The 72,089-nt window shown below is 36.0% G+C and overlaps 1 long non-coding RNA gene and 1 pseudogene across 1 annotated transcript; one reads left to right on the forward strand and one right to left on the reverse strand.

The window, feature by feature from the left end:
- Positions 1 to 11,193: 11,193 nt before the first annotated feature.
- Positions 11,194 to 38,521, reverse strand: LOC102152974. The gene is made up of 3 exons (XR_005362442.1): positions 38,435 to 38,521; positions 11,755 to 11,971; positions 11,194 to 11,366 (listed from the first exon to the last, which is right to left on the reverse strand). It is a non-coding gene; the product is annotated as an uncharacterized LOC102152974 (long non-coding RNA).
- LOC100685211 lies at positions 34,805 to 35,237 on the forward strand (annotated as a pseudogene).
- Positions 38,522 to 72,089: the final 33,568 nt, after the last annotated feature.

Consider the following 72,089-nt stretch of genomic DNA (forward strand, 5'->3'; position numbering starts at 1 on the left):
GCCCACAAATGTTACTGGTATAAATAAGACATTACGATATGACAAAAAAATTAAGTATTTCAAAAAATTGAAAAAATAATATTTTTTTTCTGCTATTTGGATTATATATATATAAATAAATGACAGGGACACCTGGATGGCTCAGCAGTTGAGCATCTGCCTTTGACTCAGTGCATGATCCCAGAATCCCGGGATTGAGTCCCACGTTGGGCTTCCTGCATGGAGTCTGCTTCTCCCTCTGCCTGTGTCTCTGCCTCTCTGTGTGTCTCTCATAATTAAATAAATAAAATCTTTAAAAGAAAATGACAGATTGGAACTTAAAAGGTAAACTACTTGTATAAAAATAAAGTAATCCAAAATAATGATTCTGTGTTCTTAAACTTTCATATATGAAATTATTGCATCAAATATTTAAAGCACTGACTTCTTGAAAATAAAGAAAATATTATAGAAGATACTAATAGGGGCAGATGAACATATTTTTCTCAAACAAAGTCCAAGTAGAGACATAGTAATAGAAACAGAAAGAATATGAACAGCATAAAGATAACATTATTTAATCAGCAAAGAAAAAATTTACCCCCTTCTCAAGTGTTGGTGGCATGCTTTAAAAAATAAGTATCCACCATTTGCTTCGACGTGGATGGAACTGGAGGGTATTATGCTGAGTGAAATAAGTCAGTCGGAGAAGGACAAACATTATATGGTCTCATTCATTTGGGGAATATAAAAAATAGTGAAAGGGAATAAAGGGGAAAGGAGAAAAAATAAGTGGGAAATATCAGAGAGGGAGACAGAACATGAGAGACTCCTAACGCTGGGAAATGAATTAGGGGGTGTGGAAGGGGAGGTGGGTGGGGGTGGGGGTGACTGGGTGATGGGCACTGAGGGGGGCACTTGATGAGATGAGCACTGGGTGTTATTCTATATGTTGGCAAATTGAACACCAATAAAAAATAAATTTTTATAAAAAAATAAAAATAAAAACAAAAATACATTTAGACCACAAAAGAAAATTCAATAAATTTTAAACAGTAATGATAGCATAACTTACAACCTCTGGACTCAATGGACAAATTTATCAACTAAAAATAAGCATAAACAACAATGATAATGATGAAAAAATTTCTGAAACATTTGGGAATGTTATAACCTACTCTTTTTTAAAAAAAGAAAAATATTTATTTAGAACTTCTGAACACTTCCTGAATCCAAAAAATTAAAACTGCAATTAAGTAAAAGCACTATATATAAAAACAAATGGGTCTAGATTCAAATAGTACTGAGAAATATCAGAAAGGAAGACAGAACATAAAGACTCCTAACTCTGGGAAACGAACTACGGGTGGTGGAAGGGGAGGAGGGCGGGGGGTCGGGGTAAATGGGTGACGGACACTGAGGGGGGGCACTTGACGGGATGAGCACTGGGTGTTATTCTGTATGTTGGTAAATTGAACACCAATAAAAAATAAATTTATTAAAAAAATAGTACTGAGAAGAAAATATAGTCTTAACCATTTTTACAACCAATGAAAACAAATGACTTAAGCATTCAGCATAATATGTTAGATAAAGACCTATATATTATACTTAAGGACAGCAGAGATATGGGGCTTCTGACAATGAGATACTGCTATCCATTTTTTGGATCTACTTTTCATTTTGTATCTTACTCTAGACATGCTGATGGCTCTCAATTTCCCAGCCACACCTCATGGAATTACCTGAATAAATTCCACTCTATTTATAGTTCTTAAATATCATATCATCCTTCGAAATCTGCTTTCTTCTGTGAATTATTATTTTTTTATTTTTATTTTTTTCTTCTGTGAATTATTTTTGACATTAATCAGGCTATAGTAAAAAAAACAATTTATAGCATGGATTAATCTAGGAGTATATTTAAAAATCAATACTTAATTATGTCCACTCTTATTATGTGTATGGCATCTATAACTAGATTAGTAAGTAGCTCTGCCACAGCCTTATCCTGATTATTTTCCCTACATAGGTTATAAAATGGTTGATAAAGAATTTATTTTTAGAAGAGCCCTAATCTATTTGTGACATGTTAATGACAATATTTTAATAGATGTGGAACAAGAGATGGAGAAATGTACCAAAAGTGAGAAATAAAGCAATAATTTTGAGCAAAGGCCAGAGAATTTATATTTCCAGATAAGGAATAGACTTTTGGCCCCATTACTTAAGCTGATTATGTTGTCATTTGGTTTTCCTTTGAGCTGTTCTCTTATCACCACACTGTGATCGCATTGTATTTATTTTGCCACTTTACAGGATTTACTCTGTCAAAGATCTTTGCCTCTAGCAAATACAAGTTACATTAAATGATTTCCAGTTATACTTCAAAATCAGAACTATGATAGGCACTATCTGTAATTCAAAAAGTTCCTCTCACTCCTCTACCATCCCTCCTGCAGTTCCTACCTTTTGTCTCCTACTGATTGATAAAACATTCTGACTACATAGTAAATTCTAAAAGACATTCGCTAGTGCAGATTTTGGGAAGAGCTGCATCCCTGTACCTACTCTGAAGATGATCTAGTGAGCGATAAGAATATGCACGCAAGAAAAATCAGGAGAAGAAAAGTTCATGTGACAGAGAAGCACTTGCATTTCTGTGATTCTGGGTGCCTGAGCTGATGGGAAATGACTGTCAGATAATAGACTGGATAGATTACCTGCCTGTCATATCAAAAGCTTTTAGTTTTATTGTAAAGATAAAGGAATGCAGATTTTCTCTGTGATGGAGTTAAATTAAGTTATTCTGAGGATTTTTAAACTGCAAAATGTCAAATAAAGAAACACAGACTTAGGTGAGGAGAGACAGTACTCAAACTGATTACAGTAAGAGGAGAGAAAGGGACTTGCAAAGTGGGGGAGAGTACTGGTGGTGCTGTGGAGGGAGGACTATTGCAAGCTGAAGAATATTTCAACCATGAGATCTGCAAGCATTTCAAAGGTCAGGCAGAAAGAGAGCAGAGAGAAAGAACAGAGAGAAGTGAGCAAGTCTGTTAAGAACTGAATGTGGGAACGTGTGATAAAACAGTGATCTACAGTTGATGAAGGAACATTTCTCCCTAAAGTCAACTTATGCTTGGCTGTATACTGGGTTAGAGTCAGGGTGAGTGCATCTCACAGGATGGAAGATGGAGAGAAACTTAACCAAGTTTTGGTCAAATCAAGGTAGCAGGTACTTTGTCCAGATTGGTCAGTGTATACAAACAATTCAGGTAATCATTATTAGGCACAGAGTGGGAATTTGGAGAGTCATTGGCCTTCTCAGTGGTAAACAGAAGGAGCATCCGTAAATCTTATCTAAATCCTATAAGAAGTTCCTTGCATTAAACCGCTTCTGAAATACAAAGAATTGGGGAATTTTTTATTGTTGTTGTTTTTTAAACTGTCATTATATTCCAGAATCACAGGGTTTGGATAAAGTTCAATATTGTTCATCATTTTAATATGGGAATTACTTGACAATTCTGAGACTGAATACCCAGATAGCTTGCTTACATGTGAAAGTAAAACCCTGAACTGCAACCTCTATGGCAGCCTGCTGAAAAACACACCACAGCCTCTGCCAACATTGGCTTGGAATGGTCAACATTGCCAGTCAACAACTGCCAGTCTTCCTATATCTGCCCTTGATCTCAACTCAGGGCCATCCAGAGAAAGTCAGTTTGATGTCTCCCAAAATATCACATAGGATGCTGTATCTCCAGCTTCCCATACCAACATTGTCTAATTAGAGCATTCCTGAATCCTTCCCTCAATTTTATTATAAAGTTTTCTCACTCCTCTCCATACCTTTGAATGGCTCCACAAAGTGCAATTGATGGTAGCTGACATCTTTGTCATAACAAGCTCTGAATAAATAGCCCCTGTTTGTTCTTTGGATCATCTGTTTGTTTCCATAGTTTTCTTAGAGGTTTCATTGTCTGTCACCAGACTCTTGCCTTTGACCAAGTGAGGTACCACAAAGGTCCCTTGTGCCTTGCTACTCATGGTTTCATGGGTCCATGCCAATGTGGTAAGTCAGCAAGCAGTAGGCGTGAGCACTGCTTTGAATTCTCTGCTGTTTATTCTCAGTTTATTACCCCAGTTTCGTTACTGGCTCCCATTGTTCATCATCTTTGGTGGAAAGAGGGCATTCCTTTTAATCTCATTTGCTGTCTTTTGTGCTTCTGTTTTGTGGTAGGCTGTCTAAAAGTCTAGACTGTCACAGAAGGAGAATCACAGATAAAGCATAGGCATAGGCTCTATAATCCTCGGGTTCAAGCTGGCCTCAGAGACTATATATGTTAGAAGCAGTTATTTCCTTGTTATTCACTTTTCTTTCAGATTTTTCATGTTTAAAAATAACAATTTTGATTATTTAGATATGAAGAGTACTTATTAGGTAAATATATAACATCATTTCACAGATTATAAAAGTCTTCAAAATAGGCAGAATTGAAACAAAAAATCTCTCCAAAGAATTTCTGTTTTCCACTATGGACATGTAAAACATCCATTTTAATTTTTCCATCTCATTGCTACAAAAACAAAAACAAAAACAAAAACTAAACTAAAATACACCAAAAACAAAAGCATGAAGATTATTTGGACAGGTATTTATTTATTTTGAAGTGAAAAATTGCCAGCAGCCTTGCCATATTCTAAATGTCCTTTATTTTTTTTTTTTTAAGGTTTTATTTATTTATTCATGAGAGAGAGAGAGAGAGAGAGGCAGAGACACAGGCAGAGGAAGAAGTAGGCTCCATGCAGGGAGCCCGATGTGGGACTCAATCCCGGGTCTCCAGGATCATGCCCGGGCCAAAGGCAGGTGCTAAACTGCTGAGCCATCCAGGGATCCCTAAATGTCCTTTAAAAACAGCATTCCCCCCCCCCCCTTTATTTCTTGCATTACATAACCTGAAACCACATCAACAACAGACTAAATCCCCACCAATACTGTTCCATTCCTTTACGTTTGGTAGAATTTGGTTATACACCGATTAAAATCAAACTTCCTTTCTGAAAGAATCAAACATAATCAGAGTTGAAGCCCATGACAGAAACTTATTGTTTTGATAGATTCAAATACATATTACTAGCTTGATGTTTTCCCTAAATAGGAAGAAATAATCAAATTGGCAAAAAGAGTACTGGCATGAGGTATTTGAATGCTTTGACCTTTTTCCTGCTTTTAGAGTTTATTAAGTTTTTAATGTTCTCTTCTTGCTAGTAAATTCTTCGTTGTCAGAGGCCACCCAAGGAACATGGCTCAGTGGACATTTTCCCCGTGCTTCTGGATCCTTGCCCTTATGTGTTGCATTTTGTTTTGACTTGCTGTTATTATTATTATTTTATCTCATTTTAGCCTGTCTCACCATCCTTTTTTCAGGTGCGTGGGGTGTCTTTCTCAGTCTTAATCCATCAGGTCCTGGCATCCTTCAAAGTCCCATTTCAGTTGGCAAATAGAGAATGATGGTTTTGTCATTAACACCTAAAACACCCTGGCACTTGGAAGAGTGGCCGCAATAACAAATGGGTGCTTGATGCCTGAGAAATGTGAACAGAAACAGTTCATTTACATTAACAAATGACGGCCTCCCAAGTTCTAATTTAGCGTAACCAGTTCTAAGGAAATCAGAAGAGGAAGAAGAGAAATAGCTTGTGGTAGAAGAGTCTTCATTCAATGGGAAGTTAAGCTGAGCCTAAATTAGTAATGTTAAACACACTGGATAATTATGCATTAAAGGTAAATCAATAAAGTGGGAAAAGGCAAATAACATGGTGAATGCTGGTGGAATAATAGTTATTTTTCCAGGCCATTTAAGTGCTACGCAGATTGAGGAAGGGGATCTTTGTAGACCAAGGAAAGGTTTTTATTTTGTTTTAAGGAAAGGTCCTTTTATGTTTTTTTTTTTTTTTTTTCTCATGAAAACTGATGGTTTCTATTTTGCAGCAGGAATTAGGTGAAATGAGAAATAGCTGATCATATACAAATCTAAGACCTTCCTCTCATTCAAGGACCTATGTAAATTCCTTCTCCTCTATGCAAACTTGTCTTTATTCTATACATTTATATTGTGTAAACCATGTATCCAGAGGGTCATAAAAGTAACTGTAAGAGAAATTAAAAACATACTTTATGCTCAGAGACTCTTCTCTTAAGCTTTAAATTAATATAGGATAAGGTATTCTTTTAATCCCCATTTTGAGATGTGAACACTGAGGCACACAAAAATATCACACATGGTCTCAAAAAGTTGCAAGGAATTGAGCAAGGATTCGATCTTCATAGGTCTGACTCTGAAGCCTGTGTTATTAACCATTTCTTTATTCTTCCCTCTGTAAACACTTTTTAAATAAACAAACAAACAAACATAGTTGGGATTTGGGCTGGGCACTGATTGGTGATGATGGAGGAAGAGAAGAATTCCAGGTTGCTTAACTCTACCTCCCCATACTTTGGTTTCCCCAGGCTGACAGGAAGATTGTGGTGTTAAGAGCATATTCTAAAGGTAGACTTCCACAAGTAAAATCCAGCTCTGCTGCATACTAGCTGTGTGACTCGGGGGAAGCCTATTTTATCTCTCTGTGTCTTAGTTTTCTCAGCTATAAAATAAGATAATGTTGGTGACCATCTAATGGTGTTAAAGATTTTGTTGAGATATATATATATATATATATATATATATATATATATATATATATTTGTTGATATATATAAATAGTTACAAATATTTATGAATGCTATTTGTGTTCTGTTTTCATAACTACATTTACTAGAAAACATTTTTTGCAACTAATTAGATGTTTTATTATATATCTTAATGAAATTAATATTTTATATCACTCTTAAACTTTATAGAATGTCTAAGACTTTTTTTAAAAAAGATTTTATTTATTTATTCATGAGACACACACACACACACACACACACACAGAGGCAGAAATACAGACAGAGGGAGAAGTAGGCTCCATGCAGGGAGTCTGATGTGGGACTCGATTCCGGGTCCCCAGGATCAGGCCCTGGGCTAAAGACAGCACTAAACGGATGAGCCACATGGGCTGCCTGAATTTCTAAGACTCTTAAGTGCTATGACAAAATAGATTGGATCTTCAGTTTCTGGATCCTTCAAATCTTTGACGCTAGAAAAAATTCTAGGAACTTACAAAATTTAATTGGCTATATATATACACTTTATATCTAAGAACATTGATAATTGTAGTATCTGAAGTCACATGTACCAAAGATCAGCAAAGGGAGAAGAGTTTGGTATAAAAGATTAAATCAAAATGATGGACAACTTAATACAAAATGATCTAAATCAAAATGATGGACAACTTAATACAAAATGATCTAGATTTGACCTCCAGCTTTGTGACTTACTATCTACATATTTTTGGACTATTAATTCTACTTTTAGTTTTTTTTTGCTTGCATTATGCTGATAATAGTTCAAAATAAATATGACTATTGTAGAGATTCAATGAATTTTATACATAGGCAGTGGTCTCAATAAATGCTAGGTATTATTTCCTGTGGCTTTGGCTGCCCTTAAATTTCCATAGATTAATAATGGTGTACAGGAGGAAAAATAATTTCCCCTTTATTCCTCTGAGTTCTTAAGACTTCTATAATAAAAGTCCAATGAATAGAAGAAAAACAAATTTATTAACATGTATACCTCATGTATACATGGGAGACACCCAGGGAATAATGAGTAATCCCTGAGGTGGCATAGAATTCAGGATTAAATACCATTTTAATAGGGAAAGGGGAGGAGAGATATAGGTGTCTTAGAGGGGGATAAGTAATTATTAGAGAAGATCATGGGCCCTTAGAAAGATAGATGGGAGGTATTGATAGTTGGTGACCAAGTTCCTCTGGATATGGCATCAAATTATAGTCTCTTGTGATGAGTCATCCTTCCCTCGTTGATGAAACTCCCAGGGTGGAGATTCATGATAATCAAGCTTCTGTTAACAGACTTGTTTTAGGCAGATTTAAAGAAAGAGAAAGGCTCTCCTTGCATTTTCTTTCTCAGGCGCTTTTAGTTCAAAATAATCGATATGCTAACTGTATATTTTAGGGTAGCACGTCTTGAACTCCTACAGACATATTGTGGGGTGGCATGTTTAGCTACCCTTCTACAGAGTTAACTCTTCTAGCTTTCATCTTAAAATCATCAATATCCTTTGTAAATTTTATTTCAACCTATTTACTTAGAGAAAACAACTAAGGGGTAACTACTCATATGCTAAACACATACTCCTAGCATCACTTATTCTGTGTTACTTTAGGAATCCATGGCCCATTCATGACTCTTCATGTCATTCATGACTTTGCATGTTTGTCACTTCTATGTTGAATTAACTTGATCCCTCTATTTTTGTTCAGTATAGCTCTCTCTCTTTCCTAGAGGACACATTTCTATGAAATAGTAAAAAACAAAATGATATCTGAAGGGTAGGTAGCAATGAGAATGAAGAAAACAATCAGGGCAGAGAAATAGCATGTGCCAAAGGCCTTTAATTAAACAATTATGTAAGAGTTTCTGAAAGTTGATCACTGGGCTGGAGAAATAAATAGCATCATAATTAAAAATGAGACTGAGTAGATGATTATCAAAATTTTGAATTAACAAATGCTATATGATTCAAAGATCCAAAGTGGTAAATTAAATAAAAGAAACAAACAACCTAAACATACTTTCAACCATTATGATGGGTGAAGGGTTAATATTCTCACCAGTGATGGAGATCATTCAAAAATATGTTACTTTTTTAAATTAACTTTATATTTTTAGATCATTTTATATCTTTCAGTAAGGCCTTATGTTTTCTTCACTTGAGTCTTGTGTATTTTACTCTTAATATGTTTGTGCGATTTTTCAACTTTTCTAGTTAATTCTAAATGGATTTTAGGAAGGATGGGATTTTTATTTCTAGGTGGATGTTTTTGTGCTAGAACACCATAAAGTATTAGTTTGTGTGCGTTTATATTGTAGCCAATCATATTAGCCTAAGACATTTTAATAATATTAAAAGTATCAGTCTTTATAGATATGTAACTCTAAACTCAAAGCAAAATATACAGAACATATTTATACCAATATTTCTTCCATTTATTCATTTTTTAATATTGCACTTATACCTTGAATACTAACAGGTTTTAAAGATTATATTAAATTGTCCTAAGATTTATATGAGAAAAATAAATGCCAAGTAGTAACTAAGATATGTATATTGAAAGTAAATTCCAATGGAAGTTTGACTATGCTGGATATTAATAGAGCCATTATAATAAAATAAATTTGGCATTGGTTAGAAACATAAAAATAAATCGTAGAAAGTCATATAAGAATATTCAGATTGCATACCTCTGGTAATAAAAAAATGAGGTTATTAAACCCAAAACTCCCATTGATATTAAGGAGAAAACCTATTCAAAATACCAAATCCATATATAATTGAATGTGTCAAATAATACAATGACGAATAGAGGTCAACATCCAGAAGAAGGAGATACAGAGAAGATAGCCTGGCGTTTGGTATTACTTTTTACCTAGATCCATCCTACTAAATGTTGAAGATTTGGGCAAAGGCTGAGATACTTGTTAGAGCTTTTGGTAATTAGAGTTAGGTTATGAGACTGAATTAGGGTGACAAAACATGGCCTTCCAAGGAGGATGGGGTTTGGCAAAAATACCCATTCTGTGTCCTTAAAAGGCTCAACCTACCAAAAATTGTAAACTGGAGTACACAACCATTGATTGCAAGGATTGAAGATCAGCTCTGAATCATCTACCCATCCCTGAAATTGTATTAAGGTGCCCCTTTTTTTCCTAAAACAAGCAAACATCTTTTCTGAGGTAAAGCGACATTATGATGGTTTAATTTATTTCTATATTTTAATTTCTGCATTGTTTTTAGATACACTACCCACCATATAAGAAAATAACCATACTCATTAAGAAACAAGAAATATGATTTAAAATCAAGAGCAACAGACAAGTAGATATTGGAGGGATCTAGAAATTGTAGTTATCAGATGCATGTCTAAATGTTTAGTTAGATGAAAGACAGGAAGAAATTTGGTAGAAAATAGAACTAAAAAGAACCAAATAACAATTACCTAACTGAAAAACAAAAACTGAAGTTACCAAGTAATCATACTGAAAGACTTAGTAGATTGGAAGATCAGAAAAAAGGAAAAAACAAAACAGAAGTATGAAGAGACTAAAGGAAAGACACAGAGGATAAGGGAAAATAGATGATACAGTTAAAAGATATTTAGAATTTCTGAAAGAATGAAGAAAAAATGAGGCTAAAACAAAATTTAAAGAGACAGTGGTTGAAAATTTCTAAGCATAATAAATAAAAGAAAAACCACAATCATAACAAAGCTTCCTAAAGGAAAATTTTTTAAGCTAAAAATATATTAAAAACAGCTTGAAGAAAATTTAAAATAGTTTATCACCCTGAAAGTAAACAACAATTAGAATTAAAAGAAGCTCTTTAAAAGAAACCATTGGAGTCAGAAGACAATGGAATGTTATCTTTAAAGTGCCCAAAGAATGTAATAGCCAAATTAGAGTTCTGTAGACTATGAAAAAGCTTTAATATTAAACGGGGAAAAAAGGTATCTTTAAAACTTAAGTGAACTGGTTTTGTCACTGGCAGAAATGCACTAAATTGAGTTTCTTTAGGCATAATTAGTTTCACAGAGAAATTCAGTTTCTTAATAATAATTTCCAAATATTGTTTGTAGCAAGTAATGAATGTTACATTTTTTTCCTTTAGTGAAATACAGAAGAAAAATGTTCCTCTCCCACACCTCACAACAAAATATAATGGAAAGAAATAATACCCAAAAAATTAAGTCATAAATACATTACTTCAATCTAAATGAAATTGAAATTGATTTATTTCATATTCATTTATTTATTTTATTATTTCTTTATTTACTTATTCATGAGAGATGCAGAGAGAGAGAGAGGCAGAGACACAGGCAGAGGGAGAAGCAGGCCCCCTGCAAGGAGCCCTGTGTGATCACACCCTGAGCCAAAGTCAGATGCTCAACCGCCGAGCCACCCAGGCATCCCTCATTTATTCATTTTTACTAAAAGATGAGGAGAAAACCATAAACTTTTTAAGAAGAATTTATTTATTTGAGAGAAAGCACAAGTGGTGGGGGGAGAGCAACAGAGGGAAAGGGATGGGGAGAAGCAGACTCCCTGCTGAACAGGTAGCTTGATGCAGAGCTTTATCCTAGGATCCTAAGATCATGACTTGATCCAAAGGCAGATGCTTAACCAACCGAGCCACCTAGGTGCCCCAAGAAAACCCTAAATTAAAAACAGAAATATTGGCTAGATTAAATGAATTCAGTTTGATTACATAGCTCATAAATTAAGGGAGCTATAGAACTAGGTGATATGCAGACTTTATCTATTATTAAATTAGAAAACAGTTTTAGAAGGAAAGGTTATATATATATGTCTATATATATTATATACAATACATATATATATATGTATTGTATATAATATATATATAGTAATCCCAAAATATCAGGTATCCAAACCAAATTCTGTGTGGAAGGACAAAATCAATGGGGAAGCCATTCTTGAACTGTTGGAGAACTTAAGATTTGATTCACAGAGAAAAGGTCAGTAACCAGGATAAGACAAAATAGTTCATGCACTCGCAAATTCTCTTGAGGGAAAAAAGTACCAGCAGTGTTGAGTAAAATGAATCGTATCTGCCTTCCTTTAGGAATTATGCAAAGATGCGTCAAGCTTTTTGAGTTTTGATGTAGAGTTCTTACTCTACTTCAGTTGGGCAGGTAGTTTGCCATTCTTCTGTAAGTTCATCCACAGAATCTGATGCTAGATTAGGATGTTCTCACTTTTCTGAACATTCATTCTTCTTTAGTTCAGGTTGATTCTCCCTGGAATTTTATTTTAGAGTTCAGTAAGTCATTGACTAGCTCTACTCCCTTTTTCTCTACCCCCAACTAATGCATACACACAAGTGCCGCATCTATTTAGGTGACTTTAAATTCCAGATGATATTAATGGACCCTCACATATGAACACTACAATCAACTCACTAAATCTTTTACTCCTATAGGAGGGACTCTCAGTGCTAATGATCATATATTTATTAATTCCCAGCTCTGGAGCATGAGCGTCATCACTTCTATGACTTTGTCCTCCTATTTGGCAAGTGTGAGCAGTGTTGACAAACAAGAATGGGAGAGAGATGTCTGGATTTGGACAACCTATGACCACCAAGGGGAAAACTATTCAAGAATATACTAGATTAATGTATTACACTTAATAGTCTTCCGAATTTCTACCAATAATTACATGATCACATTGCAGCCACACCTCCTACAATACTGAGAGTGACTCATTTATCAGAGTTCAATAAAAGCAGAATTACTGTATCATTATTAACATTACTCATAGACTGCTTCTAATACATGTGTTTTCTGCCAAATTTTGCAGCCAGAAATGAATAACCTGTATATTCTTTACTTGCTAATTAAATGAAGCTGAAAATTCCAGTTTGATTAAAAGGACACTTGCCGCAATATTAAGAGATTTACTAAATTTCACTTGTTATGACCCAAGACAAAATGGTTTCAGATATCAGACTTTCTATAAAATTAAATAGTAAATAGATTTTTTAAATGTCATATGGGATCCAGCATCTTAAAAATTCTTATTTACACAGTAATATACAGACTTATGTAGACTATAATATAGTTTCATAGAGTGTAAGGTGATTTTGTGTATACACATTGCTCATTCATATTTATGTGAGTTTTTGGATCCATATGTTTCAATTTGTATATTTGGATGGTGCTAATTGTGGATAAAATTGTGAACAGAGCACATTTTATCTCTAAGGCCCTCCTAAGACTCTTTTAAAGATTTATTTTTCTCCTTGTTGTCTGGAGGTAATTCTGATAACCACCAGCGAGGCAGTCATTCACAGAATTCTTTCTGCAAGGAATTTTTACTTTCACTATTATCCCTGTTTATTAAAAAAATCATATCCTAGTAAGGGAATATTATTGTTCTTGTTGAGAACAAGATGAAAAGTGGCATAAAGGGAAAAAAGGATTTTTTTTCACACAGTTGTTTTAGAAATACAGGAGTACTTGTTTCTTGGGGGTGGGGGGCTGGAGCCTGTGAGTCTGTGAGGGGAGCCCAGGGAACCATGGACATGGCGGGGGGGAAACATCAGAACATCTTTTCTGTTGTTTCACAAGTTCTAGAATAATAAAAAGATTCCTTCTGGCCCAGTTGTTTTTGCCAGAAGGGTAAACAGAGACTGCATATGGGTCTGAGCAGCACAGGGTCACCCTGTGGGCACCAGGGACACTACCCTCTACCGTCATTCCTCATACCTGAATCCTGGAGCTACAGTACCTGCCCAGGGACCCAGGGGGCAAATAAATAACCAATAAATACATATAAATAGGAAGGGCCCTCTTTGGAGAGACCCTTTTCAAAGTGGAGGAAAGGAAAGAAGAGGGGAGAAAAGTTTCTTAAAAGAAAGGAGAATATAATATATCTCATGAAGTTTAGTGGAGAAGAGCTAAAAAGAAACTAAGTATCAAAGTAGCACCTGGCAACTTGACCAATGAGGGAAATTTGTGTTAAAAGTGGTGACAATGGGGCACCTGTGCAGCTCAGTCAGTTAAGCCTCTGCCCCTTGGTTTTGGTTTAGGGCGTGATCTCAGGGTCCTGAGATTGAGCCCCATATCTGGCTCCATGCTCAGCACAGAGTCTACTTGAGATTCTCTCCCTTTCCCTCCTCCTTCTGGCCCTCCCCAACTTATTTTTTCTCTCCCTTTCTCTCTCAAAATAAATAAATTCTTTCAAAAAAAAAAAAGTGGTGACAAGTTCCTGGAAAGAAATAAATGACCTTCTCTGTTCTTAAAAAAGGAAGGAAGAGGGCTCCTGGGTGGCTCAGTTGGTTAAGTGTCATGATCCTAAGGTCCTGGAATCAAGGCCCGCATTGGGCTCCCTGCTCTGCCGGGAGCCTGCTTCTCCCTTTCCCTCTGCCTGCTGCTCCCCCTGCTTGTGCTGTCTCTCAGTCTCTCTGTCAATAAGTAAAATCTTTTTTTTTTAAGGAAGGAAGGAAGAGAAAAAAATTGAAGGCAAAGAATTGAACAAAAATAACTATCTTTGAAAAGATAAATGTCTTGAAAATTATTTAGTCTAAGATACTGAAGCTATGAATTTTTAGGCAGAATATTATGTAATGTTATGTTTATTCTTCATAGAAAAAGTTACATAGCTGTACATTCTAAATTTATTCAATATAAACAAATGTGTTATTAGTAAATGCATTTTGCAGAGTAGTTTATAAAAATTCATTTTTTAAATGAATATACTTTATTTTTTGAGCGATTTTAAGTTTATGATAATGTTAACTGGGAAGTACAGAGTTCCCATATACACCCCTCCCTGCCTTTCCCCATTACCCTTATTATTAGCATCTTGTTTTAGAACAGCACATTTATTAGAATTAATAAGCCAATATTATTATTATTTTTTTAAATATTTATTTATTTATTTATGATTTATGAGAGAGAGAGAGAGAGGGAGGCAGAGACACAGGCAGAGGGAGAAGCAAGCTCCATGCGGGGAGCCCGACATGGGACTCGATCCCGGGTCTCCAGGATCAGGCCCTGGGCTGAAGGCAGCACTAAACTGCTGAGCCACCCGGGCTGCCCAATAAGCCAATATTAATATTATTAACTAATGTCCACAGTTCACATTAGGGTTCATTCTTCGTGTTGTACATTCTGTAGTCTGACATAGGTAATGACATATATCAACCATTACAGCAACATACAAAATAGTTTCACTGCCCTATAAAAAACCCCGTGCTCCATTTATTACTCTCTCTTCCTCCCTCTGAACCTCTCACAACCTCTGATCTTTTTAATGTCTCTTTAGTGTTGCCTCATTGAGAATGACTTAGAAGTGGAATCATCATATGTAGTATTTTCAGATTGACTTCTTTCACTTAGCAATATTTATTTAATGTTCTTCCATGTCTTTTCATGGCTTGATAATTCATTTCTTTTTTAGCACTGATTCATACCCCACTGTATGAATGTACTACGGTTTATTCATCCTGAAAGATAGTTTGTTAGGGTTTCCATAACAAAATACTACAGACTGCATGCACAAACAACAGAAATTTTTTTTCTTACAGTTCTGGAGGCTAGAAATCTAAGATCAAGGTTTCAAAAGTTCGGGTGTCTTCTACTGCCTCTCTCCTTGGCTTGCAGATGACCATCTTCTCACTGTGTTGTTACATGGGCTTTCTCCGTTGCATACACATGCCTTGTTGTCTCTTTGTGTGTCCAAATTTTCTCTTTTTATAAGGACACCACTCAGATTGGATTAGGATTAATTCTCATGAACTCTTTTATATTTATCACCTTTTTATTTATGAACTTTTTTTTTAAAGATTTTATTTAATTATTCATGAGAGACACACAGAGAGAGGCAGAGACATAGGCAGAGGGAGAAGCAGGCTCCCTGTGGAGATCCTGATGTGGGACTCCATCCTAGGACCCTGGGATCACGACCTCAGCCAAAGGCAGGCACTCTAACACTGAGCAACCCAGGTGCCCCTTATCACCTCTTTAAATGTTCTGTCTCCAAATATAGTCACATTCTGAGGTACTAAGGGTTAGGGCTTCAACATACGAATTTCAGGGAAACACAGTAGAGTCAGACACAGACATAGACATCTTACTTCCAAGTTTTGACATTTAGGAGTAAATTTCTTACTTTATGAAGAAATGTGTGTACATGTGTTTTTTATATCAAGAATACGCTTAGTTTTATAAGAAGCTGCCAAAAATTTGCCAGTTTTTGCACAAACACGTGTGCAAGTAACACAGTTATCTATTGACTGCCTGTGTTTGCAACTGTGTACTCATATTTTAAGCAATAGTTTATCCCAAGCTATACTGTAAATACTGATATCTATATTAGAATGCACCCAAGACAACCTTGTATGCTCCTCTTGACTTTTCAAACACTTTTATTTTGAAAGAATTCTAGATTCACAGGCACATGTGATGATAGTACAGAGAGATTCCATGAAGTTTACATTGAGGAATTTCTTTAAGTTTGTCCTATTAGGAGTTCATACAGCTTTTTGCATCTGTAGCATGTCTTTTAACAGATTTAGGAAACTTCCAGCTATCATTTTTCAGAGACTCTTTTTAAGTCCCTCTTTTTCTTCTGGGAATCTACTAGTATGAATACTAATTCATTTATAGTCTCAAGGCTTCCCTGAAGTTTTTTGTTTGTTTGTTTGTTTGCTTGTGTGTGTGTGTGTGTTTTTTTTTTTTGCGTTTAGTCTATTTCCTATTAAGATTTCTATTGTTCTATCTCCAAGTTCACTGATTAACTTTTCTATACTCTTATGCTATTGAGCTGCCTTAGTGAGTTTTCAGTTTTTGTGTTATTGTCTTTTTTTAAAATTTTAGTTATTTTTCCGTTCTAAATTTCTTTTAACTTCTCTATATATTCTATTTCTTTGCTAGGACTTCCTTTTTTCAGCATGTTCATATTTGATCATTACAGAATTATATATGATAGCTGCTTTAAAATCTTTATCACATAATTCAAACATCTGAGATGTTTGAAGCAACAAGAAAACTTACCATTATGTCATTTCTTAGGTCCCAAAGTCCTAGCCAGTCTGTCTTCATTCTACCTTTCAGAGTCTTCTTAATTTGTTTTATGTATAATTTCTAGACTTTTTAGTTGTGCTTAGCAGCATGAATAGGGAGAAGTACATTCGTATCTGGAATATAAAGGGAAGGTGCTACGATCTGAATTTTTTCCCTTTAGAATTTATATTTTGAGGCCTTAACCCACAGTGTGACTGTATTTGGAGTAAGGTGGTGATTAAGGTTAAATGAAATCACCAACAGTATTAGTGTCCTTATAAGAGACCCTAGAGAGCACACTCTCTTGCCACCATGTGAAGTTATAGCAAGATGGCAGCCATCTGTAGGCCAGAAATAAAGCTTTCACCAGGAATTAAATTGGTTAGCACTATAATCTTAGACTCTCCAGCCACCAGAACTGTGAAAGAATAAGCTTCTGTTGTTTAAGTCAGCCAGTCTATGGTAATTTTGTGACTAAGACAGAAAGAAAGAAAAAGAAAAGACAAAGTCCTCTTCCTTTTCCTCTTTTAATCTCACTAGTAAATTCTAAATGTATAATGATGAAGCTGGAATGCATTTAAATCGCAGTGGCTTAGAGAGCCTCAGTGTTTATCAACTTTTTTGGGGTGCCATAATGAGAAATAGACCAGATCATAATGATGGAAGATCTTGAAAAGTAGAGTTATCTGCAACTTATTTTAAAAAACAGGTTGTTCCCCTTCTGAGCACAGTTAATCTTTGTGGCATATTTTCTGCACACCAGTGGTTCAAACATAGTGACTATGAGCCCCTATTGTGTACCAAGCATTGTCTTTATCTCTATTTTCTGTGGGGGCCTTTGTAATATTTGGTTGTCTATCATACATCTCTACTTATTGTTGTGGAATATGCCATTGTGTATTTTCATTTGGGCCACAGTGTCTCATTTCCTTCTATAGAAACCAAAAGAAAAGAATTGTTCTGTCAAGCTTATCAAGTAGAATATGAATACATGACTCAGTCTTATCCCTTCAGTGCTCTTACAGAGGACTTTGAATACAGGGTAAATAATACAAGGTGAAAGATGTTCAGTGTTCATTTAAATTAATAGTGGTATAGATAGTGTGTTGTGGAATAAAAAAAAAGAGAGTGTGTTGTGTCTGACAATGATCTGCTGAAAGGATGGAAGCATGTTGGTTAAATTCTTTATATTGAAATAAGGTTGCTCTTTTTTATTCTTGACCTGCTAGAGCTTTCACCTTAGATTCTGAGCCCCATCCAAGTCTAGGTTTCAACTTTTGTTCAATTGTATGACCCCTCATTATCCTTCCACTTGATTTAATCTATTTCTCTTTTATTCATCCTCCTCCAAACCATTAAGATAGGCAGATTTGTTTCTGTCACTTGAACCAAGAAACTTAACAGATATAGAAATCAGTACTGAGAAAGTCATATAGACATCAGACTTGTAAAGAAAATGTGGAGAGCCCCAGACTTGCCTTCTTGCTTATCTGGGATAACAGGAAGTGAATATTCCATTAATTTTTTCAAAATGAGAATCTGGCAACTCAAGATACGTAATGTGGAAATGAGTGTCAGAAATATCAATTGTATTCATATGGAATCAAAGGTCCATTGAAGACAAGGCTCTGAATGCTGATCTCTTGAACTGTATAAGGGACATGAGGAATTCAATTACTGCAGAAGGTAATTGCTGCTTCTGAATGAAAATAACTAGAATTTAAAAAAGGATCAAATTCCTCAGCTGTCTAATTAAACTATATATAAAACTATAAAATAATATAACTTTTATTAAAAATTCCTACTTGTGTTGGTTTATTTTATGTGTTAACTTGACTAGGCTAAAGGATGTGTAGGTTGCTGATAAAATATTTTCATGTGTATCTGTGAGGGTGTTTCTGAAAGAGATTAGCTATTGAATCATGAAGATAGCCCTCACCAAGGCAGGTTAGTATCAACTGATATTCTGAGAGCCTGAATAGAGCAAAGGACAGAGAAAGGGCAAGTTTGCTCTTTATTTGAGGTGAGACCTCCATCTTCTTTTGTCCTCAGAATTGGCATTCCTGGTTTTTGAGCATTCAGACTGACAACCTAACTCATGCCTTTGGTCCCCCAGTTCTCAGGCCTTTGAAATCAGAGTGGAACTTAACACCATTAGCTTCCCTGGCTTTCAGTCCTTTGGACTCAGACTAAATTACGTCATCAGCTTACCTTCTTCTCTAGCATGCAGATAGCAGATTGTGGGACTTCTTGGCTTCCATAATAATGTGAGTTAATTCCCATAATAAATCTCTCTATAGATAGGTAGATCCATAGATATATAGTTAGATATATAGTTAGATCCTGTCGGTTCTGTTTTTCTAAAGTATACTGGCTAATACAGAGATTGGGAGTAATGATCAGAATTTTCCAATAAGCAGGTATATTTAGAGACTTTTATATGATCGTGAGGGTTACTGGGAACAAACAATGAGCAGCTCACTAAAGTCCTTTTATATTTGGGGGCTTCTAACTTATTTTTCAAGCCTGAATTAGTTCACAACTAAAGAGTCCCTTGAAAGAAGAAGAGTCCATATACTTTTAAGAAAAGACAATGTAACACCACCAAAATTTTTACTTTATTTTTTCCTACCCTTTAACAAGATGGCTGAAATGATACAAGAAAAAATATAGATCATCAAAAATTTCAGGACTTTTAGCATCTTGACTCTGAGAACACTAGTTCTTATACACAAGTTAGTAGGCTTTACCAAGCTGAGTCTTCAACTTCATGGAGGAGAAGTTATAGAAGTGGCTAAACATGAACCACTGAACTCCATTCCTACTGACATTGTAAATTCTCAGGTGCCTGGGGGAGTATCAGAGGTGAATGCAACTGTTAAGACTTGTAAGATGTAAGGGAGATAATTCCCACACATTCTCATTGCATCTTCATGTGACCAAATACAAAGACACATGTGTCATTGAAGAATAACAGTGGATTACCTGATAAACACCAGTAGCAAAAGTGGATTTCTTATAGAGCAAAATTGCATTGTCCCTAGCATCTGGTGACAAATGTTTGGTCATTAGTCTGATAAATAGAAAGCAGTTAACTTGCACCTGGAATAATATCTTATTCCTACCAACATGTTTCAGTATTCCTCATGCAACTAGGCAAAGAGAGAGAAGAAGAAAGCATTGTGTCAGTTGGGATAATTGCTTTTTACTATCAAGCAAAACTAGATTTCTGCAACACAGGATTGCCAGGGAGAAGTTATGAATGGAACTTAGGGAGACTGCTACAGGGTCTAGTTAATAAAGGTTAATGGAAGACTAACTGGTAAAGCTAATTTAGAGTTACTATGTAGATGCGTGGTCATATTTGGATGTAATAAAGACCAAGAGGAAACTTGGGACTTCTGGTGATCTTATAAATCTGTTTTTCAGTCTCAGTTTGAGTTCATAGTGGAATTAGTTTGTGAAAAGCTACTGAAGTGCACACTTATGTGCATTCCTCTGTGTATCATATACTTCAGTAAAAAGGTTTTATTTAAGTCAACAAAAGACTCAGCAACCTAATATAGGCATATATCTCTCACAAATAAAAGTTTTTGTCACACCATTGGTTAGGTGTTCCTGACCAGCTGAGGTGCTAGCTGAAAACAAAGAGTCATTAAATGGGAATGGAAGAACAAGAATCATAAATACTAGTGGTGCCAGTGTGACTAGTTCAGCCACAGAGACTGTAAAGTCCCTTGTAGAAGCCCCCTGCCCTTGTTTGTTGTTATTGTTCTCACATATATTTATTTCCTCATAGTAATTTTATTTTTCTATCATATTTAGTCACTATATTTTTAAAAAGTGTTGTATTGTTAATTGTATTAATCCTTTAGTCAATATTTTGCAAATATCAAGAGAGAATCAAGATAGATGGGTATGCTTTACCCCCAAATATTAGATTGAAGAGTTGCATGGGGCAATTTGTGGATCTGAATTATTCCCTTTGAGGAGATACTGAGTATGTTTTTGTTTGTTTTTTGGTTGTAAGAGGGACAGGGACAGAAAGAAGGAGTAATCTTGTATATGTAGGGAAAGAAGAGTACCTGCAAATGACGGACAGACCATAGATTGATCATAATAGCCATTTGTCAAATTTTTTTATTGACCAGAATTTAATCCTTCCATCCTATTTGGGAAGAATCCTCAATTATCTTGAAGATTGGTGAGAGTCCATCCACTACTAGAGAAGCTATAAAAAAAGTAACTATCTCTCTTCCAGTCTCAGGAAAATGATGTGATAACATGAGTAGGTCCCCAAGACTCTGAATCTGGGGTTGGTAACACAAAACCTAAGAGAAAGTTAGAATTCATACTGGGTAAAAACAGAGGTAGAGGAGTGCCAGGTGTATCTTCCATAGTGATGTCATTCTGGTTAGAAAGTTTCTGTAGTTTTGTGCTTGCTACTACTCGTCTTTCCAAGGTTTGCCTTGGACATGGCCTTCCAACTGTCCTTCTACTAGTATTTTAATCTAAAATTATATTTTTTTATAAATTACAGTCAAGGAATTTTAGCCTTATACGAGACCACTTTTTAAGAGTAGGAAGGTTTGTTTAGTTCTTTGTTTGAGACACCAAGTGACACCAAGTGACCACCCTCCCTAAAATTCTGGAATATAACTGTAACTTTAAGTTGCAGTGCCATATCCCCCTCAGTGCTTTTTGCAAGGGCCTGAGCTAGGCACTCAAAACTGGATTAAAGCAGTTCATTCCTACTTCCTAATGCTGTCTCTCCTTCATCCACATTCAACATTTATTTACAAATACTGTAAATGGGCTAGTATATATTAGGACCTGCAGGCAAAATAAGCTGCAGTCATGATCAAATCGAGCAGGAATTTCCACTTCTTAGGTTATTGCTTCCATTTCATAGCTCTCTAATATAATTGTTCTGACTTTAAGGCTTATGCTGAGATAACTTCTTTATCCTTCAATGACACTGTTTATCATATTCCAAATTCTGTGCTTAGTCTTGGAAGTACAAAAGCAAATACTGTATTATGTCTATCTTCAAGAGTTTAAAAAACATAAGTGAAAGGAGACCTATAAACATCTAATTTTTTGTAATATTCTAAAGTCAGGAATCTGTAAAGTATGCATAAGAATACAGAACAACACTTAGGCCAGCAATAAGAGGATGGCATTCAGGGAAGATTTTTCTAGAGGAGTTGCCTCTAGAGATAGATATTAAAGGATAAAGAATAATTCTATAGGTAGAGGAGATAAAACTGTGCAGACTATGTGCCAGGCAGTATAAGCCTAAGGAGTGCAACAGGATGAATATATGTTGGGTCATTACAGCAAGACTGGCATCACAATGTAAAGTATGAGACATGAGTAGTAAGCAGTGGTTCTGGAGAGCAAAGGCCAAAGATAGACCCTGTACACCATGTGTTATGTACTGAATATTTATGTTCCCCAAATTCATGTGTTGAAATCCTAACTCCTAAAGTGATGGTATTTATGCTTAGGGGCTTTGGGAGATAATTAAGTTTAGAGGAGATCATGAGGGTGGAACCTCCATGATGGAATGAATTAGTGACTTCCTTATAAGAGGAAGAAAGACCAGAGTTTTCTGTCTTTCTCATGGGAGGACACAGTGGGAAAGCTGCAAGACTGAAAGGGAGTTCTCACCAGAAATCAAATCTGCCAGCATCTTAATTTTGGACTTCCTGTCCCCAGAACTATGAGAAGTAAATGTCTGCTTTTTAAACTACTTGGTCTATGATATTTTGTTATAACAGCCTGAACTCATTAAGTCACATTGGTAAAAACTTAGAAATAACAAAATAGTAATTGAACATAAATTTAATAAAAATTGGATCATGAAATTAGTAGGATTTGCTAACAAGTTGGCAATAGTAATGAGGATGGAAGAGAGATCTAAGTAGAATCTTGGTTTTCTAATGAAGGAAAATAGAAGAGATAGTATGGTTGCAGCCAGGTATACAGTATTATAATAAATTAAACATAACTAGATCCTATGTACTGAGGCTTGGGCAAAATGAAAGCTTAAGGAGATAATCAAGTTTTTTTTCAGTCCTGGTGAATCATATTAGTTTATCTAGAACTGAACTAACAAGGCACAGAAAGTAAGGAATATTTCAACCCATGTCGTATCAGAGCCCGCTGACATTGCCTTTCTTTTCAACTATGAGTTAAGTGACGTTGCATTGGTAATTTTATGTTAGCCATGATGGAAAGTACTTGTGCCATAGAAATAGGCATATGCTATAAATCAGTACTTGACATTTTCCCCCAGAGAGTCTGTTATTAAACATTTACCAGAACACCACTGGATCTGCCATACAACCTATATAGCAAGAGTATAGTATTAGTAGATGATTTATGTTTCAGGTTGTGTGCTACTATAGTTTCCCCATCTGAACTTAAATAAATCACTTGACATCTGTGTGTCTAAGTGTTTTTGCCTATCAAATGGAAATGATTTACACAGAAGAATAAATGTTAAAAGCTAAATGATTATTATGAGAAGTTTGATTTGTTATATACATGTGAGATATTATTAGTAACTCAGGAATCTGAAATCAACAAAGTATATTCAGACCTCAAAGGTATCACTAAATCTTGCCATTGGCACCATCATACTTGATTTGAATTCTTTAAACTCAGTGGTCTACAGGGAATTTGATGGCTTTCTATGCATTGGAATTGTCATGATTAGTCCTTTCTTTCTCCACATGCATTAAACACCTCTGCATTGGAGTTGGTATGTTTTGTTATCAGTAAAGGGGCAGGGGATCATCTCTGATATTTGTGCTTGGGACACCTAGAATTACAACTGTAATTCTTGTTAAGCACCTAAGAGAATGACATTGATGATTTTAGAATTTACTCAAATTATTTTTTACTGTGTACGTTGGAATGCGTTTCTGTGGTCAGTTTTTTCTGGTTCAATTTCTTAAGAGGTTTTGTGATGCTGCCCAGTGAATGGTAGCCACCAAATCACAACCACTTTCTGGTTCTCTTGGATACCAGTGCTTTGCCCTTCCAGTAGAACATGCTGTTCTCTGCCCTAAACAAATAAAAAAAATTACACTAAATTTCAGGTTTTTTTACTCAGAATTGTCTGGTCCTCTTCCCTGACCCCATCTAAAGCAATCTTCCCTGCTTCAAGGCTCACTTTGAATAACACCTCTATGATGTTACTCAGTGACTCAGATCCCAGTGATTTTCTCACTTTTGTAGAATCAGCTTGATTTTAGCATTTGATTATATTCTAGTTGACAGAACGCCTGTGAGCCCATTTCCCCAAGAATGTAATCCTTTGATAATAGAGACAAAATCTTTTTGTCTTACTGTAGCTTTCATAATATGTGGCATGAGGGGATCCCTGGGTGGCTCAGTGGGTTGGCACCTGCCTTTGGCCAAGGGCATGATCCTGGAGTCCCGGGATCAAGTCCCACATCGGGCTGCTGCATGGAGCCTGCTTCTCCCTCTGCCTGTGTCTCTACCTCTCTCTTTCTGTGTCTCTCATGAATAAATAAATAAAATCTTTAAAAAATATATACGTGGCATGGGATAGTCCTGGAATAATTTCTCTATGAATACTTCCTAATTGATAAAAGCACATGTGTATCAAAATTCATATTTATTTTTTAAAGATTTTATTTATTTATTCATGAGAGACAGAGAGAAAGAGAGGCAGAGACATAGGTAGAGAGAGAAGCAGGTTCCCTGCAAAGAGCCCAGTGCAGAACTTGATCCCACCCCCAGGATCATGCCCTGAGCTGAAGGCAGACGCTCAACCCCTGAGCCACCCAGGCGTCCCAAGAAAATTCGTATTTAGAACTAACACATACATGTTCCAAACACCTCCAGGCAAATAGGTGATAAAATTCAAAAGCACATGTAGTCACTTAATGTATACATGATGGGATAATGTATTTGTAGAAGAGAATTTATGTCCATTATATTTGAAGCTACTAGCTTCTTTTTTTTTTTTATTGGGATTCAATTTGACAACATATATCACCCAGTGCTCATCCTGTCAAGTGCCCCCCCTCAGTGCCCGTCACCCAGGAAGCTACTTAGAAGGTTTTCTTCTCTCCTCTCACTCTGATGGATATCTAATTAGTGTGCTTTAAATTTAGAAAACATGAATTAATTGCTGAGACTATTTCTTTGGAGAATTGGTGCTAAAAAAAATTCCCCCTGAAATAATATTTTCAGATAAATTGTGAGGATGCTCAGCCAGCCCCTTTGCTCATTGTTCTGACAAAAGGAATGTTGTGCATTATTTTGTTATTAATTCTTAGTAAAGGATTATAAAAAAATAATAATGTGGATACACAAAAGCTGCTGAACATAGCACTTCTATGGCATTTTTCCCTGCTGAGTCTCAGCTGTCTCTTTCAATCTGAGAAGGTGCCCCATGAGGGCACATGGGTTTTGAGTACTGAGTAGCTGCTCTCTAGTGCCTAATATCTAAGCCACTTCCTTGCATTCCAGTAAAGAAGACAGGGTTGCCACAATCTTCCTTCTTCTTAGCCACCATTGTAGTCCAGTAACATTTAGATATGTGTATCAAAAATATAGTGTAAAGTTCCTTTCACATGCCTTCATTAATTTATGAATTCCTCCATTATTCATCAGTTTATTTATTCATCATTCTTCAAATCAGTGCCTCTTGAGAAAATTTTATGCACTGGGAATATCACAGTAAATATAATCTTCCTCACATGGAACTTATCTGGGAAGACAGATATTAAAGAGATAATCACACAGATAAACATATGGAGTGGGATAGTGAAATTCCCTCATCTACGTTGTGAATATGCAAAGACAGTGTAATTTTTAAATTTTTTTTGGTAACATTTCTGATTTTTCACCTGCTTTTCCCACCCACTGTTTAGTAGAAAATTAAATGTTAAATAAAGTCTGAAGCTTATTATGATCCACTAACTTAATAGCATCCTCTGTTGAATAACATTTTCCACCCCTCAGATAATGTCCTCCCAATGCCCTCTCCAAGATGGAATCTATAGGAATGAGGGAAAGAATGGGGTGGTTCAGACATACTTGTGTCTGTGGGGTTGGGTAAAGGAGTTCCAGGTCTTGGTGTGCCCTGGCCTCTAGTCTGGCTGGTTGCTCTATATCCTGCTGGGTTCCTTTTTTTTCCTGTTTTAAAGATTTTATTTATTTGAGAGAGAGAGGGAGAGAGAGAAAGCATGAGGGGGGCTAAAGCGGAGGGAGAGATACAGGCAGACTCTCCATTCCATGGGAGCCCTACACAGGGCTTGATCCCAGGACCCTGAGGATGACCTAAGCCAAAGTCAGACATTTAACCGACTGAGGTGCCCTTGTAACCTGCTGGATTCTGATGCTGAAGTCTATGACTGGTGAACCTATGTCCATTTTTATGCCCATCTCAGCTCCAGAAAATCATTACCATCTTCCCCCTTGCTATTTACACCTTTCTTTGGTTCTCACTGAGTATGCTCAGTGAGCCTTTACTTCCTTCTTTCATTTGGTCCTCTAGCCTCCACTCAGTAGGCAATTTGCCCCAGCATACCAGGCCCTGTGAGAGGCCAGCTGTCTTTCATTTCTACATCCATGCCACAAAGGAAATAAAAACAGCTGTGGAAATAAACATCAAGCCCTCTCTCTGCTTGGTTATGATAGGTTGTCAGATTCACTTGGTTATGGCGTCTGTCCAGGTCTACATGTGACAGCCTCCTCCCAGAGGCACAAACAGGTATCAGGGCAAGCCCTCAGCACATTCTTGACTCTACTCTTTGCTGGCCTTATCTCCAGCCACTAAAGCTGGGAAAGAGCAAGCTTTTCTATTACTTCTTCTAAGATACTCTCAAGATGCAAGAGCTGGTCCTGCTGCCAGGAGTCTTCTCTCTATTGTGTGTTGAGTCCCTAGGTTTAGTCCTTTATATGATAAATCTGGAATATTAAGGATACTTGGACAGTTTCCTCAATTGACACTTACCTGCTTTATTAGTTTTTTTATGTGAGAAGCTGAATATTACCTTGATATTTTGCTTTTACAAAATATTAAATTCCCATAAATGGGCTCAATAGTTAAGTTCTGGTACTCAGAGATCTGGTACTCAAATAAAAGAGGAAATCATACCAAAATATTAATCTCATTACATAAATTGTATTAGGTTCCTGAAAGGAAAAAAAATATAAGATGCATTAGGAAGTATATAACTGGGGAATCTACATCCCTGAGGTAGAGAAGACTTGAATAGGAGTTATTATGATGACATTTGAAGGCTGAGCCTGAGTTAGCCAGAACCTGAAATCTTGGCTGTTCCCCTGCTTTTTTAAATTAACTGAAAACAATCTACATTGTAGGATATTTAACTCAAAGTAATATCTGCCACACAACAGATCCCAACATACTTTCAGCCACACCTACATATAAACCATCCCAGTTGTTCAATCAACCCAGTCACCTTGAATGTCTCAGTGAAACCATTTTTTGGCATGTGTTGATAATCTGTCTGCCTCTTCCTTCTGCCTTGGAATGTACTCCTCCGCTAAAGCTGAGTAAGACATCCCTCTACTCAAAAGCAGCCAGAGGCTTCCCTCTGATTTGGACAAGAAACCCAAATCCTGCTACTTCTTTTCCTGCATCTCTCCCTACTTGGGTCATGATCAGCTACTCTCTGTTTCTTGATCAGGCCACTTCCCTATCAGAAACTCGTCTGTGCTTATCCCACCTGGAATAGACACCTACCTGGCTGTGTGCACATGATTCTTAATTTCACATCTTGCAGGTGTCTGCTCAGATGTCACCCCAGTAGTGACACTTTCCTCACTATCATACTTCAAAAGGACTTTCTGTCTCCTCACTTTTTCCCTTCTGTGCTTTCTTTTTCTCCATAATACTATTGCCATCTGACATGGCATGTATTTTACCCATTTATTTTTTTTTATCATTTTCTCTTCTTCCTTCCCTCCCAACACATTATACTTAGGCAGAGAATTTAGTGTATTGTTCACTATTGAATTCCCAGTGTCTAGGACGGTGCTTATCAACCTACAGGGGTTAAATGAATGAACAGATCAAGGAATGGATGGAGGGCAGAACTTACTCTAAGGTTTCTCTCATCTGCAAACACATATAAACATGTAAACAGGTATCCATATATATAAAGCACTACATTTCTTTATTCCCCAAACTTGCTGCTTTTGGGATCAGGGACATGATGGTAGAACGAAATTCGTTCCTACTCAGAATGAAAAAAACACTTTCAAAAGTAGATACTTCTCATGGCAATTGTTTTGAGAAATTCAGTGATCTGTTTTTCGCTCTACTTTAAATGGAACACAGATACTTCAAAGGTAAGAAACAATGCTGAACTAGATGAGTCATCAACATAGAGTAAAGGCCATCATTTTAGTATGTGCCTATCATCTTGAAGAAAGAGGAAGGTCACTTAAATACAGAGGACAGAAAAAAAATGTTAAATTTTGGTTTATGGGGTTACAAATCTCTATGACAAAGATAGCGTTGTAGGAAATTTAAACACACACACATACACACACACACACACACACGGAGGATGCCATAGGTTCATTACTTAGAATACAATTTTATAGTAAAACTGGACAAATAGACTTTCATATTATTATATAAATAAGTGGTAATATTAAGATTGTTTTTTTTAAGAATTTTTAAAATTATGAGTACATTTAGGAGCATCTGGGTGGCTCATTCAGTTAAGCATCTGCCTTTGGCTTAAGTCATGATCCCAGGATCCTGGGATCAAGCTCTGAATTGAGCTCCCTGCTCAGTGAGAGTCTGCTTCTCCCTCTGCTCCACTCCTCTGCTCGCTCTCTCTCTCTCTCTCTCTGTCTCTGGCTCTCTCAAGTAAATAAATAAAATCTTTTTTTTAAATTCTTTATTATGAGTACATTTAAACAAACAAAAATAGAGAAAATAGTGTAATGAACTCTGCTGTGCCCAGTACTTAGTTTTAACAATTGCCAACATACTGCTATACCACATAGTATTTTGAAATCTTTTTAAGATACAAAAATATAAAAGTGGTTTTTTTATCTTCTTCATTTTAAAGGATGGGGGTGGGAGATGTTCAATATATGCTCATGTTCTCAAAACATGTAGGATTCTAAGTATTTAAATCATAGGAGCACAATTCAAGAAGACCATGTTTACTGGGTAGATCTTATTATCCTTATTTTTGAGGAGTGAAATGAGTATCAGTTAATTTGGGAAACTTGGTGAAAGTTCTATAATTAATAATTGAAAGAGCAGAGGTTTGAACTCATGGTTTCCATGTCCTAAAATTATTCTGCAATTAAATATAACTATTTAATGAGAGCTTAATTTCTACTTTATCATGGATTTTTTTTCCTAATTAAATCTACTTTTCGCTTTCTTGAATTATCCTTGCATTATTTATTGAATCTGAACAAATAACACTGATTACATTTAACTTTACATGATTTTTGTTTATTGTGTGATTATTATAATCTATCCAAGGAGAGGTCCTGTGTCTTATGTCCTGTACATTAATAATTGCAAGGATTATTAACAGATAGTGTATTTTTAAAATACCTCTACCATGCTAATTATCATATTTGTTAAACAAATACTAATTCAAAAGCTAATGCATAAGTACAAGTTTTTAATCATAGAAGATATTAGTATCATAAGAAAATTAAAAGGCAATTTTATTTTTTTAATAAATCCTCTTGTTTTAAAACAAGGGAAACCATGGATACACTGATACCTCTTCATGAGTTGTTTTCTGCTACAGGTTCATTGAAACTTGGATAATATACCTCTCAGCATGCTAATGAAAGCAATTGAAAAAAAAAATGACAGGCTTATTGGAGTCCAAAGTAATGAGTCTGAAATTTCTGGTATTATTTAGTAGATTTTAACTTTTTTAACCTTAGGTAATAGAACTCATTATAAATGGAACATTGAGTTTCACCTATATATAAAAGGTGGAAAGTTAAACTATATATTATACATAAAAATTCATTAAAATTGATTGATTAAATTCAGACTCACAGTAGATTTGACTCAAGAAGATAGAATTTAAAAAAGAAGATAGAATTATAGGATATTTGAGATTTGGGAAAATTTTTGAGAAAAAGTTAAAATGCTGTACCTTTTTAGAATATATTTTAAATTTACATTAAAATTTTAATTTTTTAGGTAATTTAGGCAAATTTAAAGTTGAACTAAAATTCTGTTTATGGGTAACCAGCTATCACCAGGCTCGTTAGGCTTTTCACCACTACCTATAAATCTCACTATTTTGCGACACAGATGAGTTGATCCTTCTAGATTGTTCATAGGTAGCTCCTCTGATTTCGGGGGACTTAGCTTAAGTTCTCTTTGTTATTTCTGGCTAATTCATTATGCAAAAGGTAAAAGGGGTAATCTTTGCTGTTTTGTACTTTTAAAACGTCTTTCATCATTCCCTTACGGTACTATCTCAATAGCTCCAATTAGAATTTCTATTTCCTATACTTTTATGGTTTAACTGAATGTTTTATATTGTAGTGTTATGGTGTTTTGGTTTAGGGTTAGTTGGGCTAGCTTTTGTTCAAAATGGTCATGAGGTATGAAATCTTCTGGGTGTAAGCCAGATGCTTTAATAAAGCTACACTTTGGTTAATCCAAGCACACCTTCTAGTGTGCTTACCTTGTTACAACTTGTCTCCTCTCGTGTTTTAGTACAGCTAATATGATTATGGGTTCAGTTTTTACTTGAGGAGGGTGACTGGCGGTGTGTGTGTGCTTTATGGCCCTATTCAATTAAGCTCTCTATTCTTAATTTACTACTAAATCCTCCTTTGGCTTTTAATTTCATAAAAACTTTTGTGAGATATTCTCGGAACAGAAAATGTAGCCCATTTCTTCCCATCTCATAAGTTACACCTTGACCTAACTTTTTTATGCGAAATGATTGTGCTTACTAAAGTTTGCTTAAAGCAAACTTTAAGGGTTTGCTGAAGATGGCAGTATATAGACTGCATTAGCAAGAGATGGTGAGGTTTATTGGGGTTTATCAATTATAGAACAGGCTCCTCTAGAGGGATATAAAGCACCGCCAAGTCCTTTGAGTTTTAAGCTGTTGCTAGTAGTTCTCTGGCGAATTATTTTGTTATAGAATGGTTTATGTTTAGGGCTAAGCATAGTGGGGTATCTAATCCCAGTTTGGATTTTAGCTATCTTGTAATCAGAAATTTTAAAGTCACTTTCGTAGCAGATTTTATGGTAACTGTAGCTTTTTACGGCTTAGTTAAGTTTTAACTTTAGTAGAATATTATCTTAAACATGCTTTACTCCGTGGGCCTATTAGTTTGGGTTAATCGTATGACCACGGTGGCTGGCACGAAATTTACCAGCCCTCTTTAGTATAGCTTAGTCGAACTTTCGTTCATGGCTTAATTTTTACCACTGCTGAATCCCATGGGGGGTGTGGCTTAGCAAAGTGTTATAAGCTACTTTAAAGTGTGCTTGATGCCTGCTCCTTTAAATCGTTGGTGACTTTGAGGGCATTCTCACTAGGGCGTGGAGGCTTGCATGTGTAAGCTTACTAAGGACTAATAGGAAGGCTAGGACCAAACCTTTGTGTTGATGGAGTCTTATGACTCATCTTGGCATTTTCAGTGCCTTGCTTTACTAATTAAGCTACATTAACAAATATTTATGGTATTGCATTGCTATGTTAGTGAGTGTGTGGGTTTGGATTTTTGTGAGTTAAATAGAAGGAGTGAAGTTAAGGAAACCCTATCTATAGATAGATTGCGAGATAGGCATATAAAGTCGTTTTGTTGAATTAACTAGTGTTGTGATGTACTTGTATAAAATTTAGTCGAGGCTTATGGATGTTGCATAGACTTAGTCCTGTTTTTGGGGTTTGGCAGGACATAAATAAGTATATAGTAAATAACATGGGTTTATGGGGGGTAAGGGAGGTTTGGATTAGTTAATTCACTGTCTCGCGTGTATACGTGCGTGTGTACGTGTGTACACGTGTACGTGTGTACGTGTTTAAAATCTGTATGTCCTGAAACCATTGACTGAATAGCACCTTGAATTGTCCACGGAGTTGATAAATGATAATAAATAAGTCCAGCTACGAGTTATTTGACTGCGTCGGGGCCACGACGGGCATATTCCCAGAGTGCAGATACATATTAGAGTTAGTGGCCGTTGTGGTCATAGCTGAGTAATAGCAAGTTCCCCCCCGAAAAATAAAAGAAACCAAATGCATGACACCACAGTTATGTGTGGTCATGGGCTGATTAGTCATTAGTCCACCGAGATGTCCCATTTGAGAGGATTAGTAGGATTGGAGTTAATAAGGATATGGCCCTGAAGTAAGAACCCGATGCCAGGTATAGTTTCAGTATAGAAACCCCCACATAACATGGGCCCAGAGCGAGAAGAACACTTCGCGCAAGGATTGATGGTTTCTCGAGGCATGGTGATTAAGCCCTTACTGGACTAAGTGACGTGACGTGCAGTCAGATATATCCTGTTAGGAAATACGTATTAGGTGAAATAGATAATACATGTCTACATGTGGAAATATAATAATATGTACATGATTATATCCACAGTTGGAGTGTGTTATGAAATCAGTAATTATGAATACAGCTGTTATGGGCTAAATTGTGTCCCTCCAAATTCATATGTTGAAGGCCCAATACTCAGAATGTAAGTAGGCCGTAGGGCTTTTCTTTTAAAGAGGTAATTAAGTTAAAGTGCAATGGTTAGGTGAGTTCTCATCTAATCTGACTCGTACCCTTGTAAAAAGAGGAAATTCAGACACACAAGAAGACATCAAGGATGCACATGTAGAGAAAGACCATATGAGGACATAGGAAGAAGGCCAGCCATCTGTAAGTAAGGAAGGGGCCACAGAAGAATCCAAACCTGCCAACACGGTGATATTAGACGACTTCTTTCCAAACTATTGAAAAATTAAATTTCAATTTAATTTTAGGATACCCAGTCTATGGTATTTGTTATGGTATCCCTCGTAAACTAGGACACCTGCTTTTTATGAAAATCAGATAACTTTTTTGAAATATCAAATGCTGATTGAAAATTTGTGTCACTTTGCTATCTGCTTCCAGGACGTGCTTGAGCCAAAGAAATACAGGTTTTATGAGGAATATGTCATTATTTAACTCCAAATTTCACTGAATATCAAAATTGTTTTTAGTTCAGCACTAATATACAGGTGCAGAAGATTCTTCCCTTCTTCTCCTTCCTAACTCTTCTAGGTATCCAGGGCCACAGCCCCTTTTGTCTAGTTTGCAAGTGGTGTAGGTGAGCATCTAGGTCTTCTAACCCTCAGAGGAACTGCAAGGAATTACTTGTATTCCACTGTAATGAAGCAAAGAAAGAGAAAGCCAACATTTAAGTTTACATATCAAAACAGTCTTAACTTTGATATTCTGCACTAGTTTTTCCTTTATGATTTTATTTCAGAAATGCCAAAAATACCACTGAAATCTCCTCATAAATATCCCTCCTACACTGACACTAAATGTTTTAATTTAAAATCTTGCCCTTTTTAATTTCACTTGTAACATGGGACCTATTTAGAGAAGAAAAGAATGAGATGAGATAAAAAAGCATCCGCTACTGCATTTCTTTTTTTTTTTTTTTAAGAGATTTATTTCTTCATTTGAGAGAGAGAGAGAGTGCAGGAGGGGGGACAAAGGGAGAGAACCTCAAGCAAACTCCCCATTGAATTCAGAGCTGGATGTCTAGACTGGCGCCATCTCACAACCCTGAAATCACTGCCTGAGCTGAAACCAAGAGTCAGAGGCTCAATTTACTGAGCCATCAGGGGTCTCCAGCTACATTTCTAACATGATAGGAATAATGAGTTTCTCTGGAGAGAAGCCTACAAAGACAAGTGATCTGTCATAAAGCTGAACGTACTCTCCCCTCTCTCTCTCTCTCTCTCTCTCTGTCTTTCTCTTCTCTCTCTCTCTCTCTCTCACACACACACACACACACACAAACACTCTTTCTCTCACAAGTGTGCATGCACTATCCTCTTCCATGTGTCTAAAGTATCATGAGTGAATAAGAATCAGTTCCCTGGAGGCCAGAGGGCACTAAGTTGGGACATCTTGAACTTCAAAGTTAATCAATATGGCCCAAGATTTATTCACTGTACTGGCTGTGGTGTAAAGGAAAGTTCATATAACTTTTTATAACAGGATCTATTTGTGTTCTGACTTCCTTAACCAATAGCTATGCAAACTGGGAGATAATTTATCAAAGGATTCAAGCAAAATTTTTCCAAATCAGTGCCCTCTCCTTTCAACTTATTCTCAGTTGCTTTAGTAGGATAATAAGTCTGACACATTAAGGATGGTAAACTGTGCTCACCTATGGCCATTCATTCACTTAGCAGATACTCACTGAGAACCTACTACATGCCAGGCACTCTTCTTGGCCAAATGTTAGACTAATGAACTTAGTTAGCAATGTTTCTGGTGAAATTGGAGGAGACATACAAAAATAAATAATTTTAATAACTCTACTACCAATCAGTATCCAATTAATATATATAATCCAGTTTATACACACACACAGTCATAAACACACACTGTATTTTGGCAAATCTAAGACATATCTAAGCTTTAAAAAAAAAGATTTATTTATTTAGCAAGAGGAAACGAGCAAGCATGTGAGCCAGGCTGGTGAAAAGGGGCAGAGGGAGAGAGAAACTTTAGCAGACTCTGCTCTGAGCAAAGAGCCTGATGCGGGCTCAATCCCAGGACTCTGAGATCATGACCTGAGGTGAAACCAAGAGTAGGATGCTTAACCTGTTGTGCCACCCAGGCACCTCATATCTAAGACAGAATATGTCTTATAATGAATAATCTCTTGGATTCAATGAACTATGACAAGGGTTTGAAGCAAAATTAAATAGAGCAAGATAAGGAACAGGATGTGGAAGGTACTATATTTAGATAGAGAGCCCAGAGAAGCCTCACCATTGAGATAAGAATTAGAAGTATCTAGAACACATTGCATATAAAAGTGTTTTATAAAGTCTCTTGTACCAGAGCCAAGCAGGGTCAGTTGTAGAGGGTTTGGGAGCCTTTGCAACCCAGGCAGGCCAGGCTGGCCTTTGGATGAGGAGTCTTCGCTGGTGACACCTTCCTGGTATAGACATGACTCGGCTTGTTCTGCCGTGTTACATCACCTTCTCCTAAAGATGCATCCTGACTCATCTCCATACTTGGACACTGAAGCATGCAATGTCTTAACTAACTTGCTAAAGGAATGTCACAAAAATCACAGCAATCTGAAATTTTTTGGTCATTGCAATGATCTTGATATGGAGATGAGAAAATGCTTGAAGAATGAGAACATGGAAAAGAGGATGAAGAACAGGAACATGGCAGTGTGATGCCAAAAAGACTCTTTAATCCTGCAGAGGAATCTGAAAAGTAAATTATAGGCATACATCGAAAAAGAATCCCTTGTGCCGTAGTAATAGAGACAAAATTCAGATAAAATTCACATTTCGTAACCATTCACCCATCTAAAGTGTAAATTTAATGATTTTTAGTGTATTCAAAGCTGTGCAAGCATCAATGTGATCAATTTTAAAATATCATCACTGCAGAAAGAAACCTATATACATCAGTAGTCATTGCTGATTTCCCCCAAACCACCTAGGCTTAAACAGTTGTTGTTCTACTTTGTATCTATAGATTTGCATAAATAGCATCATACAATATGTAGGTTTTGGTTTCTTTAGCTTAGTATAATGTTTTCAAGGTTCATTCATGCTACTTGTATCGGTAAGCATGTATTAATAGTTCATTGCTTTTTATTGCTGAATAATATTGCCTTGTGTGGATGTATCAAATCCTGGTTATCCTGTCATCAGTTGATGCACATTTGGGTTGTTTCTTTTTTTTTTCTATTATGAATACTTCTGTGAACCTTTATGTACATTTTTAATGTGGGTGTATGTTTTTAATTTTTGTGGATATATACCTAGGAGTGGAATTGCTGGTTCATATGGTAATTCTGTGTTTAACTTTTTGAAGAACTGTTAGACTGACTTTTCCACAGTGACCTCTCCATTTTATGTTCCCACCAGCAGGGCATGAGGATTCCAATTTTTCCACTTCCTCACCAGCACTTGTTTTATTTTTATTATAGCCATTCTAGTGGGTGAGAAATGGTATGTCATTGTGGTTTTGATTCACATTTCCCTCATGGTTAATTATATTGAGCATCTTTTTATATACTGATTGGCTATTTGTCTGCCTTCTTTACAGAAATGTGAATTCACATCCTTTGCCCATTTTTAGTTGAGTTATTTGACTTTTCATTACTGAATAGCAAGAGTTCTTTGTATATTCTAGATTCTATAAAGTATAAAAATACTTTATAAAATATGTGATTTGAAAATATATTTTCTAAGAATTGACTAGTGGTGTGACTTGTGTAGCTGTAGTAGGAAGTAGCAGATCTCTTCCCATACTCCAAATTCTAGTGTGATGTGTCAGGAGTTTTTACTAAACATATCATTTTGAGGTTAGGATAGAATTTAATATCCTTTTGCAAGCAAGTTAAAATAATTCTACAAACTAACCTTTTGCAGCAAAAACAAATTCTCTTGGCTTATTTTATTTTATTTTATTTGGCAAATGCTTGAGCTCATGTCACACTATGGAAGAGCCTCTGCATATTTCAAAAGCAAGGCAGTAGGGTCAGGGCTCAAGGTCAGCTCAGCTGCAGAATAGACTGTGGATCTTGGCTTGTCTCTAAAATAAACTCAGACCTCAAGGGTCATCATCTGGCTAGGTCAGCAGCTGAAGCTTTCTTCAAGATGGCTTGATGATTAGTGAAGGGGTCAGCGTGTTTGTCTTGGTGAAAACATAAATCCAGTCTTGAATAATTAATTCAATTATTTATAATGCATGGTAAAAGGGTGAAGCTCCAGGAAGATAAGGGGTTTCCCAGCAGCAATTCCTAGCCAACGCTGATGTCAGTAAGGAAGGGATGAAGTGCCAGAACTCATGTAAATAAAACACAAATCCTTAGGAAAGCAATACTATTTGGCACCAGTGTGCTTGTAAACTGATCATTCTCTTCTTAGAAGGTCATATTTGGAATATCATAGCTCTAAGGCAGAAATTCAGTAGTAAGGAGTATATGCCCTCTTTGGAAAAAAAAAAAAAGAGTGCCTCTTTGAAAAGTATTATAATTTCAGTGAAACACCAAAATATAATTGAAGGAAGTATGTTCATAATAATGAAGGGACAGAGGCCTTTTGGATACCTCCTTTTTAAGGAGAAAAAAAAAGGAACATGGTACTATAGGTCTGTCAATCTACTTTGAAGGCCCTTATAATTAATTTTAAAATAAGTCAATTTTTGTCAAAGTACCAGCACAAGAACTTGTATATTGTGTTTTCTTTTTAGCCTCTCAATAGGTAAGTAGATAAAAAAGAAATATAGACATAGTTTGGTTGAAAAAAATAATGAAACACTTAATTGACACCTGTTTCCTCTTTATTAACTGATAAAAAAGAAGAAAGAGGAAATGAAAATACAATATAAGGAAAAACAGAGAAGAAGGATAGGAAGAAAAAGGGAAGGAGGAAATCAGGAAGACAATTTTAGAAATAAGCAATGAGGAAGAAACTAAAATATTCACAAATGTGTCATCTCTTTGAAGCTTCACAACAGCTTTTTGGGGTAGATCTTATTGACTAATTTTAGAGATGACAAAATTCAAGTTTAGCAAGGTTAAGCAACTTTTTTAAGTTCATAGCTAATAAGTCCTGGGTCTCATTGTTCCATAAAGGAGACTTGAGGTAGATTAACTATAAACATCAATTCAGATGGAAGGCAACAAGCATTGATTTTCCTAAGTGCTACATGCCCAATGGCCTTTATTGCTTGCTGAGGTTTCACATTGAGACAATCAGAAATATACCCCAAGGACCTCTTGTGGACAGTAAAGATGTTTCAGTATTGATCTACTCTCTTCAATATATATTTTTAAAACATTCTCTGATTTCCATATTTGCCTATCCCATAAGTTTCTATCTGTAACTTCAGACTGTCTGATGGGATATTTGTGTGTGATACATTAATGCATTTAAACATACATGTATGTGTATTTAGGTATACACACTCTTACATTTTGTGTATGTACGTATTGCCAAGATTACTGAAATCAACTTTCATAGCTGTTCTGACAAATTTTCCAGGGGAAACAAAGCACAGATTTTAAGAGCGTGGACTTTGGAGCATGACTTCCAATGTGTGACTTCTCCTCTGCCACTTACTAGCAGTGTGATCTGGAAAAATAACCTCATTCAGCATTAGTTCACTCATCTATAAAATGGTGGGATATGAATGAAGATAGGTAAATCTCTCAGAATAATGTCTGACACTTAACAAGCACTATATAGCGTTTGCTAGTTCTCTTGCCTGCCCAACTGCAATGAATGAGTAACTCATTTGTTCAGCTCTACTCTGTCCTTCCTCAGTCTCTTTCCATACCATGGTAAGGGAAACCTTCCCTTTAGGTAACATCTCTTCAGAATAAGACAGAAGCCCCTTTAAATAGCTTCTAAAGCTCTGTATTATCATGGTCAAAATCAGTCTGTATCTTTGACTCACCATAAACATGGTCCTTCGTTCATACCTCTCAGCTCCTTTGCCTTTCTTTAGTTCTTCACTACTGCTTTACAACCCCTTTGTTCTTCCCAGAGAATTTCCCCTTTATTATGTAATAATATCTTACTGACCTTTCAGAGCCCAGCAGCTCAAGAATCCCTTCCTCAGGGAAGCCTTTGCTGACCTTTTTGCTTAGTAAAATTTCTCCCTCCTGGTTTTCTTAGACCCACCCTTATATTTCTTCTACATATAATTTGTAACAGTTTCAACTTTACATTTGTTTTTACTTAATTATTTGTATAATAGCTATATCCCTCAATAGAATATAAGCTCTAAGAGGACAAGTACCTTTGTTTTTGCTCATCAGGGTATCCCAGATGCTTGCTGATGTGCATTCAATATGGACCAAATATTTTTGCCCCCCTAGAATTTGTATGTTGAAACCTAATCTCCAATGTATAGTGTTTGGAGTTAGGGCCTCTGGAATATAAGTTGATGATTTGGTCAGAACCCTAATGAACAGAGTTAGTAACTTATAAAAGGAGCTCCAGAGAGATCCTCCTCTTTCTACCTTGTGAGGTTGATGTTGTAGTGAAAAGATGAGGGAGCAGGTCTTCATCAGACAGTGTGCTGGCAGCATGGTCTTGGAGTTCCTAGCCTCCCAAACTGTGAAAAGTAATTGTTGTTTATAAGCCACTCAGTTTATAGTATTTTGTTACAGCAATCAGAATGGACTAAGACAGTAATTGTCAAGTGATTGAATGGATAAGTGAAGCTTGTGTATGTCAGGTAAGAGGAATTAGATTTTGTAATTGGGACACTGACAACTCATACAGGACTCAATAAAGGAACTTAAGGAGGAGGAAAGTTATGGTTGCCACTCAGAATAGAGTCTAAGAGTACTTGATAGTGGAACTTAAAAAGGAGATGCAGCTGAGGAAGGGAATGTCAAGGTGACGGTAGAGAGGTCCCAAAATAAACTTCTCTGATCTGAGAGTCTGAGCTGGGAAAGTAACAATATATATACTGCTTACCATTCGTGGATAAGCTGAAGTGATGTTTTGCAAATAAAACTCAGATTTTAATTTATTGCCAAGATGTCTGAAGTCCAGCCCAGGCCTCATTGCTACACCATTTTCAAAGTATCATTGCTGCCTCCTCTTTGCTTGATGTCTGTCAGCCCAGTCATTCTGAAGGAGGGGCAGGTTGGAAGTACATGATTTGGTAACCCAACAAGATCATTTAATAATAAACTCTAAGCACAAGTTCCATCTGTTTGAGGACAGAATGATCCAATCTGATTTATTCTGATTTGCTTCCAAAAAATAGTTTCAGCAAGGACAAAAAAATTCAGTCTTGGTTAATCTCTAAAGGATAAACATAAAAAAGATTATTAAAATGAGACTAAAAATTATACATCCATTTTACATATGAAAAAGCTCAAGCCCAGAAATATGAAAATTTGCTAAATGCCTCACAGCTAATCATAGCAAGTCTTTTAACATCCAGTCCAAAACCAAATCTCATATTCCAAAATAGCTTTTAGTTCAATTACTAAAAAAAAAAAAAAAAAAAAAAAAAATTATTATACTGTTTCTCTTTTATGCCACCCTCCTATTGCCTGAACATGTAGGGAAAAAACTTAAAGTGGCTCCTTCAGATGTGTGGGGCTTGGCTGAATATCTGTTTTAAGTGAGAATCTGCAACTTTTTATATAAAGGGTCACATAGTAAAAATGTTTTGCTTACAGGCCATATAGTCTTCATTGGGAATACTCAACTCTGCTGTTGTAATATAAAAGTAATATGTTAACCTCTTAATATAGTAACATTTGCTAACCTTACTAATTATAAAAAGGAGTATAATAAAGACTCTGTTATACAGAGGCAAAATAAATATGGGTTAAAGATTTTTTTAAACTCACAGAAAGAAACCAAACAGATATTTTAATATATCAAAATATTGCCATGAATGTAGAAATGGAGGGAAAACTGGCCTTCCCACAGGAGGGAAAATAAGCTGTCCCCTGCACTCATAGTATTTATTTCCATGTCTACAAACACAAATTACTTTTGCTTTGTTCTCAGTTAGTTATAACCTAATGTTGTGAAACAGCTCCCCTAGCATCCAGAATCAGAAGGATATACTATAAACAGTGCCTAGTTTTTCATGGACATTACAAAAAACAGATGAAGAACTTGGAGGTTTGTTTGTCTACCACTGCCTTAAATGAACTGAAGGGAAGTAAAGAAAGATAGCTGCTATTTTTCTCACCTAAGAATCTACAAGAAAGCAAGGATAGCATTCCTCCTGGTTGGTGTCACAGAAAATCAAATATAATCAAAACAGATTTTTTTTTTAATTGGGAGTTCAATTTGCCAACATATAGCATAACACCCAGTGTTCATCCCATCAAGTGCCCCCCCGTCAGTGCCCGTCACCCAGTCACCCCCACCCCCCCCACCTCCCTTTCCACCACCCCTTGTTTGTTTCCCAGTTAGGAGTCTCTCATGTTCTGTCTCCCTCTCTGATATTTCCCACTCATTTTCTCTCCTTTCCCATTTATTCCGTTTCACTATTTTTTATATTCCCCAAATGAATGAGACCATATAATGTTTGTCCTTCTCTGAAACTGTGGAAGGAGCCTCGGTGTCCATCGAACTGGAGGGTATTATGGTGAGCAAAACAGCTTTGGAGTGAACTTGATAGCAGGTTCATTTGTGGACTGCTGTGAATGCTACAACCTTCCCACTTCAAGGTTTGGAATCCTGATCTGTTCATGCATAAGACAAGGAAAATGAAAATCCCTTATTTTAATCCCCTTGAGTTTCCTGGAGATTGAACACGATAGTAGATATAAAAATCTGGGAAATACATAAAGTATCAGAGTAATTATAGAGTGAACCAAAACACATAAAGCTCTGATTTAAATTGCTGGGCTTCTGACTGATGGCTTCAAGCCTCTTGTTCTAGCTTCAATTTAATTTGTTCCTCATCAGTGCTTGCCACCTAGGTAATTTGGGAGCAGATGGCAAGAAGAATGGAGGATGTTCCATTAGAACTGCTGCTTACCTGCCTTTCACTCTGGGCCATTGCAGCCTCCCAATGTGCTCTCTGATCCCTCATCACTGGCCCAGCAAAGTGATCTTTATTGCTTGTGATATAATCCTTATTGCCTAATTAGAGGCATGGGGAAGAAGTGGGAGATGACTTCACTTGGGTTCATTAGGAAATAATATATCAGGCCTTGCTTAATTACAACTGAATTACTACTACATATTATAGAGCAGAACCTTGCTGGAATGATAGAGGGTGGCAGAAGTCTCTATCTTCCATTATTCCAAGATCTGCATTAGCTCAGTGGGAAAGGGGAGGATTGTTCATCTGGGTTGGAGTTGCAACGTACACATTGGCAAAGGGCATTATTTAATTGTGACCCCCTTATCACCAGATAATGTAATCACTGTCACATGCCAGTCAGTGAGTCACTCTGCAGCTGCTGAGGGCTCCGGTGGAAAGAAAATGCTAATTCTTATTGTTGGCAATTGCATCTGCATGGCACAGAAAAACATCTCACTCATTGTCTCTCACTGCTTAATTGCTGGACATAATGTCTAGCACTAAAAGGGCGGACAGAATGGATTAAAGAAGAATATAACATCCTTTTAAATATAAAGCAAAAATAGGATATTCTCTTTAGTTCTTTTCCTAATTAGTAGAATAATATGTGCTTGCTTATTGCTGTATTCATATATCTGACAAGTATTTGTTGCATATGTACTGTGTCACCAGATCCATTTTAAACTTTGTAGGAAAAAGAAGTGAGTAAGACCCAATCCCTGTGCAGCTGGAGAGTACACTCAAAAAAAGGAGATAGTACATGTATGCAAATATTTACAATATGATTCTTGGAAGGGCATTTCAGATGAAAGAAATGTCCATTGAAGAGAAGAAACTTAGAGTAAATGTTAAAGAGTGGATAAAATTTAGACATTTATTCACTGGGGAAAGGGCATTACAAATAAAGTAGATGTTGTGGGCAGAAATATATAGGCCAAATAACAGGCAGGGATCATGTATCAGAGACAATTTGGCTGCATTTTAGAGGTGCCAAAAGTATGGTGAGGTATAAGATGGGAGGCTAGATGGGGTATGATAATTCTAATTGTCTTTGGTTTTTCTTTTTGGTCGCTCAGTATCTCTTAACCTGTTCCAGTCACATACTGATTTCCTACAGAGAATTACCCAGTGTACATAAATTAACAGGGATGTAATGCAGATCAGGGTTCATTATTCATTCCTAGCCAAGGTGTGGCTAATCTAAAGTGGATAAATTTATTCTGTTTCTAAGGTCTTTAAATGTTGAGCAGAATGTCAGAAGATTCAAGTAATACTCAAACATGATGGTTGGGCCTTGGATCCTAATTAGTTTTATCCTATTTTCAATGTGATCTCCTGAAAACTTCATTTTGTGGCTAGCTTTTATCTTGATTTACTAAATTCTCTTTTTAATTAAATTATCCATTAATTGCTTATAACCAATTCATGGACTATTATAATCCATGGATATACTAAAAGCTTTACTATGAGAGATGATATCATTCTACTCTCATACTTTTAAAATATTTGATACTATTTGCTCTTCTTAGTTGTATGCAAAGTATCAGTTCAAAGGGATTATGATTTTGTTAAAGATAGAGTCACTTGAATTTAGTAATTAGAATTGGATATGAGTAGAAGATTGACAGTTTCAAAACAAACAATAAAAAAGGTTAAAGCCTGGGTGACTTGGAGATGAATGATACACTTAAAAAAATAAAACCTAGCAAACCTGGGATTTTAGAGGGAGAAGTTCCATATCCTTTTGATTTTAATGGTTGTTGAGATGTTCCAAAGTGGAGTTTTCTGACTTTTGTTAAAAGACAACTTTCAAAAAAAGGTAAAGCTATGCCTTTTATACATACATAAAGTTACACATGCCAAATTTTTATTTAATTCATTAAAGTAGAGAAACACACATACACACACACATGTTACATCCAGTTGAAAAAGAATCCAAAGAACAGACACATTTACAGACCAGGAATATTGAAATGAATTTGTAAATTAATGCAAACCTGGCTTTTTTCATACTGGATAAGAAAACTGACTGAAGCTCCATTGGGAAAAATGTACTTATTTGTCTCAGTTTTCTGTACATTACCTTTTATCTCAATATGGTTGTGAAATATAGCCTAATCAAAGACAAAGACACTCATCATATAAAGTCTGTCAATCCAGAGGGGCTCCATCATTCCAGGAAAGGACCTTCTTTAATCTTTTGCTTATTTCAAAGTCTTAAATTTCTCCTTATAGTCTTAAGAAGTAAGGGAAGTGTTGAAGTAGCTTTTATAAGACTTTTGTTAAAGATGCTTGATACTTCCATTAAGAAAAAGGTCGGGTGCAGTGAAATCTAACATCTATCGCTACTTTGATATATTGTTTTACCACACTATTTTCCTTTCTTAAATGTATGCTGAATATCAGTTTAAAGGAATTTCAGGCCAGAAGAGGGAATTAGGTGTGATATAACTAGCTATTACTAAATCACTGTTTCTTCCTGTTTCTTCTCTTCATTCAGTGACTATGCAGTTTTGCAAGAAAAGTTATTCATTCTAAATATCTTAGAACCTCTCTTTTGTGTCATTTTATGAGCTAACTATAGAATGATAGGCAGCCTGATAAGTAGGAACCATATGCAGTGCTGGTAAGGTGTTTGAGAGTCCCCAAGATGATCTTTGTCCCCATTACATAGGGAAGTTCCCACTTTAATATCTGTGTTCACCATGACTGACCCTTTTCCACAATAGCATTAAGGACTCCTGCCCCATTAAAACACAAGTTACATATAAAGCCACTCTTAGGCTTGGAGCCTTAGTTTAAATTAAGTATATAACCTATTCTTTGCAGAAGGCAGGACCAACCAAAGTGACCATGTTAGAACACCTGAATCAGGAAGAAGTGTCAATGGGACACAGAAATAGGAACCAGAAGTACAGAGGCACCCATGAACTTCAGAGTGCTGCATCCATAAACCCTTGATATTAAACAACAAGAGAGAAGTTAATCCTTAACCCAAAGCTGGTTCTGAAAGATTATCATTGTTTCAGAGAACTTTCAGACCCAGCTGATCTTACATCAGAATCAAGTGGCAAAATCCTAACTCCAGAGACAGCTGGTTCTTCACTTTCTCGGATTTGTACCAGTGCAGCTCAGTGATGCTGGGGAAAATCGTACAATGAGACAGATTTGTCCTTCCACTAAATCATGATTGCCACCCTCAACTTGGCTGTCAACAATGCTCCACAAATACATGACTATTCTTTTGCCAGTTCACTCTCCCTTCCTATCTAGTGCCTAATCCAAACCTTCCCATTCATTTCACAGAGAAAGCAGACAGGAGCTCCAATGATTTTTTGTGGACCAGATTTCCAAATTTAACTCTGCTCTCATTTATATCAAAAAAGGAGGTTGCCATTCTCCTATCTAAATTGAGTGTTTTCACTTACATTACAGAACTTATCACATCTTACCTTACACTATTAAATATATATATTTCTCTCTCCTAGATCTGCTCACTAGCTGTTAATAACATGTCAATCACTTCTGTATAGAATAAAATCTTAACTGGGCCACGCTTCCTTCCTCTAGATGTGCCATTACTTTTGAATTTCCTTTGTAGTCCATTTTCTCCAGAGTTGTTTACTCATGTTTCTCAATTTGCATACTCATCATGCAGTTCTTCTACCTCTCCAGTCTCCCAGTACTCTGACAAAAATGTCTCTACTGTCTCCAATAACCTCCTTTTTATTAAATGTATTGCCCAGTTTTCAACTTTTCTCTTAACAATCAGCGGTATTCAACAATGCAAGACACTCCTTTCTTTTACGTACTCTCAATATCACCATGTACTCCTATCATCCTCCTAATTCTTTGACTATTTTAACTTTTTTCCTTAGACTGGCACAAAGTTCAGACATAACTATAATCTCTTCTCCCAATATTTTCTCTTGTGATTCATATATTCTCTGGTATCACATGCCTTCAGCTGTCCCTTTATATATTGTGAAGTCTCAAATTTAAATCTCTAGACCACCAACTCTCCTTATAATTCTAGACATGTTTAGCAAACTGTCTTCCAAGAATTTCTGCTGGCTTGTTGTCTCAACATCAGCCTGTGAAAATGTGACCTCATCAACTTTTTCCTTAACAACTGGTAGCCCTGCATTTTTTCTATCTCAATTAATAGAACTCCTACTAGAGTCAGTTGCACTGGTTTCTCTCCTATCCACTGTTTAAACCATATTTATCTTAAAATCTCCAATACAACTTTAACATTATACTTTTTTCTATTCATGGCAGTAGTATAAGTGGAAGAGTTCTTCATCTGAGTCATCAAGAAGACATTTACCCTCTCCTAGCTATTCTTCACATAGCTACAAGGCACTCATGCTGTTTCCCTACAGAATTCTCAAAACCCATTGCTTTTACATTAAAACCCAAATCCCCAAATGTGGACTTAAATTTAGCAAGGAAATATAGATCAGTGATTAACACGGTGAGATCTTGACATACTCTGCCTGAGTTCAGACTCTGAACAAGTGTCTCCCCAGTCTGCGCACCTGCCTTTGATTGTTTCTAAGATTTCCTTCAGGTGAATACAGATTCTGTGGTCTTGATGTGATAGGTTGATAGAAAAGATGAGGGAGAACATTGCAGAGGAAAAACTCTTTTTGAGAAATCTGATTTCATGTTTAAGAATTAGTGAGAAAGACTAAAATGACCTAAGCCAGGAGTTACTCATAAGAAAAGTTGCTGCAGGACTGGGAGCTATGGGAGATAAACAGAGGACTACCTGGTTGTGCTACTCTCCTACCTTAGGTTTGTTAGCAGTGTCACATGGACATCCTTCCTTCTAAAATAAGATAACTACTCTTGACTATAGCAGCTCTCTTGGGAAGAAGATAAATTTGGTCTACGGGTAATGATGGCTGTCAATATACATTCCCAGCTCTTCCCACTCTTTAACTTTTCCCTTCTCACTTAAGGCTATGTTATTTCCCTCTCCTTGTTAGCTGAAAATTTTTAACAACTCTATTGAGATATAATTTGCATTTCATAAAATCATGCATTTGAATTTTAGTAAAGTTACCAAGTTGTGCAACCATAACCAGAGTTGTAGAGCATTTTTGTCATCCCACTAGGATCTCCCATGCTTTTTTATAGTTAATCCCCATTTCCATCCCCAACTCTAGGCAACCACTAACCTACTTTTTGTCTCTTTAGATTTGCCTTTTCTGTACATTTCAGATAAATGAAACTGTACAGTATGTGGTCTCTGTGCCTCGTTTCTTTCACTTACTATAATGTTTTTGAGGTTCATCCTTGTGGTAGCACTCATCAATGGCTCATTTCTTTTTATTGCTATATAGCATCCATTGTGTGGAGGCTGTACCACACTTTTCCTAATCATTCTCCAGTTGATAGATATATGGGTCGTTTCCATTTATTGACTATTATGAATAATGCTACTATGACCATTAACATGGAAGTTTTTGTTTGAACAGATTGTTTCATTTGCGTAGATACCTAAGAGTAGAGTTGCTGGATTACATGGTAAATTTATGTTTAAGTTGTTAAGAAACTGCCAAACTCTTTTCCAAAGTGATAACCATTTTATATTAGTTGAATTTTATCTTAAAGACAAACAAACAACAACAACAACAAAACTCTTTCCTCCAAGGTATTAATGTAGGGAAAAAGAAAATCCATATTTCTTTTTCTTTGTTTCCTTTCTCTTTTTTTTAATAGGCTATCAGGTTAATAAAGGTTTGGATGAGTATAGATGTGGTGGTGTAGCAGGAGAGCTAGGAGAAGCACTACGTAAATCAATTTAATTCGGTAACTTTAACTTTTCTAAAATTAATGTTCTTCCAAATCAGGAATGAGTTCTAAATCTTATCATATTACCTCTAATCTGCCAGTAATTCTGCTTCCTGCTTTCCTGTGTTACAAAAGATTCTGCATCTAGATCCTTGTTCAGACTCAGTGGAAAGGACACTAATGATTTCTTGAGGTCTCTTCTGGTCCAGTGAGGGGGGGTACTTAACCTTTAGACCATGTTTTTCCTTTATGTTTCCTCTTAAAACAAAAAGATTGCATCAAACAAAAACAAGTTTTTAAAAAGCATCTTTTTTTTTTTTTTAAAGAATCCTTAAATAATAAATGATTCCTCCGTTCATAGAATGAATGCTTGTGGTCCAGTTTCAGGTAGAATGATGGTGTTGGGGCAGACAGCATCCTTAAAAATATGCTTCATGTCAAATCAAGTAAGGCAACATTTTTCTAATTTTAGGTATTAGTCTTGACCAATGTAGTCTGTTATTCTTAATCCAGAAGTAGTGTTCTGCTTGCTTTCCACTTGGGTCTGAAGCATCTTCTGCCTGCTTGTTTCTATTTAACTTTTTTTTGACAAAATTAAGCAAAGAAGGTGTTGATGGGGGCACAGTGTGCATATGAAGTCTTTCTTTGTGGTGAGGAGTCAGCCAAAATCACAGATTTCCAGTCTTACACAATAGGAGCTTTGCAATTTGCTGGTGCCCTTCCCACCCACTGTGGCGAGTGTTCTCTTTTACAACCATCAGCATTCTCAAGGCAGCTGAATATGAGTCTGTAATCACAATGGTAACAATGGCTGCAGGGCAGGAAATGTGCATGAAATATAATACAGATGAGAGCAGTATTATGCCCAAAGTGCTCTAATGGTCTCAGGACCTCGCCAGGTGGTAAGCCATCTCCCTCGATTTTAATTTCCACCTACCATTTGCCAGGTAACCTTTGCCCAGTCACTTACCATCCCAGGGTGCTGTCCTCAGAAGGGATGATGTGATTGGTCCTTTGCTGGCCTGGCAGGAGGATCCCCCAGCTGGATGAGATCATGCAGACAAAGCTAACAGAAAGTGGTACTTCATTATATGGACAGAAACAGAACTGGAGTGGGAGAAAGGTCTGCTTCAAAGCCATGACAATATTGAGGGAGAAATGGGAATTTGATGGTAAGGGATCTGGAAAAAAACTTCCCTGCCTCTGTGTATCACCAATAGTGTATCTTTTCTCAAGGGAAAAAACTGATAGCGTAGAATCATCCCTCTACCAAAAACTATAAATGATATGTAACAGGAAGAAAAACATTTTTTTTAATTCCCTCAGCACTTTTCAAACTTCAGTGTGCACATGAATCACCTGAACATTTTGTTAAAATGCAGATCCCAATTCAATAGTCTGTGGCAGAGCCTGAGATTCTGCATTTCTGACAAGGTCCAAAGTATTGCCAATGCTACTGGTCCTTGGCCATGTTTTGAATAGTACAAATCAGACCTACATCCCCTTCTCTAGTGTCTGTTTTTGTTTTTGTGGTGAAAAAAAATGATACCCAAAAAGATATAGTGATGTGGTTAAGGTCTCATAGATATTTTGTTTTGTTTGGTTTGGTTTGGTTTTTTTGTTTTTTTGAAGCAGCTTTATTGAGACATTCATATACTACACCAATACTGCTTAGCTATTTCACAGGTACAATTTGATGGCTTTTAAAAAATACTTTTTTAGAAAGATGGGAAGTAAAAAAAAAAAAGATGGGAGGTGGGTGGGGGGATGGTGACTAGGTGACAGGTACTGAAGGGAGCACTTGACGGGATGAGCACCGGATGTTATGCTATATGTTGGCAAATCGAACTTCAATAAAAAAATACAAAAAAAAAGAGAGAAAGATTTATTTATTTGTTTTAGAGAGAGAGAAAGAAAGAGCATGAGCAGAAGGGGTAGAGGGAGAGGGAGAGAGGGAATCTCAAGCAGACTATATGCTGAGACGGGTCCAACTTGGGCTCGATCTCACAAACATGAGATTACATCCTGAGCCAAAACCAAGAGTCTGATGCTTAAACAACTGCACCACTCAGGCACCCCTGATGGTTTTTACTATACTCACAGAGCTGTGCAACCTTCATCACCACCTGATTTTTTTTAGATAAATTTATTTTTTATTGGTGTTCAATTTACCAACATTTTTGTGGCAGGATGAGTATAGGTGTTAGATCTCCTCAGGCTCTTCCTCAAACCTAAGTTCTTACCATAGAGTACCAAGAAGTGGCAGAAAAAGCATAAACAGAAGTTAGTTTAGCAGCCGACAGATACAGGCAGGCCCCGTTGGAATGTGGTATCAGGAAATAGGAAAAAAAGATTGCAGATTAAGGGTTGGATTAATTGTTTTATTGAACGTTCAGCTTTTGGGGAATGTTAGAAAGCATATTACTAGGTGTGCCAGGGACTGATTATTCTGCCTTCAACTAGCAGCAGATTTGAATAAATATATACTGCCTTTGCTCCCAGTTACATAGTAGGTAGGTCTAGTGATCTGATGATTGCTTCTAGCTCTAACATTTTATGATTCTCTAATGGATTTAAATATGCCAGAAAAGGATGAGTTATTATTCATATGTTTTGTTTTGTTTTGTTTCTTTTCTGCCTCCAGGAAGTATATATAGTATGCAACTGAAAGAGAAGAAAAATACTTGGGGAAAAGCCAACACTTTTTAGAACTCTACACTACTTCCTAAGTGTTATTTCTTTTCTGCATTTACAGAAAAGTGTGGTAAGGTGTCTAGAGTAAATAACGGTCAATAAACTTGAATTTAAATTTCCAGTAAGTACACTTGAATAAAGGCTTGGGTGACTATACATGAAGGAAGATTGGAATTAGTAGAGGGTATCTTTATGAGATGCATATTTTCGCTCTATATCACTATTGAAAATGCACATCATAAAAATGCTAATATCGGCATGGCCTTGTTAAGATACACCACATTTTCATACTTCTATCCATAATTCTAGCTAGGATGCAGTTGGCTGAGAAAATTGTTGATACTTCTAGAACATGTAGAGAAGTGTATGTTTCCTATGCTTAAATTATCATTTACTCAGGCAGTGTATTTTTTTTCCCCACAGTAAAAGAAGAGTTACCCAAATCTAATCATATCAACAGTTTCCCATTTCATTCTATTATCCTTGTATTTTTAATGCCTGGTTTAGTTAATGAGATTTGAAAGTTTTATAATGAGAGCATTTGAAACAGAATTCATTAACAGGCAAAGATTTTTCTACCATATTCAGAAAATTACATGGTAATAAAATAGGAATATGATTTGAGGAATTTCTAATACAAATTGATTTTTGCATTAATGATTTCAGTATCCAATCCTGGCAAAGGGGAAAGACTGGCTCAACATGTAAGTTAGATATGAGTGGAAATAAGCAATTACTGAGCCCCTGTTCTGTATGCAACTCCATATTAGATACTTTGAGGTCACAATAGTGTGAGACATGTTTCTTGTCTGTTCAAGGTTCATTATGTAGTCAGATGATCAACATACAGGAACCAACTAGAGAACAAAATGAGACAAAATAGAATTAAAATAGTGTTGTGTTATTTTAGACTGCAAGTGATCGTTTCATTTGGAGACTTGGAAGAATATTAAACCAAGGAACGTTTCAATGACATAGCATTCAAATGGAGAAGAGTCAGAAACAGAGAGTCCAATTCATGATGCTCCAATTTTCTCTAGTTGTGTATAGGTTTGTCTGTCTGTCTTTGGTTTGTTTATCCTTTTAAAATAGACTATCCATGATTGTTACCAGTACCTAGAGAAATTAATCCAATATCAGAACACCTAGACTCAAGTCCAGGTTACTGCTTTGCAGAAAATTTGCACTTAACATGCATCGGAAAGAACAATCATTCCAAAGGCAATAGGAGCAAATAATAGTGAACCATCTTCATTGAAATCAACAGATGTCTTGTGTTGGTTGACAAAGAGGAGAGGAGGAGAGTCACTTTTGAGGAAAGCACATTATCTGTCCTTCAGATTTATTTCATTGTCCAGATCCCATCTGGATTTATGTGTGAGTATTATGATGAATAAGGAGACTGAAAAATTGAAAGAGCTGTTTTATTTCATAAAGCCTGTAAGGCATTAGGATATGAACAACACTACTTTGGTATCTTTTATAAGACAGTTCTTTTCAAAAAGGAAACATTCAGCTTTTTATCTCCTGGATTCATAGCTACTATGGGCTCTGGCAGATGGTAATTCCTAGATAACACAGGGGCATCTGGAAGATGTCCAGAGAGGACTCCAGTCCCTGCTAGAAGACAGTAAGTCCAGTGGACCTCTCAGTTCTCAACAACAGAATAATAGAAAAGGAAAGAAATAACTGGTATTCCATACAGTAACTAACTGGACAGTTTACTAGACCTGTGGTTGGATAGACACATAAGACATCCCTGGGAGCTTCTTAGTTGAGTTTAAGTAGAATCATTTGTAATAAGTTCAGGGGGAGGGGAGACAGATTAAAGGAAACAGTGAAATTCAGGCTATTATTTGAAGCCTCAAATCTTTAAATGAAGCCTAAAGCAATGCATCATGTATATGGTATCATGTTAATAGTTATCCATCCTGAAGTTTTCTAACTTCTGAGAAATAATTGTTTTTTGATTTCTGCCTCTAGTTGTATTTATTTCTTTCAGGTCCTGAGTGTGTTTTGTCATCATAATTTATTTGCTAAATAGGTATTACAAAGAACCTCTGATTTCATTATTTGTTAAACTCACAGTTTCCTCTTTTTGTATATCTGCACACATAAGTATGTGTGTATATGTATATAGAGAATATAGTCTATATTTTATTTTATATTTTACTTATATTTTTATTTATATATTTTTTACATCGTATTTTTATTTACTTCTTCCTGTTTTCATTAGAGGTTTTAGTACTGTTTCTTTGTCTCAACATGACATAACTTCCAGTTCAAGCTGAGGATTAGAACTTGGCTTCTGCTGGAATCTTACATTTTCTATCACATAGCTTCATTTTCTGGGAAGTTCCTATCATCTTTTGCTTTGGGCTTTCCCAATCATAGGATCTCCCCACTATTTTTTTGAAAACTTAACTTGTCTAAACTACAGAAGTATACCTCATTTTTTAATAGCTAAATGACTCAAATAAGACTTAAAAATTCTTCCACAGGCTTGTTCTAATTCTAGTTTGTGAGGAAAACTCACTGACTTCTCAGGTCACAAATCTACAAAATCTACAGCTTTCTGTGGCCATTCTGCTGCAGTCACATGAAGAAATGAAACCAAGAAGATGTAAAAGTGAGGAGGGGGGAGCGACTGGAAGCATCAAGTACATTCTATCCTTGTGGTCCCCAATATCCCCGATTCTTTTATTTATAATAATTTCTATTAGCTTCTCAAAATTCATTGAAAAAATATCCTCATGTTTAATCTGCTTTGAGCTGAGTTACTATCACTTGCCACCAAAGAAATTCTAATATATCACGCAAATGTGATTGAGATATTTATGATAATTCTGTCATTTTCCTAATACAATTCCCTGATACTTTCCAGACATGTGGTGTGTATAATGTCACTAATTCAAAAATGAATGTTTCCTACATTTTCTATTTTTATAATAATAATTTATAAAAAATATTTGAAGCAATGAATTTCCCTCCCAGTTCAGGTTTGTTATACTGTACTTGTTTTCATTATTTCATTATTCTCTTGTTTTATTGAATAAATGGTTACTCTTTTTTTGGTTTTTATTATTTTTTAAGAGGCTTTTTAAAATTTTATTTATTCATTCATGAGAGACACAGAGAGGCAGAGACATAGGCAGAGGAGGAATAGGCTCCATGCAAGGAGCCCTATGTGGGACTCGATCCCAAGACCCCAGGATCATGACCTGGGCCAAAAGTAGACGCTCAACCACTGAGCCACCCAGGCATCACAGTTACTCTTGTTTTATTGAAATATTAGTCTGAAGTTTCATTGCAACTTCGATAACATAACTCTTAGAAATGTTTTTAATGCTTATCATATTTTCTATGGGTTTTTTTAGAAAAGATATATTCTGTAGTTGCAAATCCATTAGATATATTGTTAACTTGCTATTTCCCTGTGTTGATAGGGATAGTATTTTTAGAAAATTTGAGAAGATAGAATGTTGGTTAAGTGCCCACCATATTCTTTCTAGACATTTTCCTTTTTATATTATAGTTTCAGTATTTAGGTTGTTTTGACCATAAAAGTCCATTTTTTTTTACAAATTTCAATAATGAACATACATTACTTTTATAACCAGAAAATAAAATATCATTACAAAGATAAATAATCTTCTTTTGTTATTTTTATATGCTATCTATATATAAATGGGCTTATTAGCATTTTATTCTTTCTATCTTGCACTTGGCTTTGTCTGACTGACATTTATTAGCTATGTAGGTACAAGTCACTTAACCTCTCTGAATCTCAATTTCCTCATCTGTAAAGTATGAATATTAATATGAACCTTCATGTGAGCTGTTTAGGAGTATGAAATGAGAGTGTTGCAGTCTGAATATAAGGTCATTTCAAAGTATGGGGAAGCTTTAAATCCATAGGGACTTTTAATCTCTGTCATTTTTATGTAGTCCTTATAAACACAATGTTTTCTCAACCACAAAGCACCTGAACACCAATACACAACAGAGATTATTTTATTTCTTTTGACTCAGCCAAATAGGAAATATATCTAAATTTAAGGCCAGTAACATTTACAGTCCTTCAATCCTTCCATTTGCTAAAATTAATTCCACTTTTCAGACTTCCAGAGCCTCAGAGTATCCTTATCTGTTTGGTGGGTTTAATAGCTGTATTGGATTTTTGGTATGGATTAGAAATACTTCGTGTTAAATACTTAGTCTTTGACTGACACAAAGTGAGTCATGGAGGTGTTTATGGCTTTCAGTCCAAGCACAGTTAGATGTAAGATTATCCCTTACTTTAGAGAGGGCACTGGGCAGAACTCAGAAGTCCTGGCTCTTTCTAAGTCTTTGCCTAACAGACCTACATGATCTTGAAGAAAATCACTTAATGTTTCTAATGGTTTTCTTCTCCCTCTTAGAATTCTATTTGAGAATTCTTCTGTGACTAACTTCTATCTTTAATGAGTAGCAAAGAATATAATTGATGTAACTGAGCTTTTTTTTTTTTTACCTCCTTAACCCCCATAATAACTTTCCTTAAAAAAAAAAAAAAGATTTTCTTTATTTGAGAGAGAGAGAGCATGCATGCAAACTGGGGGAAGAGGAGAGAGAGAGGGAGAGAAAGAATCTCAAGCTTACTGTGCTAGGGGTGGAGCCTGATTCAGGGCTCAATCCCAGGATCCTGAGTTCATGACCTGAGCTGAAAATGAGGGTAGGATGCTTAACTCACCAAGCCACCCAGGCATGCCCACACCCCCAAAACTTTCTTTGCAATGCTTTCAGATTACTGAGTTGGTCATTTGAGACCTTTCATGGTTTGGTTCTTAACATTTGGATGAAATTTCTTTCATTTCTACCTTAAATCTTTGCTCCAACCACAGTAAATTAACTGAAGTTGTTCAAAGTCACTGCAGTGTTTCTTGGTTTGAAGGTTTTTTTCATAATGGAGTTCCCTCTCTGCAAAGAATACTCCATCCTCTCTCTCTCTCCAACTCCTTTGTTTGGATTACTCTTTTTAGAAATTAGGCTTCAATCCTCATGTCCCCTCATGCAGAAAAACATCTTTAATTCTCCAAAGAGAGACTGGTATCATGTTATTATTCCCATTACCAAATTTGTTAAATGACTCTGTCCTTATTTATCTCTGGACTTATTTATATCCATCAGAATTATGTGAGTCTTGTTTTCTCACAACCTGTCTGAGAACACATTGCATGAGCTTAAGAGCTATTGTTGAATAGATAAAATGATGAAATACACACACACAAATAATTATTTTAATACACTTGCTCATATCAAGTATCAGTGGTTAGAGTAAATAAAGTCTTCATGGAACAGTTCAGTAATATGTATTTTTAAAAGGACTTTTTAAATTTTTAAATTACTAAACAGAAATTATCAGGTAAAATAATAATATATTATTCTGTATAAGAATTATGTTTTGAACCAACAACCTTTCAAAGAAGCTCTTTATTCAAAAGTGTGTCCATGCTGAAGTAAAGGTTCAGAGATGCTTCCTGACAATTCTGAGGCTAGGAAAAAAATCCCATCTTTCTTTTGGCTTTACTGCCATCTGTTGTTCAAAGAAGTAATCACATTTCTAGTATTTTAAAGTGTGACCCTAGGTCACCTGCATGGAAAATAATAGCTCTTGGATGCTACCCCAGAAATCCACCAAATGTGTCCGTATGGAGACTGTGGTCCTGTATTTTCAACAAGCTGACCAAGAGGAGAGGAGAGAGTACTTGCCATAGAATTTGGTACATATATCCACATTTGGTATGTGCAACGCTCTGTGTTAAGCACGGGCTGTCTCCTGCTTTTTAAATGAAAGTATTGTCACAGAACTATTCTTGACACAGCTGTACAGACCTTTTCATTTTCCCCTTAAGCCATCACCATCACCAAAGTACTTACTCTCAAGGGTGAAAAATTACAAGTTTTAAACATCACATAGATGTGTGTAACATTTTGTTTTTGTTTTTTGCTGGATTCATTCACTGTTTTAACCTTTTAGTTTATTAATGTTACTGTTATTTATCCAAATGTGTGTAAGCACAATGAGATGACAGGAAACCAGAATTTATTTTGTCAGCCTACTTAGGTGTTAACTTTAGTTACTTCTTAAACGTCACCCTGTGTCACTTCCTTTAAAGTGAAGTTTCCAGTTTACCATAACAAGCAGTTATTTGTAGGAGTGGAGGCATAAGTCATTAATACTTATTGAGCTGCAGTTTTTAAAGGAAAAAGCAAGATCAGGGCCCTGAAACCTGAGGATTGTGGAGAAGTCTATGTTTTCAAGAGGGAGCTGTGAGAGGCCTTTTTTGGCAGTATTTCATGGGTCTCCATGTCTGGGAGAATGGGACTGTTACATCTGTGGAGCAGCATCAGACCACCATCCATCAGGTTTTTTTTTTTTTTTTTTTTTTTTTATAGGAGAGATTTATTTATTTTTTTTTAATTTTTTTTTATTTTTTTATTTATTTATGATAGTCACACACACACACAGAGAGAGAGAGAGAGAGAGAGAGAGGCAGAGACATAGGCAGAGGGAGAAGCGGGCTCCATGCACTGGGAGCCCGACGTGGGATTCGATCCCAGGTCTCCAGGATCGTGCCCTGGGCCAAAGGCAGGCGCCAAACCGCTGCGCCACCCAGGGATCCCAGGAGAGATTTATTTGAAGAAATATGACAACATATAAAAACTACATAAAGTCTTAATTTCCACTCATACAGTGGTAGATTTGATATAACGCATAATAATAAAGCTTTTAAAATCCAGAATGCACAAAGTACTGCACAGTTTGATCACTAAGTCATTAGTTGATAAGCAAACCTCACAGAACAGCTCAATATCAGCGAAGACCACAAACACTGTGAACAACACATTTGCACTGACAGATTTTGACATCCATCAGGAGCTGGAATGAAACTTAGGAGTGGTTAGACAACAGGCCTGAGTCAACATTTGCATTTCATAACTTTGTCCAAAGTTGGCTCTGTGTACCATAGGAATACATTTTATTTTATACTCTCCTTTTAAGATGTTCTACATTCTGTTTCCTACTTGCTCATTCGGATACCAGTGTTCTTATATGTTAAAGAATCTCTCTCTGGCTGGAAATCTTAAATAAATAGCTGTAGTAATTTATATCTCATTAAATTTATTAATCATTTTCTAGTTAAGTATAACTGGTATGTTGGAAATCAGATTTTTGTATATTGATAATGTTTCTTCCTTCCTAGTTAAACTTACTTTTTATTTATAACAGCTTGTCAGTTTATTCTCCTTGAATGTGGGCATATTTAACTTCTTTCAAGAAATCTTTAAGCATTTTATCCTTATTAATCATGTTGGTATGCTATATGTTTTTGATAGACGAGCTTTATCATAAAGAGAAAATTATAAAGAAGAGTTACTGAATTTTATCAAGTGATTTTTTTCCAACATGTACTAAATGGATCACATTTATTTTACTTTTTAAAATCCATTAGTAGTATAAATTCTATCAAGATACTTTACAATACCATACCATTCTTGAATATCTAGTATAATATATACTTGTTTGTGGTGGTATTATTATTTGCCTAGTGTAGATGTAAAATATTTTATTTCAAATTTGTGTGTCTATGATTATAGCTGAGATTAGCCTTTTATTCTCTGTGTGTTTGTGTAGGTGTGTATTATTATGCTTATTCAGATGCTTGTGTCATTATAGTATCTTGTTTTGGTTTTGATGTCTAAACTATTACAGACTTATAGAATGAGTTGCAGAATTTTCTTTTTCATCATGATTTGTAACAGTTTATTTAACACATGCTTTATCAGTTCCCTAAACAATTGGTATGATTTTTTTCCATCACACTCTCAGGGACTGATGTTTTCTAGAGTAGATCTTTGGTAATATTTTTATTCTCTTTTGTAATGCTTAGACTCTTTAGATTCTCCATAATATTCTTCAAGTATTAATATTGATAATATATTTTTCAGAGTACACATTTATTTTTCAATATTTTGGCATACAATTATGACTTGATTATTATTTCATGATTATAAATGTTATTGTAATTACAGTGGTAAGTCCCTGGGGTATTCTAAGCATAGGGCCCTTAATCCAATCTACAGTTTTAGTGGAAATTTTCCTGAAGTTTTATATACCTAAAGAAAAATGCACACCTTAGAAGCATCCAGCTTGATGAATATTCATAAGTAAACACACTTATGTAGCCATCACCCTGTTCAAGCAACAAAACATTACCAGAAACTTTGTGTTCTTTCCTAGCTTTCTCATACCTGACTAGGCTAATTAGTATCCTAACTTCTAGCTCCATAAATTAGTTTTGCCTGCTTTAGAACTTTATGTTATTCAATTATATGATATGCATCATTTCTCTGTTGTGTCTTTTGCTTAATTTATGTTTGTGAGATTCATCCATATTATTGCAGATAATTGTAAGTAGTTCATTGTCTTTCTGTATAATATTTCTTTGTATGATTGAACCACAATTACTTATCAACTCATAGTATATAGTATATTATGTTTATCATTGTATTGGTTATTTATTACTAATTTATGGCTTTTACACTTGTTTTTATAGAAATTTTTGTTCAGATATTTTGGTAAAAATATGTATACAAATCTGTTATTTAGGAGTCAAATTGGTGGGTCTTAATCTATGTGTTTAACTAACTTTATTATATATCATCAGAAAGTTTTTTGAAGTGGTTGTACCAGAAGTTTTTGAAAGTTTCAATTGCTGTGTATCCTCACAGTGAAATTGAACTATAGTTTTAATTAGCATTTTCCTAGTAGCCAATTAAGTTGGGAATCTTTCAAATGTTTATTGGTTAAGTACATTTTTTCTTTGGTGAAGTGTCCCAGTAAGTCTTTTGCCCGTATTTGTATCAGATTTTCTACCTTTTTCGTATTGATTTGTAGGTCCTTATATGTATTCAAAGTATAGATTCTTTATCTTGTACATGGATTTTAAATATTTTCTCACATTCTATGTCTTGTATTTTTTTCTTTCAAGTGTCCTTTATAAAGAGGTTTTCTTTAACCTAATTCAATATCATTTTTTCCTTCTCAAGTCACTTTTTACATCTTATTATGGTAAGAGGTGATAGTCATCACAGTTCATTTCTTTGTCCATGTTGATTGATCCAGCAATCAACATTTAGTGAAATATCATCACTTATTCCACTTACTATGGGCCATCTTCATCATAAATGTGACAGTCTCCTTCTAGACTGTCCACAATTACCCTTGTATCTACTTGCTATGCAACAAGTTTAATTCTGAAAATTTGAAAATAAATTATTTAACTTTTTATGTATAAAACTTTACCATCTATGTACATAAACACTTTTGTTTGTCCAACTTTTATCATCTTTATTGACTTGAAATTTTGTTTTTGGAAACACTCTAACTTTAGGTTCATTTTTAGGGGCATACGACTATCCCAATTTTTAAATTACATCTTGTTTCAGTTTTACAAATAATTATTTGCCTAGAAATGTGTCTTTTTGTTTAAAATTTCAAATTTATTAGTAAAAATTTGCTCATAAACCCTTCTATTTTAATGTCTGTAAGATCGGTAGTGATGTTTCCTACCCCTTTGGGCTTTGCTTTAATTGGAACTTATATTTCATTCATGCATAAATTACCTATTTCTTACCTTTTTTTCCCCCTTCTTGCTTCCTTTTTGGATTAATTATAGTTTATTATTCTGTCTTCCACTCTATTGAATTAGAAATTATATCATTTCTCTTATATTTGGTACCCTAGAGTTTGGGGATTTTCAAACATTGATTTTTAATTTTATTGTGGCTTGAGAACATACTTTTTATAACAAATTCATTTTAAATTCATTAATACTTATTTGAAAGCCCAGAATATGGTCTAGCTTGGTAAGTTTGTGTTTCTATTACTGCTGGGTAGAATAGCCTATAAATATTAGTTAGGATGAGTTGGCTGATAGTGTTATTAATGTCTTTTATGTCCATTCTATTTTACTGTCTACTTGTTCTACCAAATGAGAGGTAAGTATGTAAATCTCCAACATGTTTATTTGACAGTTTTTCTTTGCAGTTAAATAAGTTTTTGCTTCATATATTTTCAAATTCTGTTTTTAGGTGCATAAATATTTCAGTGTTTGCTTATGTTTTCTTGCTGAGTTAACCTCTTTATCATTATGAAATGAACATATTTATCACTGGCAATGTTCTTAGCTCTGAAATATACTTTGACTGATATTAATATAGCCATTCAAGGCTTCTTTTCATTAATGTTAGCATAGTGTATTATTTTTTATCCTGTTACTTCTAAACTATTTTTATCTTTAGATTTACAGTGGGTTTCTTTTTTTTAAATTTTATTTATTTATTTGAGAGAGAGAGTAAGAGAGAGAGCAGGATGGGGGTGGGGGACTTTCCACTGGGCAGGGAGCCAGACTTGGGGCTTGATCCCAAGACCCTGGGAGACCTGAGTCGAAGGCAGACACTTAAAGGACTAAGCAACCCAGGGGCCCCTATAGTGGATCTCTTATAGGCAGCATGCATTTGGGTCATGGTCTTTTGTCCAATCTCACAATCAGTACCTTTTAACTGGATGGTTAGATTATTTACATTTAATGTAATTATTTATTTTGTTAATTTTAATCTACCATATTTCAGTTTGTTTTCTATTTGTTTCAGCTGTTCTTTGCTTCCTTTTCCCATATTTTCCATACTCTTTTGGAATAATTGTGCTATTTTTATGATTCCCTTTGGCTTCTTGTCAGTTTATGAACCGTAACTCTTCATTTTGTTATTGCAGTGGATGTTTTGGGTCTATAGTATATATCTTTAACTTTCCACAATCGACCTTCAAATGCTATTTTTACCCTTTTTTTCTGTAATAAAAACACTTGCAACAATATCACAATTCCAGTTTTCCATTCCCAGCCTTTGTTCTATTGATGTCACTTTAATCCTTTATGTAGAATAAAGTCCTACGATCCACTGTTGTTATTCTTTTTTTTAAAGATTTATTTGTTTATTCATGATAGACAGAGAGAGAGAGAGAGAGAGAGGGGGGCAGAGACACAGGCAGAGGGAGAAGCAGGCTCCATGCCGGGAGCCCGACGTGGGACTCTATCCCGGGACTCCAGGATTGCGCCCTGGGCCAAAGGCAGGTGCCAAACCAACCGCTGAGCCACCCAGGGATCCCCACACTGTTGTTATTCTTTAAACATTCAATTATCTTTAAAATAAATTTAAATAAAATTTTGAAGTTTTTATATTTTTCTATATAGTTACTATTTCTGATACTCCTCCTTCCTTTGTGTACATTCAAATTCATATACTGTATCATTTTCCTTCTGCCTGCTGGTAGGGGTCCACTGGTGATTATTTATTTCATCTTTTTGGTATTTCCTAAGTATCTTTATTTTAGTTTCATTTCTCAGTTTGTTCAGCCTGCTATCACAGAAAAAAATAGACTGGATGACTAATAAATAACAGATTTATTTCTCATCGTTTTGGAGGCTGGGAAGTCCAAGCCAAACTAATGGTAGATTTTGTCTAGTGAGAATCTGCTTCCCGGTCCATAGGGGAATATCATCTCACTATGGGCTTACATGGAGGAAGGGGCAAGGGAGCTCTCTAGGTCTCTTTCAGAAGACCACTAAATCCATACATAAGAGTTTTACTTTCTTAATCCAGTCACCTTTCAAAGGCCTTACCTTCTAATACAATCAGATTGGAGATTATGCTTCAGGATATAAATTTTAGGGGGACACAAATATTCAGTCTACAGTATTCTACCCCTGCAAACCCCCAAATTCATGTTCTTCTCATGTGAATGCGAAATACATTCATTCCATCCCAGCAGCCCCAAAAGTTTTAACTTGTTCCAGCATCAACTCTAAAGGCTGAAATCCAGAATTTCATCTAAATATGTTCTAGATCAGATATGGGTGAGACTTAGGTACAATTCATTCTGAGGCAAATATTTTTCCAGCTATGAACCTGTGGATTCAGAGAAGTTAGGCACTTCCAAAATACAATGGCAGGATAGGTATAGGATAGACGTTTTCATTCTAAATGGGAGAAACAGGCAAGAAGAAAGGAGAAATAGGTACCCAGTAAGTCAAAACTATAAGGCAAACTATGAGATATTAAGGTTCAAAAATTTTCCTCTTTGGCTCAATGCTCTGCCCTCTAGTCATGCTGGGGTTGAGGTTCTGCCTTCTACCACTGCAATAGTTGTCTTGCCCACAGCTTTACTAGGGTGGTTGGGCTCCCATGGTTTGGGAAGGAGCCATTTGTCCTCACTTGGTTGAACCTGAGACAGTGGTTCCTCCTTAGAAATCAAAGAGGCAGCCCTCATGATCTATGAATCATCTTTCCATCTGGCAGAACAGCACATCTCTGTTTAGGTGGTGATTAGGGCCATGATTCACACTCATACTAATCTCCTTATTAGAGAGTTGATTGGTGATAACAGCTGTACTCTTCTCTTCTGAACAAGCTTTCTTATTTTTTTGCAATATAGATAAACTGAGAATTTTCCAGGTCTTTAGTTCTAGTTCCTTTTTGCTTAACAACTTTGCATTTAAGTCATTTCTTTTCTTTTACATTTTATTATAAGTTGTCAAGAAGAGCCAAGCCACCCTTCATCACTTGGCTTAGAAGTGACTTCAGGTAAATACCTAGTTTCATCACTCACAAGTTCTACCTTCCATCAAAGACTAGGACATGAACACAATTAGGCCAAGTTCTTTGTTATGTTCTATCAAGGATCGCCTTTCCTCCAGTTTCCAATAGCATGTTCCTCATTCCTATCTCAAACCTCTTCAGAATGGCCTGTGCCGTCCCTATTTCCATCAACATTCTGTTCATGATTGTTCAGATAATTCTCCAAGAATGCTGAGGCTTTCTCTAAAGCTCTCCTCTTTCCTTTCTTAGCTCTCAAAAGAGAATTGCTTCCCTTAATTGTCCATTCATGGCAATGTAGACTTTTTCTAGTGCACCTCAGAACTTTTCCAAGCCTCTGCCTATTATGGAGCTCTACCTATTATGGATCTCCACTTCCACATTTTTAAAAGATTTTATTTATTTATTCATGGGAGAGACAGAGAGAAAGGCAGAGACACAGGCAGAGGGAGAAGTAGGCTCCCTGCAGGGAACCCGATGTGGGACTTGATCCCAGGACCCCAGGAACATGCCCTGAGCTGAAGGCAGATGCTCAACCGCTAAGCCACCCAGCGTCCCCCACTTCCACATTTCTAGTTAGTTACAGTAGCACCCCCACCTCTTGAAACATTCAGGCTACTATAGAAGAGTATCATAGACTGGGTAGCTTATAAAGAACAGAAACTTATTTCTCACAGTTCTGGAGACCAGGAAGTTCAAGATCAAGGCTATAAGAGATTCAGTGTCTGGCAAGAGCTCACTTTCTGATTATAGCGATCTTTTTGCTGTGTCCTCATGTGATGGAAAACATGACAGCTCTCTCTGAGGTCTCTTTTATACGGATATGCATCATACTCATGAGGGTTCTGCTCTCACCTAATCACCTCTCAAAGTCTCCATTTTCTAACTCCATCACACTGAAGGGTTTCAAACTATGAACTTGAGGAGGATACAAACATTTAATCTATAGCATCATTCATGAAAGATATTTTGCTGGATATAGGACTCTAGGTTACCAGCTTTTTTTCTCCTTTCGGTATTTCACTGTCTCATTATTTTCCATGACAAATCTGCTATAATCTTTGTTTTTCTGTATGTATTTTTTTTCCTCATGATGAATCTAAGATTTTATGTTTATCATTAACTTTGAGTAATTTTACTACAGTAATACTTGGTATACTTTTGTTTGGGATTCATTCATTTTCTGGATCTGTGGATTTAGAATTTTCACCAAATTTGAAAAATGTTTGGCCATTTTTCAAATTTTCCAATATTTTTTCAAATATTTTTTCTTTCCTCTCTTTTATATTAAAGTGCTTGGAGTTTTCCCCAAACGTACTGATGCTGTGCTCATTTCTTTTGTGTGTTTGCTATGCCAATTTGAAAAATGTCCCAGGTAGAAAGCCCATGTGGTTGTGGAACTCATCTAATGTGCTTTCCTTTTCTGATGGATCTTAACACTTTTACACCTATCGCCTAGTAACTGAAAAAAAATTGCTTCATTATATTTGTCTTGTCTGATGTGTGTGTGTGTGTGTGTCTGTGGCATCCAAATAAGTTCAACACCTAAACCCCCATTATGGCCAGAACTAAAAGTATTCCTAATATAGATTTTTGAATAAAAATATGAGTTCCCTTAATGGACTAAACTTTTCTAGACTAGGGCCATGTATTAAACTGTTATATAAGTTAAATAAAATATTTCAATAGAATAACATTAAATAAATAGCTCTTAATAGTATAATATGTTAAATTCTTTACATAAGTGTGGAATAGATGACCAAGGATGGGATGTGGCTTGCAAAATCATTCAAACCATATACCTTATCAGCAAATGTACTTCTGAGATCTTAGTGTCCTATTTTTAATTTCAGAGACAGTGGAAAAAAGCATACAAAAATATAAACACAGATTCCAGTTTCAAGCCATTTCAACAAAAAAGTCATTGGCATCCTAAAATATTGTTAAATTTTAGAATATGTAAAGATATTAAGAGAGACTGTGCTTGCCTGGATAAAAGTTGCCTATAGCTCAATGTGTGTCTACTGGTAGAAAACTAACAGACATACAAAGCAGAGCAGAGGAGTGAGTTTAACAAGATGGACATTATTTGACTTTGTTAGGATTTTTTATTGTTGTTTATTTTTTGTTTGTTTTGTTAGGGAGGCTCCAACCCCAATGTGGAGCCCAATGTGGGGCATGAAGAGGTACTCTATTTAAAAGGATAGATACACATTTGCATGTAAGCATAGTGGAAGGTGCATCCTGGTTTCAATAAATTCAGAGAATTTTTCACTAATTTTTAATCAAAGAAATGTTTTAAAAATATATAATAAAGAATCTCTAACATGAATTGTGGTGTTTGGCAATAATAGTTATATCCTCTCTTCATCTTAGAATGATGATGACGTTTGTAAGGGCAAATGCAGCTCAGTAAAAATTCAATGATGTCCTAAGAGAGGAGTTCCATTTTCTGGTAGCATTGCTGTATATTTTACACTAGATGGCAATCTATGTCTACTTGATGTCTTTAAATACAAAGCATTTGCAACTTGAAGTTGCACTTCAGAATACTGGACTCCAGTGATTAGAAGGGTCTCTGCATTTACATATTTACTAATTCAGGACTTCCAGAGCAATACTATATGCAGCCCGAATATTAGGGCTACAAAGATTAACAAGAACAGGTTCTTGTTAGGTTCTCATAACCTCTTGAGGTGGGGGTGGGGATTGCAATCTAATTAAAATTGTCAATGATAGGTACGTAATGGAAAGAAGTTCTGAGTCTTCCATGACAGAACATGGAAGACTCCTAACTCTGGGAAATGAACTAGGGGTGGTGGAAGGGGAGGTGGGCAGGGGGTGGGGGTGACTGGTTGGCAGGCACTGACGGGGGCACTTGACGGGATGAGCACTGGGTGTTATTCTGTATGTTGGCAAATTGAACACCAATAAAAAATAAATTTATTATTAAAAAAAAAGAAAGAAGTTCTGAGAGTTCCTGACTTGAGGAGCACCTGAAGTACCTATTAAGTGCTTCTGCCTCTTCCTACTACTTCATTTTTTTAAAACTGGGGGCAGTTTTATAGTAAGGTTGACACTACAAAAAATCTAAAGGAAAAAAAATGTTTATTGAGCATCTGATACATACAATTGCAAACAAAGATATTAAGTGTGACCATGGAAAGAAAATGACTTTTTTTTCATCCATTCACTACTTTAAAAACTTATAGTATAGATAGAGGCAATTGAAACAAATACACAGCTAAATATAACATGGGAAACTCTATACAATGAAGCCTTAAATGTTCTGAAAGAGAAGGTTAATTTCTATCTAGAGGAATCAAAAGGTCTTCATCTGAAAGATTCCACATAGGGAATCTTTTTAGTTCAGATAAGTTTCCAAATGGTAAAAGCGTCTGAGAGCCTCATTTTAATCAGAAGAAATAGATTAGAGGAAACATTACCATTAGTACAAAGCCCCTGCCCTGTTTGCAAGGCATTATCTACTTCTAACAATGTCACTGACTGACCAGCTCTGAGTCCTTGGGTCAGTCAGTTAATTTTTCTTTTCAGAAAGCCACAGGTTTCTTCTCTTATATTAATGAGTTGACTAGACCTATGTAATCCCTATCTTACATCTCAAAAGTACTCAGCTCAAAGGTGGGGTGGTGAGAAAATATAGGGAGTGGGAATTCTACATTTCTGTAGAATTAAGTGTAAGATTTGGTTAGGGGATGGTTATAGGCTGACTCATGTGCCCCCTAAAATTTATATGTTGAATCCCTGAACCCCAGTACCTCTCAATGTAACTACATTTGGAGAATTGGTCTTTAAAGAGGTGATTAAGCTAAATGAAGCCATTAGGGTGGGCTCCTACTCAGTCTGACTGGTATCCTTGAAAGAAGAGAAAATTTGGACACACCAAGAGACACCAGGGATGTACATACACAGAGGAGAGATTATGTGAAGACAAAGTGATAAGACTACTATCTGCAAGCCATGAAGAGAACCAAACTTGCCAACACCTTGATTTGGACTGCTAGTTCCCAGGGGGCACCTGACTGGCTCAGTTGATAGAGCATTTGACTCTTGATCTCAGGGTCATGGGTTCAAGCCTCATGTTGGGTATAGAGCCTATTTTTTAAAAAAATCAATCATTTTACTTTTTCACATGGAGTGGGTAATGTTTGTGTTTTATGTTTTGCATTGAACACAAATCTAAAGTCAAAAATGTTCACCAAAATAGTATGAGAATTATGCCACACACTTGGAGAAGTATTGGGTTTTATCAGTTCTCTTTGCTGGCTAATCAGCCCCTTTTAGTAGGTGTGCCTAAAATTTCAATAATAATTTAAGAATAAGATTGTGTTTCATATCATTTAGAGGGATGCAAATATTTTCATGTGGAACAACACAAAACAATTTTGATTTGAACCACAGCTGTGAGAAATCAAATGCTGTCTTCTTGACGTGTGTGTATTTATTCTCTTCTAGCAATGATGATGAAATATTCACAGAAAAAAGAGTGGGGAAGAACCCAAGGCCCAAAGAACATAAGTCTCCCACATCCTTTCCTCAGCTTTTCAGAGATATCCTGGCTTCATGTCTTTGTATATGAAGCTGTCAATCAAACTAGGTGTTCTTGGTGTTGAGATGCCACTCAGAATGGACACTGTGCTAGTGAAACTGCCACTCACGATGGCTGCCTGGCAAATGGAGCTGCCAGTCATTCTGAATGGTTCAGTCTGCTGCATTGTCAATAAGACGGGCTGGTGTGTACTGAAAGCAGCCTCATCAGACTCAAGAACTAAAAGTCTTGATTAACTCTGTGGTCTATAGTTCCCCAACCTTTGTTCTTATCAATGAAGAGATACTTTTTATTTTCCAAAGCTTTTTTTTTTTTTTTTAATTTTTTTTTTATTTTATTTATTTATGATAGGCACACAGTGAAAGAGAGAGAGAGAGAGGCAGAGACATAGGCAGAGGGAGAAGCAGGCTCCATGCACCAGGAGCCGGATGTGGGATTCGATCCCGGGTCTCCAGGATCGCGCCCTGGGCCAAAGGCGGGCGCCAAACCACTGCGCCACCCAGGGATCCCTTTTCCAAAGCTTTTAATGACCAACAAGTAAAACAGAAGGGATGGTGAAAGGATATACTTAAGATACAAATTGCTAATGAAAGTGGATAAAGTATTAGGTTGGCTGTCTACTCAGCTCGTCACCACAGGCCAAGGAGAATGAAGTACAGGTCATGTTAAGTACCATGGACATTTATTCATTCACTCCATGAATCTTTATGGCATGCCGACTGGGAGCCAGTCAATATCCTCAAGTAAGGCATTAATGTATTCAGAGAAATATAGGAGCTTCAGGAGCATCCATTTCTCCACAGGCTCTGAGGAAATGCGTTACCCTGTAGTGTCCCAAGTTTACCTGCATCACCGCCTCTCTTGGCACAGTTTCACTTGTTCAGTGAAATCTCTTTGCTCTTTATCTGCTGTGTTGCCAAAAGTGATGTTTGCCTCTTACTCATTAATTCAGTGTCTACAATTGGCCAAAGTTACTTTAGTTTATTTTTTTATTTTTATTTTTTTTACTTTATTTTAAAACATTACAGTGAAGGTATTGAATTTGGGGATTATTATTTGAATCTGCTTCCACAATTATCAATTATAAAAAATAATTCAAGCTGACACAGTTAACTTACAACTTTCCAGCCATACCTCCTAGCAGAAAATTCGTGTATTAACCTGTAGTTTCAGCTGCATGTAGTTCCCACAGAAATTCCAGCTCCATGTTGACAGAAAATGCATTTTGTGTTTAACTACTATGTTAGAAATCATCATTATACCCAGCACAGGGTAAGCCCTCAGTAAATAGTGTTAAATGAAGAAATCTTAGAGTGTGAAATAGGAAGCTTCTCTCTAATAGGGGACAGCTAGAGACAGTCTCGTTAGCACCAACTGGCTCAGCATTTGGAGTGATAGTTTCAGGGCTCCTGTGTACTCAGAGTGACTCAGCCTGGTTCTGTCATTGCTATGTTGTCTTACCCTGAATATTGAACCACTACTTTGATATTCTTGTCTATAGCTCAAGTAACATCTGAGACTCAAGTCTTCTTTTGCAGCAACAAAATTCAGAGCTTAGCATAAGGCTGCCCTCATTCTTCCCAGTATTCCTTCTCCCAGAATTAAACGTAACTCTGCCATTCAAGTCCCCTAAAGAATTGTGATGTAGGAGCCTCACCTAATTACAAACATTATTCATTTCCACTTCAGATGCACTATTCTTTCCAGAAAATGGCAACTCTTTGCATATTTTAGGTTCCACTTGATATGGCAAGCAACCTCTGCCTTCTTTCTGTTTTTATTAGCTAAGTAAATAAACATGTAATTATACCAACAATCTTCATTTTAAATGACAAGAAGGTATGGGACACCTGGGTGGCTCAGTAGTTGAGTGTCTGCCTTCGGCTCATGATCCCGGGGTCCTGGTATCGAGTCCTGCATTGGGCCCCCTACAGGGAGCCTGTTTCTCCCTTTGTCCATGTCTCTGCCTCTCTCAGTGTCTCTCATGAATAAATAAGTGAATTAAAAAAAATGACAAGCTGTAAAGGCGCTACATATTCATAATTTTCATAGTATTTTCTTTCTTTTATGTATGCTTCTTAGTTATTTCTCTTAGTTATGTCTCATCTTCCTCAATTGATCATAAACTCTGAAATAGGCATGGAGAAATAATGTGAGAGGATTTTTTATTTTTTTATTGGAGGCCTGTGTTCTTCCAATGAATCTGCCACTAATTTCTTAGTTGCATTTTGTGAGAAGTTTACATCTGCTTATTTTTGAGGTCACTTCCAGCTCTAGAATTTCGGATATTGTATCAATAAACAGAGAAGTGAGGAAATGAGGGATTTCTTTTTTTCTGTAGGAAATAGAGAACTAGGGAGTATGAAGGAGGAGTAACAAATTCCTGTGTAGGCTGATGCTAGGGTTGCTCAGTGGTGAGGTTCAATGAGGGACAGCATGTCATCATGGAGAGATGTGTCATATGAAGAGAATAAATCATGCATAACTTCGGTAGAGTGGAATGAATATGCCTCTCTGATTTTGTTGAAAATGCACTTTTAATATTTCTGACTGTGTTTTTCTTGATAGACACCAGGTGGCATAAGAATTTGATTTCTTAAAATACAGACAAGCCTACACCTTGGCAAAAATAGGCTGCAGCACCCCTGTTTCAGACTTAAGTAACAGGGCTTTGTTTTAAGAATTTTGTAGACAATTTTCAGTTCAAATACTTATAATGAAAAACCTGTTAAATGTGGGTCATTAATAATACAAAAATAGAAAAAGCATTAGATTGGAGGACAGAGAAGAAAGGGAAGATTGGAAATATACGTATATTCATGGAAGAGAGACAGAAGGAAGATAGACATGCAAAAACAAAAAAACAAAAAACAAAAAACCAGAAGTCTTACCAAAGAAGAAATGGTACAAGTAGATTTGTGTAAAGGAATCACAGAATCTCGGAATTAGAAAAAATCTTAGAAGTGAATTCCTCTCACTCTATCTAGACAGGAAAAGGAAAGCCCAAAGGTAATATAAAGTGCTAGAGCACGTATAACAGAGTAAGAATAGATGTCTGTCTACATCTATGCACAGATGCCCAACAAGTTTCATCACTGTAAATGTCAATTTGTTTTTATTGACACTTTGAGAGACCAATTAGAGAAAAATAAATTACTTCTAAGCAGTCATATCCATTTTTAAGTCAATAAATTAAATGAAGTTGATTTAGTAGCAGAGCTAGCCATTTCAACCATGAAAAATCTTAGACATTCTCCTATGATTTTTTTTAACTAAAGATGAATTTACTGGTTAAGAAAACATGGTTTTAACTTGGTAACTTAAATGTCTCATTACAGAGATTTTCCCTTTCCTTTTTTTTTTTTATTTTTTTTTTATTTATTTATGATAGTCACAGAGAGAGAGAGAGAGAGAGTCAGAGACACAAGCAGAGGGAGAAGCAGGCTCCATGCACCGGGAGCCTGACGTGGGATTCGATCCTGGGTCTCCAGGATCGTGCCCTGAGCCAAAGACAGGCGCCAAACCGCTGCGCCACCCAGGGATCCCCCTTTCCTTAATTCTCACCCCACACCCATCCCCTGCTAATTCATCTAATCTTATGCCTTTGGTTTTGGTGCTATTGAAAAAGAAACAGCTTTTCATTTCAACAAAAATTCCTTTGACATACACTAGGGATATATACATGGCATGATAGAGCTAGATAGAGCTTATGATTCAAACTGAGACACTTTTTCAAAATAGCCTTATTAAAATTTAATGAACATATGAATAAATTGCACGTATTTAAATGGTAAAATTTGAGACATTCTGATATAGGTATACACCCATGGGACCAGCACCACAATGAGCATTGTGAAAACATGACCCACAACACTTTCTTCTTGCACCTTTGTAATCCTTAGCTCCTACCCTGCCCCCCTCCAACTTCCCCAGGCATCAACTAATCTGTTTCTGTCCCTACACATTAGTTTATATTTCCTAGAGTTTTAAATGAATGGAATAAAAAGGTAAATATTATTTTTTGTCTAATTTCTTTGACTCAACATAATTATTGAGTGTTATTCATGTTGTCTTATATATCAGTGGTCTGCTATTTTTATTCCTGAGCAGTATTCTGTTTTATGGATGTACTGCAGCTTATCCAGTCTCCTGTTTATGTTCATTTGTATTGTTTCCAGCCTTTAGCTGTTACATATAAAGGATACTCTGAACATTTATGCATGAGTCTTTATATAGACTTAAGCTTTCTTTTTTCTTAGTAAATATCTCCTAAGAGTGTGGCTAGATTTGGGGGCACTCTAAGGTGAAAAGAGACAGGATGGGATAACAGGAAAACAGGAATGAACTGGTCTGTCCTGGGAATCCTGGGAAACCCAGTTCTTAGTCATCTTAAGGACAGGCTACCAAAAGAGGACTTTTCAAGTTGATAGGAATTGGCCTGGCAAAAAGGCAATTCATAGTTCTACTCCCATATTGTGTTTGGCAGTTGCATGGTGTCAGAGACCACTAGCTGTCTCGTTATCTGTTTGCCTCATCTTTTAGAGTGGGATTGGTAAACTATGGCTCTTGGGTCATATCTAGCCTGTCACTTGTTTCTGTAAATAAAGTTTTATTGGAACACAGCCATGATCACTCATTTACTTGTTGTTGATGGCAGCATTTGCACTATAACAGCACAAGTACTTGGGTAACTACAACAGAGACTTTGCAGCCCACAAAGCCTAAAATACTTACTGCCTTGCTCTTTGCAAAAGGAAAAATTTGCTGACTCTT

Source organism: Canis lupus, chromosome 7 (genome assembly GCF_011100685.1).
Source record: "Canis lupus familiaris isolate Mischka breed German Shepherd chromosome 7, alternate assembly UU_Cfam_GSD_1.0, whole genome shotgun sequence".
Taxonomy (NCBI): domain Eukaryota; kingdom Metazoa; phylum Chordata; class Mammalia; order Carnivora; family Canidae; genus Canis; species Canis lupus.